This window comes from Desmodus rotundus, chromosome 3, assembly GCF_022682495.2.
Source record: "Desmodus rotundus isolate HL8 chromosome 3, HLdesRot8A.1, whole genome shotgun sequence".
Classification (NCBI taxonomy): Eukaryota; Metazoa; Chordata; class Mammalia; order Chiroptera; family Phyllostomidae; genus Desmodus; species Desmodus rotundus.
Genome location: NC_071389.1, coordinates 22,678,853 through 22,739,800, shown reverse-complemented (window position 1 = coordinate 22,739,800; position 60,948 = coordinate 22,678,853). Strand labels below are relative to the sequence as shown.

Sequence of the window (60,948 nt, the reverse complement as noted above, 5' to 3'; positions counted from 1 at the left end):
CCTGTGAACCAAAAGGTCGCTGGTTTGATTCCCAGTTGGGCACATGCCTGGGTTGTGGGCCAGGTCCCCAATGTAGGGGGGCATGTGAAAGGCAACCACACATTGATGTTTCTCTTTCTCTCTTTCTCCCTCCCTTCCCCTCTCTCTGAAAAATAAATAAATAAAATCTTTTAAAAAGAAGAGTTAAAAGCATACAGATAGTAGCTGAAGCCATGGGTGTCATGAGAACTCTCAAAGAGGGAGTATTGCATGAAGACAGACAGAGCAAAGACAAAACCCTGAAAAACACTTAACTCATGCCTTCATATCAAAATGGTAATAAAACCCTGTGGATTCTACCTCCTAATATATTTTAATAGGCTCTACTTTCCTATGTCCCTACTGCTATTACCCAAGTCCAGGCTACCTCTAGATCTAGCCTGGATAAGTGCAACAGTCTCCTAACTCCCTACCTCCTGTCTTGTACCCTCAGGTCCACTCTCTAATTGCATCCAGGGTGATCGTTCCAAAATACAAATAAATATATGTTTATTCAGTCAACAAACATTTACTAAATGCCTACCAGTGAGTGAACAAAGCAGACACATATATACCCTCACAAAGATTACAGTGCCAGACAATAAACAAGTAAAAAAAATATATATTTCAAGAGAAGTGCTTTGAAAAAAAAACAGGTTGCTGTAAGACAGAGAAAAGAATAATTGGAGGTGGTGACTATATTAGAGGAGAAAAAGATGAAGGTAACATCCGAGCAGGTGAGTGTGATAGTTGACAGTCTGCAGCACAAGGGTCATTTCGTCACTGGGAAGGGATGGCCCTCATCAGCGACGATGGTGGTTATCAAGACGAACAAAGATGTGTGAGTGAGAGAAGCAATGAGCCAAGAGTTAACAGCAACTGCAGAAAGAGAATGCCTCTAAGAGCTGCTGAGAGCTAAGTCAATTGAATGTGTCTGGAAGGATCAGTAGAAGGCACACTGTAAAGAGTAATTAAAGAGAAAGGGTTAGAACAGTTACTGTGGATAACTCGGTGGCTGAAATCACACCAAAAGGCAGAGTCCTGGAACCTGACGGTGTAAAGAAGGAGCTTCTACAAAGGATAAGAACATTCCTTGCTCAGCATGCCAGCCTTTAAGAGTGAATTAGATTGTGTTTTATGATTTTATTTTTGAAAATACAACTTGCCATAAATTAGAAATCAATTTCCCAATAGAATCCTTTTTTGTATGATGGTATATAGTTTTCAGTAATAACGTATACACTGTATTGTTTTCCTCCAAATGTTATTTTAATAAATGTCTCATGAGCTAAAAAAAAAGAAAGATGGAAGTGTTTCTTTAACAGGACAAGACTAAAATCCTGATCATCAGCAAATGAATTGGGAGGTGGGGCAATCAGACTGAGTTAAATTGTTCAAAAGGTCGTTGTATTGTTTAAGACAAGAATAAAGGCATTGATTCATTTAGACTTTGGTAAGCAAACGTGATAAAACTCCAAAAAAGCTATTAAAGAACAGAAATAGAATAAAAAACAGGAATAGAACTTTTAAACCTTTGGCTAAATACTTCCAGAATGATTTAGAAAATTGCGTCAGTAGTTCAAAATCTCCCCACAAAAGAAAAATATATTAGATGGCTTTACAGGTGAGTTCTGCCAAACATTCAAAGAATAACAGATCATTTCAATCTTATACAATCTTTTTCAGAGAAGAGAAAATGGAATACTCCCCAAGTCAGAATAATCTTGATATCAAAGCTAAAAAGACTGTACAAAAAAAGAATATTACAGACTAGTCTCACTCATACACAAGGATGTAAAAATCCTAAACAAAATAATAGGAAACCAGATCTAGCAATGTATTAAAGATATAAATGTATATCTCATGGCCAAATCGTACTTGCCCCAATAATGCAAAGTGGTTTAACATTAGAAAATCTAAAAACGTCAGATTAAAGAGAAAAACAATATGAAACTGATTCATTATTATTTTTTTTATTTTAAATTTTTAATATTTTTATTCCAGAGAGAAAAGAAGGGAGGGGGAGAGAGAGAGACATCAACATGAGAAACACCAAGTGGTTGCTTCCCATGTGGGTCCTGACTGGGGACTGAATTCGCAAGCCAGGCATGTGTCCAGACAGGCAATCGAACCCAGGTCAACGCTCCAACCACCCAAGCCACCCTGGCCAGGGCCTATTAGTGATTTAAAAAAAAAAAAACCTCTTAGCAAACTAAGAAAAAGAGAGTTTCTTAAGCTGTTAAAGGGTATCTACCAAAATCCTGTGGCAAACACTGTTTAAATTAAATTTATATTGTGAAAATGTTCAAGCATATATAAAATTATAGTGACTGGCATAATTAACTCCCATGCACCCATCATATACCCATCATCCAGCTATAACAATTACGATATACAAACTTTATCCTTAATTGCAAACCATATCAGAAGTATTCTCTTTAAAACTGAGAACAAGAAAACAGGGCCTTACTTCTTTCAGCATTGTACGAGCACAGTGGAGCCAAAAGAAAAGAAAGTTCGAAGACTAGATAGGAAAAAATTAAACTGTTATTATTCACACATGATATAACTGTCTACAAAGAAAACCCAAAATGACCTATAGACAAATTATTATATATGAATAAGAGAGTTTGGCAAGACTGATAATTATGAGATAAATACTCTTAAAAATCCATTGCATCAAAAAGATAATTTACAATAGCAACAGAAATAGAAAGGTACTGAGGAATAAATCTGATAAAAGTTGTGCAAGGCCTGTACAGAAAAAAATTACTAAAATGTTATTAAAAAACATTTTAAAAGACCTAAATAAATGGAAAGAAATCTCCACTCTTAGATTGGATGTCTCATGACTGTCTTCTCAAATTAATCCACAGATTCAGTGCAATCATAATAAAAAGTTCTATCAGGCTTGGGTATACAACTTGGTGAGCTTATTTTAAAATTTATATAGACAACAGAGGCCCCCCCAAATCGTAAAGACACATGTGAAGGAAAATAAGAAGGTGGAGGAATTTGTCATATCAGATAGTATCATATTTTTCAGACTATATGATGCACGGGACCATAAGACACACCTAGGTTTTAGAGGAGGAAAATAGGGAAAAAAATTTTGAAGCAAAAAATGTGGTCCTGCTCCTGCCTCCTGTGACCCCGCTCCACTGCCTCCCCCCTGAACCCCCAGGGAGCCAGGTAAGCTACATTTGGACTGTAAGATGCACCTCCATTTTCCTTCCAAATTTTTTTTTGGGGAAAGGTGCATTTTATAGTCAGAAAAACACGGTAAGTCTTATTACACAACTGTGGTAATTATGACAGTGAGGTAAGTGGCCTAGTGTTAGATAAACTTGCTAGAAAAACAGAATAGTCTGAAAACAATACTAGTATGACAAAGGTGGCCATGCACACCACTAGTTTGCAAAAGACAAACTAATCAATAATGAAACCAGGAAAACTGATTATCTATATAGAAATATACAAAATCTGAGTCCTACCTCACCTCATACAGAAAAATTAACTCTGGTGAAAACCAAGTCTTGGAAAATGTTAAGGAAAAAATATAAGCAACTTGAGATGGGAAAGGACTTCTTAAGCATGACATACTAATCAAAACCATACCAAGCATTAAAAAAAAATAAAGAGCATGAATTCAACTAGATTAAAATTAAGAATTTAAATTCATCAAAAGACATTACAAAGAAAGTGAAGACAAGGCAAAACCCAGTGTTTACAATACATGTACATCAAATTATAAGTATCCAATATTTATTAAGAACATAAATAAGTTAAGAAAAATAGATTATTATAAACTTTTAAAAGGCAAAAGTCATGAATAGCAGTCTTACAGAAGAGGAAACATGAAGGCTGAAAAACCATATAAAAAAGTTCAGTCTCAGCCCTAGCCAGGGAGCTCGTTTGGTTAGAGCGTCGAGCCGATGCACCAAGGCTGTGGCTTCGGTCTCTGGTCAGGGCGCGTACAAGAATCAAGCAATAAATCCATAAATAAGTGGAACAACAAATCGATGTTTCTGTCTCTCTCTCTCTCTCTCTTTTCCTCTAAAAACATCAATAAATTTGTAAAAGTTCAATCTTATTGTTTATTAGGAAAATGCAAAGTAATATCACAATGAGACATCAAATTCATTCACTGAACTGGGTAAAAATTAAGAATGTGGAAAAAAGAGAACTCTTAAGAGGCTCTATCGACAGAGGTAGCTGGGCACCTAGAGTAAAGAGAACTCTTAGATGCTGAAAGTGTAAATTGGTACAACCAAAACACTATTTTGTAAACTTGAAAATGTGTATAGCCTTCAACCCAGCAATTTTGGTCTAGAGAAACCTCTGCGTTTGCCAAGAAGGGATAGGCATAAGACTTAGTAAGACTATTTGAAGAATACCCAGCTCTATACAGCTGTTGGGAGAATTAAATTACATATCAAGTGCATAACAGTGCATTACATAACAATGCCTCAACTTAGTGTGTCAACATTCACTTACTGCCTATTTTCCATGAAGTACTCCTTACCTCAATGATATTTAACATCTCCCAGACCAAGACTGTGTTTTATCTTGTCCAGAGAATAAACTTTCAGTCTTCTACCAGGTTGGAACCCATGACACCTACGACTATTGGGAAGTTAAAGAGAATCTGGGAGCCTAACAGATTCTTATCACTCTTTCAACCTATTTTCCGGTTCTCAGCCCCACCTTTATCATATCCAGAGGTTCTTGGTGCCTCCGATTCCTAACCTGCGTGTACCTCTGTCTGTGTTTGTCTGTGAGAAAGAGCTTGAGAGAGCATGGTTTGTAGGGAAAATCGGCTTGCCTTTCCCTTTCTCCCAGGCCACTTTAGTTTTCTGGGATATGCAAAGTCAGTTACCACTGTTCCAAACATTTTTCAACTTCCCAAAACTTATTCCTGTTTCTCCTCTCCTTTGCTCTATGTCCTTATGAGTTTGCACTTAAAAAAATTCATTTATTATTGTTTTTGTGGGGTTAGTGTTGGTAAAAGGGGGTGAGCAATTCACCAGGTCTCCCTCTTAACTGTGAGGCAGTAGAATAGTGTCAAGAACGCATCCCTAGGCTGCCTTGGCTCTACCACTTTCAAGTTGTATGACCTTTGTTAGATTACTCAAGCTCTCATCTTCTTCATTTCAGCATTTATAAATCAAAGGTAGGAGCATCTACTTCATTAATTTATGAGGATTAAATAAATCAATATTTGAAAGCTTAGAACTTTATTGGCTAATATTATTTGAGGAAATTCTTCAACACGAAAGTCAGAGAACAAAATAAATAGTGAACACCACTCAGAGGAAATAGAGACCATGCAAAGGGAACACAAGAAAACTTCCTCCACAAACCTGTATTTTATAGTCTTAGAAAAATAAAAGAAAATACTGCATCCATTAAAGAAGAGATTATAACAACAGGAAAACTTTAAACTAAAGGAAAACATTAAAACAGCAAAAAATGTTAAATTCATACATGAAAGATACAGTTGAGAAAACTATCCTAGAAAGCAGAACAAAAAAACACAGTTGAAAAAATAGAAGGGAAAATAAAAGAAAATGAAAGAAGCCGTTCATTAGGTCCCACATCTGAACAACAGAAGATCCATCTCAAGAGGGAGGAGGAAAAAAATGCAGGAGAAATAATAAAAAATCTAATACAAACAAAAAAAAACTTTCTCAGAACTAAAGGGGTTTAGTTCCCAGAAAGGGACCAACTGCTCAGTACACTGAGAGAGAAAAGCAAAAAGGAAAAAACTCACGGAAGAGCACTTCATGGTAAAATTTCAAATTTTCAGGAAAAAAGAGGTCTTAGAAGCTTCCAACAGAACACTTTGCAAACTTTCTTTGTTACTGATTCGTTTGCCTGTTTTATGTGAGGGCAGGGGCAATGTCCACCCTCCACACAGCTACATCCAGTGCCAAACGCAGTACCTGGAAAAGGGCAGGTGCATAGTATTTGCTGAACCAATATTGTGTAATTTTTGAACATACACTAATCTCTCCACATATTATACATCCTCGGAAATCCCTCGTTATTTGTCGTGGGCATTTTAAGGCTGACAAAGTCACTGCATGGATTAGATCGATGAATCTGAAAATGAATACTTTTTTTTTTTTTAGATTTTCATTATGCTTTCAGATAAGGTCCTCAAGGTTTGGAGTTGAAAAGCCCCAGATTTGAATCCTGGTCTGACTCACAAGCCCTGTGACCTGAGATCACTCGATCCTTTCAACAGAGATTGACCGACCACCATCCAGCCTTGAGGCAGGGGTGCTTGCAGGGAAGGGGCACTTTGGTGATAAATACAAAATAGTCCTTTCCCTCCTGACTTCATGACTAAATGGGCAGATGGGCAAGAAACAAATTTACCACAACCTCCTGATGGGTCATTCCCCATCCTCGCGAGCCCGTTTTCCCCACAGCTTCAAAATACTGTTTCAAAGTGATCATCGGTTCAACTGTCTTCATTATGGAGTCCTTCAGGGCTTCCCCTGTGCCCTCGGGATAAGTGGCCATTGAGTTCTGTGAGCGACTCTTGTGGGACCAAGGAATGAGCTTTGCAGGCCATCCTCTCGTTGCAGCCACACCAGGAGGAAGACTGAGCAAGCGCGACCTGGCTCCTCCCTACACCCCTAATTTCACATCCTCAGGCCCACAGCAAGCTTGCATTCCTGCTTTCCCCAACCGTCCCCCTCCTCCAATTCAATCGAGGTTTAATTGACATGTAGTAAATTTCACATATTTGAAGAGTGCCATCTGATGAGTTTTGACATGAGTATACGCACATGAACCCGTGACCAGAATCAAGATAATGAACATATCCATCAACCTCAGAAGTTTCCTCCTGTCCCTTTGTAGTCCTGCTTATTGTCCCTTTGCCTTCCCCGCTACTATCACTGACCTGCTTTCTGTCACCATAGATTAGATTTCATTTTCTAGTGTTTTATATAACCAGAGTAAATTCTTTTTTCTTTTCCTTTTTTTGCACAGGGCTATCCAATTGTTGAAAAGATCGCCCCCATTAAATTGCCTTGGCACTCGTGTTGAAAATCAGTTAGCTATATTTGTATGGGTCTATTTCCGGACATTCTGTTCTGTTCCATATATCTATCTGTCTCTATCTTTATGCCCCTACTGCACGTTTTTTGCGTTTTTTTTTAAGATTGTATTTATGTATTTTTAGAGATGGGGGAAAGGAGAGAAAATGAGGGAGAGGATGAATCAATGTATAGTTGTCTCTCCTGTGCCCTCCACTGGGGACCTGGCCCACAACCCAGGCATGTGCCCCGACTGGGAATCGAACCGGTGACCCCTTTGGTTCACAGGCTGGCACTCAGTCCACTGAGCTATACCTGTTTTTTTTTACCCCCTCACCCAAGGACATGCTTATTGATTTGAGGGAGCAGGGAAGGAAGGGAGAGAAACATTGATCATTGCCCCCAAGCGGAGACCTCTCCTACACACGCAAGCAGCTGAGCCACACCGGTCAGGGCTCCGGTTTGTGTGTTTGGTAGCAACATTCAGTTCACTGCAGCTGTATAACCAAGACTTTCTCTTTTTTGTTGGCTTCTGTTTTTTGTCTGCTGCTCTCAGCTCCTATATTTTAGACCCCTTACAATTCCTTGCCACCTAGGCATCCCCAACATGACCATAAAGAAGAGTGAGAAAGGGAGAGGGACAGATCGATAAGACTTTAGAGTGCGTCTGCTAGCAAGACAGCCTTATGTAACTTAATGTAATCACAAAATCGCATCCCATTACTTTTGGCATATTTTATTGGTCAGAAAAAGAAAGTCCCTGGTCCTGTCCACACAAGGGAGTGGACACCCAGAGGCCTGAACACCAGGAGGTGGGGACAATGGTGTCACCTTAGAATCTGTCCTCTACAGGTAGCATAAGTTCACCAACTATGTTTTTTTTTTCAAAGTTGTTTTTGATTATTCTAGGTGATCTTCTGCATTTCCATATAAATTTTAGAACCAGCTGTAAATTTCTACCAAAAAAGCCTGCTGGGGTTTTGATTGGGATGGCATCAGATCTACAGATCAGTTCGGGTAGGAATAACGCCTTAACACTGTTGAGTCTTCTGATCCGTGGTCCTGGTGCATTGCTCCATTTATATCGGTTTTCTTTAATTTCTATCAGCAATGCTTTCTAGTTTTCAATATACAGATCTTCAGGTCATTTTTCCAATTTATCCCTAAGCATTTTATATTCCTGATGCTATTTAAATGGGATTATTAAAATTTTTAATTTCACTTAAAAGGGCTTCATCGGTAAACTGGGAAAAGTACGAAACCAAGGTTGTCCTGTGCTTACTGTAACTAAGAAGGCAAGCATGTTAAATAAAGAAGACTGTTAGCGCTCCCATTTGTCTTCCAAGCAAGTCCTGCTCCCTAAGTCTTATCAGCAACAAAGCTGACATCTTGTTCTTCATCCAACTATCTACTATCTATATCTCTTTTTCAGTTGGTTCTGAACTGGTGTAGGGAAGAGGGTATGATTTATTAACCCCCTAAGACCTCAACAACTGGTGAAACCTACTCATGTTTCAAAACTCAGCTCAAGGCTTCCTGCCTACATGACAATTTCCTGACATTCCCTCCCATGGGTCCCTGCTTGCACTTCCTGCGGTGCATGTGGCAATGCTTAGCTGTTCTCCTTTGTCAGTGTAGCTTTTCCCCTTCCTCCTTCTCCTCTCTCTAAACATGTAAAGGTCTCAAAAGCATAAAGAAAAAAACATAACTTTTTGCCTTACCAAATATCAGAACACACTGCCCTGGCCGGGTAGTATGTTCTAAGTTCAGTTGCTTAGAGCATTGTCCCGCATCTGCCAAGGCTGAAGGATCGATCCCCAGACAGGTCACATACAAGAATCAACCAATTTGTGGGCCAGGTGCCCAGTGGGGGTCATGCTAGAGGTAATTGATGTTTTTCTCACACATTGATGTCTCTCTCCCTTTCTTTCTCCCTCCCTTCCCCTCTCTCTAAAAATAATTAAAATCTTCCCTGGCTGGTGTGGCTCAGTGGGTTGAGTGCCAGCCTGAGAACCAAAGGGTCTCTGGTTGGATTCCCAGTCAGGGCACATTCCTGGGTTGTGGGCCAGACCCCCAGTAGGGAGTGCTCGAGAAGCAACCACACATTGATGTTTCTCTCCCTCTCTTTCTCCCTCCCTTCCTCTCTCTCTAAAAATAAATAAATAAATAAAATTAAAAAAAATAAATAAAATCTTAAAAAAATAATCAACCAATGAATGCATACATAAATGCAACAACAGATTGATATTTCTCTGTCTCTCTCTCTGTCATCTGTCTCTGTCTTTGTCTCTCTTTCTCTTTCTTCTCCCTTTCCTCGCTCTAAAATTAATTTTTTTAAAAGAAATATCAGAACATACTCTAAGCCATTTAACTCAATAGGTAAAGGGAAGAATATTGACCATTGGAATAAAACAGGAATCCAAACACAAAACAAACAAAAAAAGAAAACCATCATTTATCTTTGTAGCCCTGATGCCTACAATGTCAGGCACACAGTAGGTATTCAGTAAGCGCTTGCCAAATGAATTATTATGATGACAAAATGGCATGATTTCAGTCTTAAAAAAGATATTAGTTCATTAGGTAATAGTTAATGAAATAACAGAAAATATTAAGATTATAACTGTATAAAATGTGTATACATTGAAAAGTAATATGTAATATAAATTGCCATTGTGTTTGGTATCTTTTTAAAAATTTAATCTCTATTGTATTTTTTCCATTACCATTTAGTCCCCTTATTTGGTCTTTGTTAACAAGAATTTTAAAACTCTTCTTCATTATTTCTGATGTCTGAATTGGCCCTCCCACTCACAAACACTGGGTTGAGGGTAGGGGATTAATGTTGTATGAGACGCTGAGACTCTGAGGGAAGCCAAGTAAAGGCAGTTGGAGAAAGCAGGAGTAAACATGAGAAAAACCATCTCCAAATGCCAACCAAGTTCAGGGAACAGTAACAAGGTCAAGGAAAGAGATCACAGAGACTGGAATTTAGAACAGGATCTCTGGAAGAACAAAGTGCAGGGTGGAGGGGAATTCAAGCATTGCTTCCTTGAATATCTGTGGGAGACTACAGATTTCATTTGTTTAACACACATTAAAGAACACCTACTTCCTGTCAGACAAGGAGTGCAGCAGTCCGACGGAGATGAATATGACAAAGTCCTGATTATAGTTGATAGGCTTACGTGATTAAAGCATGTGAAAAGTTGTTGTTCCAGGAACTGGAACACGTGACCTATGTGAATCCAAGAGGGTGACGAGCAGTTCAACCTTTGGGCTCCAGCGGTCTGCAAGCGATGGTATCTGAGCCATGTGTTCCAGGGAGGGAACGTCTGTGATGCAGATAAAGAATAGTTGAGCAGTAGATAAAGAAACACTAGGAAAATCGAAGTTGGACTACAACTCTTATCTAATTAACCTTTTCCCAAACCCTTACCTACCCTTTTCTTCTCCTTATAAAAAGGTTGGCTCGAGATAAGATGTTAAGATGGTTTTTGGGGTACATAACCCCATCTTCTCAGATCGCCCACATCTGAATAAAGCACCTATAAAGATCCAATCTGTCCTGGCTGGTGTGGCTCAGTGGATTGAGTGGCAGCCTGCAAACTAAAAGGTCACCTGTTTGATTCCCAGTCAGGGAACATGCCTGGGTTGGGAACCATGTTCACAGTTGGCGGCATGCGAGAGGCAACCAATTGATGTATCTCCCACATTGGTGTTTCCCTCTCTTTCTCCCTCCCTTCCCATCTCTCTAAAAATAAATAAATAAAATCTTAAAAAAAAAATCCAAAGACAGCACAAACACTGACTTTTCCTGTTTCAGCCATAAGCAGGATAAATACAAAGATACCTAGGCCTATTACAGTAAAAGTGTTGAAAACAAAGAGAAGATACTAAAATCAGCCAGAAGAAAAAGGATTAGTAAAGGGTTCTATGTCAGTAAAGGGGTCTCAGAGAAACAGAACCAATGGGATACACAGAGAGGGAGAGCTAAAAGGAGATAGGATTGGCCTCATGCAGTTAGAAAAAGTCGTACAGTATGCCATCTGTAAGCAAGAGAACCAGTTTGAATCCAAAGTCCTAAGAACCAGGAGGCTGCTAATGTTAAGTCCTGGAGTCCAAAGCCCTGAGAATCAGGAGCTCTGATGTATAAAGGATGTTGCAGTTCAAGAAGAGAGAAAATTTGCCCTTCCTTTGCCTTTTCGTACTATCTGGACCTTTCATGGATTGGATGATGCCTGCCCACATTGGTGGAGGTAGATCTCTTAACTCAGCCTACTGATTCAAATGCTAATCTATTCCAGAAACACCTTCAAGACACACCTAAAATAATGGTTTTTCATTGATCTATCCAGTCAAGTTAACACAAAATTAACCATCACTTCTTCAAGGGAATTGATAGCTGAATTCCCAACAGAACAATGGAAGCTAAAAGGCAATAGAATAACATCTTCACAGTTGAAATAAAAACATACATCAGATTACATTAACTATTAAAATTGTCCTTCAAAAATGGAAGGACCCAATCCTTGCTGGTGCAGCTCCATGGATTGAGTGCCAGCCTGCAGGCCGAAGAGTTGCCAGTTTGGTTTCCGGTAAGGGCACATGCCTGGGTTGTGGAACAGGTCTCTGGTTGGGAGCACGTAAGAGGCAGCTGATTGGTGTTTCTCTCACACATCAATGTTTCTTTCCCTCTCTTTCTCCCTCCTCTCCCCTCTCTCTAAACATAAGTAAATAAAATCTTAAAAAGGGACACGATTCAAAAATGGGCAAAGGACTAGAATAGCTATTTCTCCAAAGAAGATGTATAATGGCCAATAAGCACATGAATAGATGGTCAATACCACTAATCATTAGGAAAATGCAAGCCCAAATCACAGTGAGATACCACTTCATACCCCTTAGGGTGGCTGGTATAAAAAACCAGAAATCAACAAGTGTCCCCAGTGAGGATATGGAGAAATTGGAACACTGGTGCACTGTTGGTGGGAACGAAAAATGGTGCAGCCACCGTGGAAAACAGTATAGTGGTTCCTCAAAAAAGTAAACACAGAATTACCATTATGACCCAGCAATTCCACTTCTGGGTTTTCAGCCAAAATAACTGAAAGCAGAGTCTCAAAGAGATATACATACATTCACATTCATAGTAACATTATTCACAATAGCTGACTGCTTATTAGAACGGTTTTAATCACTAGCTATGTACTGATGGCTTCCAATCGCTCTACAGTCCACATGCATTACTCTCAAATAGTTTGTCACCTTCCTCCTTTCAATAAATCATGAATCTGCTTCTTCTGTATTCATTGGCTCAGTGGCACTACTATCTACTCAGCTTCCCAAGTCAGAAAGCTGAGAGCCTTCCTAAAGAGTCTGCCTCATGCCTCTCACTCTCCATATCCACTTTCCCCAAGTTCTGCTTTTTCGACTATCTGAATATCTCTTGTGCTTGTTTCTTCTCTCCAACTGCACTATCACTACCCAAGTTCAAGCCTCCTCATCTTTTACTTGGACTATTGCAATAAAACTCTTAACTTCCCTTCAGCAGAACTTCAGCTTCAACCTCTCCATCACACTAGCGCCAGCATAACTGACACAGATCAGACGGTGCGATCCCCTTGTACCCGCGGGATAAACTCTAAACTCCGTAGAATGCCATTCAAGTCTTGTCCTGTCAGGGACTGGTGCTTGCCTCTATAGTCCAACCTTACCACATTTACTGCCTCTCTCATCCTTTAAAATCTAAGATTACTGAAATTTCTTGTAATTCATCCAAACCAGTCATGTTTGGGTTTGTTTTTTTTTTCCTTCTGTGCCTTTGAACATGATGAGAAAACCTGGAATACCTTCTTTCACCTTGTTCATTTATAAAACTCTTGTTCGTTCTTTATGAGACAACTACTTCCTCTAAGTAGCTTCTGTTGATTAATTAAAATTAATTAATTAATTAATTAATTAAAAGTAATTAACTAATTACTTTTTAGAAAGAGGGGAAGGAGGGAGAAAGAGGAGAGAAACATTGATGTGAGAGAGAAACACCAATAGGTTGCCTCGCGTTCGCACCCCAACTATGAATTGAACCTGCCATCTTTAGGTTTGTGGGACGATGCCCAACCCACTGGTGAACCACACCAGTCAGAGACAGTGTATACATTCTCATGTATACACATGAATGTACACACTCAAAAGCTACCTTGTCATATGTGTGGCCCTGAGTTTACAAGTAAATGTTTCAATGGCCAGAACTCGTGTGTTTCATCTTAACATTTCCTAGCACAAAACAGGGCTCCAGAAATGTTTGTTAAACTTGTACAAACAGTTTGTAACACAATTGTTAGTTTTTCTGTCTGACTCTGTCCCTCTTCTCCTTAAAGATTTGCCACTAGCTTCTGGAGAATGAAGTCAACATAGAGGAAAATAGAGCCAAGAGATGGAGGAAAAAAGAGGAGGCATGTGTCCTATAATGGTGCTGATCAGTCTGATGTCCCTACTTGCTGGTCACCCCCTCACACACGCCAGGAGTAGGCACACGAACCATTTTGGCTGGTGTAACACACCCCCAGTGACTGATTCAAGGATGACAGGAACGTGACACAAATGGTGGGGAAATGAAGTAGGAGGAAGGCCATAGGCACTTGCCCGAAATACACAAAACAGTGGAGTTCCCATCAGAAAGGAGTCCTATCACCCAAAGAAGGAATAAGGGAAAGCATTTGGGTAGACAAAGATGATAGCTACCATAATCTATGGCAAGGGAACAATGTGTCTACTATCCCTTTGTCCTTCCCTAAGCTCCTGCTCACGCTTCACGGTCTATCCTAAAATTCATCACTGATGTAAAGTCTTTCTGACTCTCCATGGCAAAAGTTGTTTCCCTTTTTAAGCTCCTGTGATTTTACACCTGCTCGCAGGTGTAATGAAGTTAGACAGGTCTGGATTCAAATTCTAGCTTTTCCACTCTGGAACTATGTGTTACTTAACCTCTTTGAAGCGGACTCATCTTTCCAATGGGTATATCACTATCAACCTCAAAAGACTGTTGCTGGGGGTGAAAGATGTCCATATAAAGTGACTGGTGTATACTAGGTGCTCAGACAATGTTGGTGTTGCTGATTCCTCCCCAACTCGTGCCATATTACAATGAATTCTTTGAAGAGTTGTTTTTATTCGTCTGTGTTCCTAGCACCCAGGCAGAACTTGGCATGGGTTCATGATACATTTTTGATACCAGATAAATATGGAGAGGGGGATTCTGTGCTGATGGAAAAAACAATTTCTTGTAGTCAAGCTAGCGGACACAGGATTTGCCCCTCTGGTAAACTATAAATTCCCAGATGATAAAGGCCATGGTGTGCAAATCTCTGAGTTATCCCTGCCATTACTTAACAAAAGGGCTTTGCTGGTGATATATTTTTTTAAGACATAAGATTGGATAGCCCCAGGGTGGGTGAACTTGGGCACCTCCTCGTCCAAAGTCAGTCTTATAAAGTGTGTGGCCATACTGCTCTCTGGAAACTGCAGATTTTTCTCAAAACATCACTTTAATAGATCTTCTCATTAAGAGCTGTACCCAGAACCCTGATGAACCTTGTAAAAGTTTTCATAGGTGACATGTGGGAAGCTCTTCCAAAATTCCCAAATACAATTTCTAAAAATAAGGAGACCCAGGAGTTTAAACCACTAAGTTTTCCCATGTTATTCTTTCTCGAATTTCTTAAATTGAGGAAATTGTTTTTAAAAAGCAACCGTGTGTATTGCCATAACAGTATACGCCATATTTATTAGACAATTGACAAGAAAAACAACTTTTGGCACGTGAATGCCAATTTATTCTTTTTTGGACACATGAACACAAAATATCCCTGCAGGCCAAAAAAAAAAAATCGCAAAATTTAAACAACCATCATCTTACCTCAACATGGGGATATCACCCTCCCTTAGTTTAGAAAGTACCTCGTATTGCTAGAGATATACATCCAGTCCAAATTTAATAAAATACATTTTAAAACATTACAGGTCTAACAATATAGAAACAAAAATTACACCATTAGTCAAATGAACAAATGCAAACATTTTCAGTCACTAGACATAGAAAGAGCATGAATATGTCAATAGCAAGGGATAAGAAAATGATTAATCAATAACAAGATCTTCCCTTTAATTTTACAAGGAAAAATCCTTGGAGTTGAAGCCGTATTGATACAATGCCCTCAGCCTCCACTTTCTTAAAATGAAAGCAGAGTTACCACCTTGCTATTGAGCAAGAAAACCTTACAGCACATCCAACAAAGGGTCGCTAGGGCAGGGTGGAGAGGGTGAGCCTCGTTCAACAGTGGATTACTGATTCCCACCAGAAGGGTAGGTAGTTGAGCCAGGTAGCTAAGCTCTGATATAGGCTGGGCACCAGGTTCTAAAATACAGACCATATAGAATATGTCCGCTTGTAAATCATCACCTTTGGAAGCAGCACATAGAATTTACAGTAAGAATGAATATATTCCACCTGCCTCAACTAGCTGTGTTAAGCCAGCTAGTTCTCTTTATAAATTGCTCAGGGTTCAACAGCTAACTAACAACAAAACATAACCGGTTCAACATTTGGATCTTCACCACTCTCTTAATGTCCCCGCACCTTGTCCCTAAATAGTTACTCTTTAGCATTGCTACATTGAAATCTTTCACACTACATGACAGTGCCTAAACAGGCTGCATTTTTAAAAACCAAGCATCCTAAACCTACTTCTAGTGAATGCACACCTCCCATTGATTGACACATGCATAACAATTCAGTCAGTCCAGAGGGTTACAAATTCAAATTGTCAGGCCCAATTAAAACTACGCATTCAGACTTGCTAGCAATAGTATTGCTGCAACTCTGATTCTGCAGTGATTACTTTTTAAAGATTCACCCTTCAGCAAGTTTTATCCCCCCAATAATCCTAGTTCTTCCATATTTCTTTCCTTTCCTCCAAAACGACAGTGTTGCACCCTTAAAGGTACTGTTTTCCTATAAAAATAGGCCTCCCGGCTTTTCCTCCACCACCACAGTCATTTGCCCCAGTGTACTAGGAGTGACCGAGGTCATACAAACTGTAGAGTTCAAGGTCGAGCGTACAGCCCAACTGCAGGCAAGTGAATCAGGGCTTCCAGGCACTCCGCCTTGCTCCCTGCTCAATTCATGCCAGGAGATGGTGAGAAGTGACGCTTCTTCTGTGCGTTTTGAACAAGCAAGCCCGAGGCACTCAAGGGCAGGTGTGGTGCCCACTGGCCAGCCAGCCAGCCAGCCAGCCAGCCACCAAGAGTTCTTCACATCCTGGACTCCAGTGAGTCCTCCTCCTAAAAAAAGCTTGTTTTTCCTCCTCTTGGGTCCAGGGTGGCCATGCGGAAGGGTATTTTCTGTGCTCTCCCTGAACAGGTGTGAATAAAAGCAGTAGCCAACCCCTCACCAACATGTCCTGATTTGTAGTATCCAAGTGAGGTATTTGAAAAAAAGGAAAATCTTAAGAAATTAACATCTGCCATCTCTTCACTACGTTGTGCCTCGATTACAGAGCTTGCTTTCTTTCATCTCACTATATGCAGAGAATAAGGATGTCTGCACCCATCTTACTGAACTACAGAACTCAGTACACATCATACTAAAACTCTCAGAGACCAGTCCCAGCAAACACTGGTGGTGCCGCTGATCAACAGCATATAGAAATGTAAACTTCAATGTATTTACAAGCTAGTTTAAAAGACTGAAGAACAACAGGGCTTTATATTGCTGGGATTTTGAGAAGGCTAGTTTAAAAGATTTGGACCGGCTGATGAGTTCACGCAAACACCCTTCGTCATCAGATCCAGCATTTCCAGACAGAGGCGGCAAATTCGGTTTACCACGTTGTATGTATCTCTTCTCCCAGCACTTTCCTCATCCATGCGGAGTGTGGCTCTGGGTCTCTTACCCACCTTTTCCAGCTCTCACTCCTGAGGTTCCAGGATGGACAACTACAGGTCAGTGAAATCTGGGCTCGGCAACACTGGCTGGAACCAGCAAGACTCTATGTAACTGTTGTCCACTCACAAAGTATTATCTAAACTAAATACAAAATAGTTTTTCCCTACATTGTAACTGATGCTTGCTTTATATCAACTCCCTTCGTCTGGACAAGAAATGAATCCTGGCTCCCTGTGAACGGAATCCAGAATCTACTAAGAAAAAAAAATTAACCTTTCTATGGAGTTTGACTTTACTGAAAAGGAAGGAAACCTCACCAAGTACATTTCAGGTTCAAAGAGAAGCACGACATTTGCACTGCGAGTAAGTAATTGTGTAAGCAACCTTGCTTCCCAGGAAAATGTAAATGCTGGTATATTTTTGCAAGTTGCAGCATCACTCAATGTACCTTAAAGACTGGCAATGCCTATCCAGTAAGGAAGCATCCTGGTTCTAGCTTATTTTAAAACAAAGTGACAGGACACCAACAATGACTATAAAACAGGTAAAAAAAAACCCAATTCTTTAAAAAGGCATGGAAATATATGTCTTTTCTGACTGATTTCAGGAATTGCCAGATTATGATTTATAAGAAATAGCTGATAAAATCATACCAAAATTTCATCTAGAAAACTCATTGTCGGGGGTGGGGGAAATGGAGTGAAGGGACCTTAAAAAATGTTTATTGCCAAAGTTAACTTTCTATGAGAAAAGTTTAAAAATCACTTAGATCTGATAAACCACACAGCAGCATAAAATGGGCACTTTTGAAAACTCTGAAAAATACTAAAAGCTAACTGTTTTCAAAGAGGGGGAGAACATGAGTACTTTTTACCACGGCAGTGTTATCTGTCATTGCGACATGCATTGCATCTGTGTTACACATTCACAAGACTCGACCAAATAAGAGAACTGCCTGTTTAAATCTGGAGCCGAATATAGTGCAATTGCCGGGCAGCCTGTACTTGCACCAGCACAAGACTGTAGAGATCAATAAGATAAAGTAGTAAAACTAATAAAACTCTGTAAAACTTTCAAAAAATTAATGCTCGTTAAAGGCATATACAGTGGCAAAGTCATAAATCCCCATTAAGAAGTCTATGGACCCACATAATTAAAGTTACACTAAACTGAAGTAGATTGTTTGGTTTTTCTCTTCCACGGACGCCTACATCCCACTCGATGAATACAGAAAAAAGGAACAATCTTCTCGTATAAGACTAGAGGGATGCAGTGAACACCACAGCTAGCAAAATATTCCATAGAAACCTTTCTTGTAAAGTCCTTTAGAAAGTTCAGGCTGATCAGCCTTTGCATGTTGAGGTAAAAATTCAGTCCAGTGCATCAGAAAAGACAATCTATGGACATCTACTACTTTTAAAAAATGGCTCAATTTTGTTGATGCATCAGACAGTGCTGCAAAGTATTAATTCAGTGCAACTATTCCGAGCTGCTGGTAGAGGATGAACTGAAGTCCACTTGGCTCTCTCTAGAGGCAGGAGGCATTTGAAACATTTTGAGGCTGCATGGGGTGCCACATGGGTGGAGTTCTTCTGAGACTCTCAGGCAAAATACATTGTGTGCTGGGTATCATGGTGGATCTGCACTGCTTTAGCCAAGGCCTGAGGATCTCGGCCATTGCTCTGTCCTGACACATGACTGCCTTCTGCACTGTAAAGAGAATAAAGCAAAAAAATAAAAAAAAACCAGATGTAACAAAAGACCACGTCAAACTTCACATGTTTCAAATAGCATGAATAGTACTGGATTCAAGACCTTAGGCTCCAGGTGTGGTTTCTTAAACATTCGTAATGTCTCTCTACACATCCGTTCGTTGAACTGAAAAATGCAATACAACTTGTTTGTTGTAGTAATCAAATAATATCTGCAAAGACCCAAATCCTCAACGGTGCCTCCATCAGGATTTCTAGTCCTTTCATAAGGATTTCTGGTTAATACCTACTGGCCTTTAGGCTTCAGTCAAATGTCATTTCCCCCAAAGAACTCTTCCCTGACTCCAAAGTTCAGGCCAGAGCCACCTGGAACATACTTCCACAGAAGACTCCACTTTTCTTTCACTTGAAAGAAATGCAATCAAAATTAAACTCTGAATTGGGTAATTATTTATTTCCCCTTTAGGACATAAACTCCAAGAAAGCAGCAACTTTGTCTGTCTTACTCACCACAACACCGCTCCTGTCCGGCACACGGTGCAGTCTCAGGAACCATTCGTGGAATGAATGAATGGAGTTATGTGCCTAGCATGGGGCTGGAGCATAGTAGTCACTCAGTAAATGTTATCAGGCCACCCGTTCCTTTTTTTTTTTTTTTAAAGATTTTATTTATTTATTTTTAGAGAGAGGGGAAGAGAGGGAGAGAAATATCGATGTGTGGTTGCCTCTTGTGAGCCAGCCCCACCGGGGACCTAGCCCACAACCCAGGCACGTGCCCCGACCGGGAATCAAACCGGCAACCCTTTGGTTCACAGGCCGGCACTCAATCCACTGAGCTACACCAGCCAGGGCGGGCCACCCGTTTCTTCTTGTCTTCCCCTCACTAGCTATGTGACCTCGGACAAGTAACCACTCCTGTGAACTCTGGTCTTTGAGGGTAGCAATAATGATTTCTGAACAAACTTCTTAAGGGCACCAAGTGCTATAAAGGGCTTGGTAAATTGTAAGTCACCATCCCTCTTCTGACTTCTCTCACCCACTCACACCCAATTAACTCTTAAGTACTATCTATTTTATGCCAGGAATAGCTTTTTACATTTAACAAAGACAATCTTGCCCTAACATACTTTGCTAACTTCATGCCTGCTAGTCCCCTTTCATATGTTCCAGCCAAAGAAAACTAGCTATTGTCCAAACATGTCACTTGCTTTCTCTTCTTTGTGTCCATTGTTCCCTCTGCCTGGAAAATCCTTTTCTCTTCCTTGCAGAGCCAAATCCTTCCCAGCCAGCTACAAAATCTTCTCAAACAGCCTTTCCCCGGATGTCCCTCTGCACAGTCACCTATCCTGCTTTGAGTTGATTGCCAGTTCTGTTTTACCTGTGCTGTTTTACCTGCCCATACTGAAACAACGTCCCAGGAAACATGTCTTCCTCATCTTAGTATTTTTAGTACTTAGGACCGTGCTGGGCACAACGTTAATATCTAACAAATGTGTTGAACGTATGAATGTATACTACAGAAAGGAAGGTACGAAGTCACAGCTGGGCATTTTCCGTAATAATGTATTTCCATCCCTTACAGAAATAGATTTTGCAGTGGAATGTCTACTATTTAATGGTATTTAGCAGCTGAATTGAGACTTGGGGAAGAGCCCAGAAACTGCTGCACTTCACAGATGGTCATTTGGAAAAGAAAATGACTGCAGAGAGCTTGTTTAGTTATTTAATAGTAGCTCAGTCTGATTCTCTTGAGATCCCTATCTGGGGGTGAGAGTGGTAGGGCACACCTCCTCTCCCACACACTCACACCCAGGTTCACGCTAGTGTATTCTTCCAGGTTGCGCTGAAAGCCAAGTGAACAGGTCAAGACTTTCGCTTGTACGCACTGGAATCCACAGGCCTGTGACTCTGCTGATTGGAGTCAGGGTACTGTGCTGGCCTCCTTCTGAGGCTGCTCAGGACCAGAGCGAAACTCAAATGCACTTGGCTCTATGGGGGAAACCACAGGCAACCCCAAATCAGACCACTTTCCTTGGGCAGGCTTTAGACACACCATACAAGTAAGTATAAACAGGCCCGAGCACTTCTTGGACCAAAAGTCACCTAATAAGTTCTCAAAGGCACATGTAATTTTAGTCACTGCTTGCAATTGAAACCGTAAAAGGAAGAGTAACTCCTCCAAAAAGTTTTCTGTAGCAGCTCTTTTTTTTTTTTTAACATCCCGCTTAACACAGAGATTTTCTCGTGCCTGAGAAACTTGCCTGTCATGATCTTTATCCACCAGGTGATACCTTGCTCTGAATGCTACAAGGCGGGCATAATATGCAGGCGCTGGAATAGAGACTGAGCGCGTACACCGCACATAGGTGTGACATAGCTGGTACGTCAGTAGCTGGAGCTCATCTGCGGTGAAGCAGTTGTCGTCCCACAAGACCTGGTAATGTGAAGGACGGCTGGTTCCCTGGAGAGAGAGTTTTATGATTAATGTAGTTCTGACATGGGGTGACTACCACAGAGAAGGATTGAAATCTACTCTTTAAACTCAGAAGTATCCTTGCCTGGCACACTTACCAACAGATACCTAGACCAAAAGATAACAGTCCTAGGATACAAGCATTAACTAAGTTATGCACATCCCAGTGTATAACAAGTCCATTCAAGCTAGTTGCTGAATTTGCAAGCATCTCCCTATCAAGTCAAAGATCTGGACCAGCTTCCAAATTACCTGAATTCCTGCATGACTGCAGAGGTAAAAGTCAAACTCAGAGGGATGTGTGATGGTGCTGTCCACGGTGGTGCCTGCTGGTACATTGCCACTTTTCCCCACCTTCCAAAACAAAAAAAGTATAATTAGTCGCCAGTGTGTCAAAGTGAGCTCAGGCCATTTCTCTTTTTTGTTAATTGGTAACAAGTTAGTAAGCTGCTCCAGTAAACAGTTCAATTCAAGATGTTGAACTTTCTATAACTTTCCCTCAGCCTAACCATTTCATCCTTAACTATTTTCTCAAACAAGTATACTACATGGTTTCCCTAGGGAAATCCAGACAAAGAATTATTCTACCAGTGCTTTTGGGCTACATTTTAGTCCTCTATGTACAGATGAAACATTGGTCTGTTCACAGAAAGAAAAATAAAAAAGACATTTAAGATGGGGAAGCTTCTTGAGGAAAATCACTTTTAATCCTTACTTGGAATTTTAAAAAATCTGCAGCTTGCAGTAAAAGTTAAGATGAAGAAATCTTTGAACTGGTCCAACAGAGCTAATATTTTCAGGGAGTCAACAAAAAAAGACACTGGCACGTGCGTTCGCAGGAAGAGCGCCCCGAAATGAGAATCAGGAAGCCAGAGTTTCAGCTCTAGGTCTCGCCTTGCAAATACGGACATCGGACACAGCATGCTATCTTTGGGCCGCAGTCCCATCAGCTACAAAATCAGGCGATGATCTCTTCCACTTAAAAAGTTCTGAAGTTCTTCTGTGGCTGAAACTCTAAAAGCAAGCTTTTAGAAAAGCAGAAGGAGACCTTCGGAAACGCACTTACAAGGAAAGAAATTAAATCTTGCTATCTGGTCAATTTTCATCCTTTTCTGCTGTACAGCAGAGTTCCACACGAGCATCTAGGCACAAATTTGACGGGAGTTTATCTGGCTCCACTCTACCTGTTGTTACCTTCAGCTGAGGACCACACACCAATGCATACAAGAACATCTACGAGTACAGAAAAGTCTCACTCCATCAAATTCAGGTGTGAACTTGGGTTCCTAGCAGAACAGGAGGAGATGTAACTGAGTTAAAAATAGTTCCAGCACTGTTTCCCAAAATGTATGTGTTCTTTAGGAATATTAGTCCTGCAGGATGTATCTGGGTGTTTTATGGTCAAACAAATTTGTGAAATACTGAGGTAAGCCAAATTTTAAAAAGGCTTTTCCATCATACAGCTTCTCAGAACCTTTACTTAATAAGGTATAATTTTTAAGAGGGAGATGGAGTATATAGCATTTCCCAAACCTATTGGACCATAGAATCTCTTTTTAAAAAAATCTCTTGGAATCTATAATTGAGAACCTGAAGAAGCGATGCCCTGGGACAAAGGGGATCCAGGCATGTTCCATTCTGCAATTATTGCTTGAGCACCCATGTGCAGGGCTGTGCAGATGCTGGGGAAGAGAGTCAGAGGCACAGAGAGAGCTGATGAACGTGCCTTCCTGCCTGTCATGGAAACTATATACAATGAACTGCAAAGAAGTGCGATCAGGGCCCTTTGGAAGGCACTGGGAAAAGCTGGTGGGAGGAAACAGTGGGGTCATACCTTAAATGCAGCGGTTGAAAGGGGGAGGATGGGATAAAAACAGGAAACTCTCCAAATATCCCCTCCAGGCAGGACTGGGCAAATAAAGTGTGGTTCCTCCATACCATGAAACACTACTCAGCAGTAGAAAGGAACAAACTACTGATACACACAAAAATTCGCGTGAATGTCAAGTGCGTTACGCTAAGTAAAAGAAGCCAGGCTCAAAAGCTATGGGAATCCATCTCTATGACACTCTGGAAAAAACAAACCTCCAGGGAGAGAATCCATACCCGTGGTTGCCGGGGGCTGTAGTACGGGAAAGGACTGAGTATGAAAGGGCATGAGAGAATCTGAGTGTGTGACTGCTCTATGTCTTTCCTGAGGCCACAGCTCTACAACTACATGCGTTTGTCAAAACTTGCACAACAGTACACTCAAGAGGGCAAATTTTACTGTATCTATATTATGCTTTAATTTTTTTACAAATGGGAAACAAAATGGGGGTGGGATGGATATGATCATTCTAGGGATAAAAACACACAAAGTACACGGGAAAGGGAAGCTCTATGAGGGCATGCTGAAAGATGAAACCAAAGTGTTACATTCTGACTACTTGGGACAACACTGACCAGCACAGGGAAGCATTCGGTAGGCAGTGGGGACACGTGCAGATTTTTGACCAGTGGAGTGGCAGGATCCGATCTGTAACATAGAAACCTAGCCTTGAGAGCAGGCAGAGGGCGCATTTGTGGAGGAATGGAGACAGGGAGACCCCTAGGAGTCTCCTGCAAAACAGAATACTTCTGCCTAGGGTAGAGGGAATACACAGGAGGAAGCTTGAGACCAGAGATTTCAGGGGGGAACAGAAGACTCTTTGACTAACTGGATTTGGGGGGACAGGAAAGGAGGAGAAGAATTTAAAGACAACTCTTAAATTTCTAGTTTGGCTCACTTAATACACACTAATGCCAAGTAATAGAAGAAAAAGAAGATGGGGGAGGAACAGGTTTTGGATGAGGATAACACAGCAAGGAAAAGGTTTAGACGTGTTTTGCTTGAAATGCCTGTGGCAAATTGTATCATGTGTGCCAAGTATCCCCGTGCCCCTCCCTAGAGGAGGATTACACTTCCCCACCCAATTAACTCAGGAGTGGCCATGTAACGTGCGCTGGCAGATAAAACATGGCCTGAAATGTGTTACTTCTGGGCAGAAGCTTTAAGAGCCAGCACTTGGCTTGTCCTGTATCTTTTTGCCCCTCTGCAACAATAACTGGCGATGTTCCAGATAGATGTTTCTTTGTCAGCCTAGGTTCGAAAGGGAGGACAGCAGGGTCACAGCTGCTGCAGACAGTCACAATGAATGTGTAATGTGAGCAAGAAATAAATCTTTGTAAGCCACTCTGACTTTTGTGCATGGCCTAGCCTCTCTTGACGGATACAATGCCTACAGAGCATCTAAGGAAAGTTGTCTGGTAGATATTCGGAAGTACAAGTTGGGAGCTGCACAGGAAAGTTTGGGGCTGGCAATACAGATTTAGGAAACTATGAGCAAACGAGTGAATCCAGAGAAGTGGGTGAGATGAAAGGCAGTTGAAGTTGAGAAGAAGGAGAAGCGGGAAATGGCAAGAAACATCCGTGTTTGATGGAGAGAGGAGGAAGAAGAGTCGAAGAAAGCCTGATTACGAGGTGGGTGGTGAACCTGAGTAGTCACATTGCTGAGGCCAAAGAAGGCGAACGTTGTCAGTGCTGCAAAGCGGGCAGCGAGAACCTAAAGGCATCGCTGGATTCCAAAGAGGGCAGTCATTAAGACAGCCACCTTAGTGGGGTCATTGCAATCGAAGTCAGGCTGCAGAGAACTGCACACAGTAGGACGTGAGAAGGTACAGAGAGAAAGTCAAGTGATTTTCTTCCTAAAGTTTGGTCAGGAAAGGAAGGAAAGATAAGGTGGCAGGCAGACAGACAGAGAAGCAGAGTGAAGAGAAGCTTATTTGGGTGACTAAGGAAGAGTTGAGACACTTTAGAGGGCGAGGAGACAGAGGCCAACTAATGGGAAAGATGGAAATTTTGGAAAATAAAGGGTGATTAATGAAGTGAGGCGCTAGAGAAGGCAGAAAGCAGTGGGAACAAAGGCACAAGTAAGGGAAAAAAGCTTAGGTGGAGAGATTAGCCTCTGAGATGTGAGGAAGGAGATAAGAAACATAAAATTTAACTAAATTTGAAAGCGGAGGAAGGGATGCCAAGAAAATTCATGCCTGCCTAGATTGTTTTCTGAGGGAAATAGAGGGTTGTTCTACTGTTGGCGATGTAAATTGTTGGCAATGAAGGCATCATGGGTAGGGCTGGAGGGCTGAGGAGAGTACAAAGATTTGGAACAGAGGCTCTGGGGAATAAAACAAGTGAAAAAACTGCAGTCTCAAAGACCTGGCTGAGATTTGTTATTATGACTTTGTAATACAGGTCATTATTAAACAAGTGACTTTTTTCTTTAAAGATTTTATTTATTTATTTTTAGACAGAGCGGGTGGGAGGGAGAAAAAGAGGGAGAGAAACATCAACGTATGGTTGCCTCTCATGTGCCCCCAACTGGGGACCTGGCCCACAACCCAGGCATGTGCCCTGAGTGGGAATCAAACTGGTGACCCTTTGGTTTGCAGGCCAGCACTCAATCCACTGAGCCACACCAGTCAGGGGAAAAGTAACTTTTTCCTATCAGCCTCAGAGTAAAACCAAAGGACATGGGCAAGTGGACTGGCTCAGAGCCGGAGATCAGCGGGAGGCATGTTCAGAGAACTGAAGAAGTTGATGTGTGAGGGGTGCCAAGTCGACCAAGGACTGGGACTGTCAGTCTTGAAAGGTTAGGAGTCACACGGCATAGGAAAGAGCAAAACCGTGAGGTAGCTTGGGGTTTCAGAAAGATAATCCAGGCCCCAAAGCTGCATGAAGAGCAAGCTGACAGAGGGCTGGAAAAGTGATAGTGCAGTTAAGTAGTGGGTGGCGGGTATTTTGTGCCTAGAGCTTGTGCAAGAGTTCAGAGAATTTGTTTGTAGCAGAGTCTAAAAAGTACCACTGAGTCAGGGTTCGGGCCATTTAGAAGGCAGCACTTTGAATTGAGCTGACTTGTGGACCTGCAGCCCCAAGGAGAAGACCTTAGTTCTCTATTCTGAAATGATTTAGAAAACAGAAACAGCTCAGACTTGGAGTAGAGGCAAAAACTAAGGGCGTACTAGAAAATAGTGGGAGTGTCCCACAAGATTACATGGTTAGACAAGAGAGAGAACTGGTCTCCCTGGGGGTGGATCGGGGAGGACCTGGAAAACATGAAGTAATGCCATAAAAATATCATAAAAGCAAAGTCATCCACTATCACGTGCTTACCTGGTTTGCACATAAATATAAGATTATAAATAGATACATTACACAAAATGCCTCTTATGAAGTGCTGGGAACTGTACTGCAGATTAACATTCATGTGTTAATTTACCATTCAGGATTGCAACATTTAACATTCATGTTGTAATCCTTACAACAACCCTGAAACGTAGGTATTGTTCTTAATACATTTTACAGTTGAGAACATTATGGCTTAGAGACGTTAAGTAACCTGCCCATGGTTAGTAAGTGTGACATCATAAGTGTTCAAAGTTTGTACCCTGAGAATCCCCTGCCTTACACTGATATAAAATCATTTGGGAGATAAATTCTTCTTTGTACCCTAGACCTGTGCCTAAGGCACTGGCATCAAAAAGTAGCAAATGGCTATAAAGTCCAAACAGACAACCGTGCCCTATGAAGGCTGCTGTATCACCCTAGTGGACCTGGCCTGTTTTCCTGGTCTCCCTCCTAAAAGCGTTAGAAACCAGACAACTATTCAGTCTTGAAACCTGTATCCTTCAGAATTAGCCATCTAAGATTAACTCTAGTTGGTTTATTTACTGAATTATTATTAGGCACTTCTGCTTTTAGAAAAAAAAATTATATATATGCTCACTAAAAAACACACTTACTTGTATCCAATAATGAAGCTTATCCTATGTTTCCTTACCCTTTCTGTTTTATCTGCACAGAAGAGTCGTGTGTGATGTCTTTTCTGTACCACAATGTAGGTTATTCCTGGCCGGTAATCTTCCTCCAAGCTAATACATGCCTTTCGAATTGCTATTAGTTCTGGCCAAGCTACCTAGGAGTTACAAATGGAATGTCATTTAATTGAGAACACACCTTGTATCTCTCAGATCTAATTTACCTGGAGTGGCCAATGAAAGGGGGCTCAGTCAGACAGCCAGAAGCCCCGAAAGGCAACTATGGGACAATGAGAATACCTGTTTCATTTGTCCCTCGGACACCCCTCCACGGTAGTAGATGATCCGTGTGGGTTTGAAGCGTGTGGATTTGTAGAACTGGATCAGCAGTTCTCGAACCATGTTAGTAAGGTCCTGGATTACTTCCTGACTATAGAGGAGTTCCTGGGAGATCTCCTGGCGGGAAGTCTGCACCCGAACGGTTGCACAGTACCGGCTGGGGTGGCCGTCCATGCTGCCAACGACAGCAGCAATGGAAGGCTTCTTCCCATCCCCTGCAGGAGGGTGCGTGACATCTGCTCCCAGGAAGATGACAGGCTGCTGGAACACTGATGGCCTGCTCAGATTTAAAAAGACATTGCCACTCAGATACACAGATGAAAATGTTTGGGTTTGGCAAGCTTACCAGATACAATCACAGATATAATCTTGTAAGAGAGAATAAAGACTTGTGCCCTTTGGGAGAGGACTCTAAGGCCCACTATGTTTCTGTGCCCCCCAGTACGGTGAATCTGGATTGACTGCAGAAATCAACATGGTTCTTCTGCAACAGTAGGAAGGGAAGAATTAAAAATGAGGATCCAACTCAAATTTAATGAAATCTCTATGTGTAAAGGGAAAATTTTCTCTGAACAGGCTTTCTTGGGATCCTGGGATTTCTTTCTTTTCTTCTTTCTTTAATCCTCACTCAAAGATATACTTACTGATCTTAGAGAGAGGGGAAGGGAAGGAGAGAAACATTGATGTAAGAGAGAAACAGACTGGTTGCCTCATGTATGTGCCCCAACCAGGGAATGAACCCACAATCTTGGCACAGGCCCTGACCAGGAATTGAACCTGTGACCATTCAGTTTACAGGACGACACTCAAACCAACTGAACCATAGCAACCAGGGCGAGATCCTGGGATTTCTTACAATGGACACAGTGCCACAGAATGTATATGGAACTGGGACAAAACCCCCAGTTATTTTTAGGATGTGAGACTTAGGAAAGAGAACTAAGTCTATCTCCTCCCTATTTTATTGTTACTTACAGTACTTATCACTTACCCTACATGTTTTACTTATTTATGTTACTTATTGTACACACATACACACACCCACACAAATGTAAGCCCCACAGGGCAGTGCTGTATTCCTTGCGCCTAGAACACCACCTAGCTCACAGTTGATATTTAATAAATATTTGTGGAAAGAATGAATTTATTTATTTGGCCCTGATTTTTCTATCTAGGGAATCAGGGAAAAAATACCATGGTGCTTCTCGGGTAAATTCTTAAAAGTAGGATTCTTAAAGAATAACCTAGGAGGCATCCCGAATTAGAAAATCTCTTGTAACGGTACTAAAGATGTAATAGGCACTAAGGAATAGGTAATTCCACGAGGGCAGAGGCTATGTTGTATTTCTTTTTTTTTAATTGATTTAAAGTGATAATGGGGTCACCTATTGGGAGGGGCCATAAGAAAGCTTGATAAAGTGCTGGAAATGTTCTATGTCTTAACCTGGGTAGTGCTTACAGGAATGTACATGTAAATAAGAAACAGCAATCAAGACTTCTTCTGGTCAAGATGGCGGGGTAGGTAAACGTGGTACTCAGACCCTTCCACAAGCACATCAACATTACAACTAAGAGAACAACCATCATTCAGAACCACCTATAATCCAGTTGAATGACAGTTTTACAACTAAGGATATAAGAAAAAAACACATTGAGACTGGTGGGAGGGGCAGAGACGCGGAAAGGGCTGGTCCCACATCCACATGCGGTGGATAACAACCAGGTGGGATATCTTGGCTGCGGAGGTCCACCCCTGGGGTATACCAGACCCCGAAGCTCAGGGTTCCAGTGCCAGGAAGAGAAGTTCTCATAATTTCTGGCTCTAAAGATCAGCAGGGATTGTGGCTGAGTAAGGCTGAGGGTTTCTGGAGTCCCAGGCAGTTTCTCTTAAAAGGCCCAAACACCAATTTACTCAGACTTATTCCCTCCAAGTTCCACCACTGGGGCAGCAGCTCAAAAGGAACCAGGGACATATGGGGAGGAACTGAATTGTCTGGCATCAGAGTGAGACCTGGAGGGGCATCTTTCTCCCAGATAGAAGTACTGGCAGAGACCACTGTTCCTTTCCTGAGCCCTTCACCCACAGAGCTGGCAGCCTGGTGCCATATCTGAATCTCCATCAACCTGGTCACCCTGTTTGCCCCACCTTGGTGATTCCCTTAGATCTTACCCCACCCAACTTTGATCACTTTGTAGTTCATGCCAGGTGGTCCTGGAGAGGACACAGGTGCTCCTGCACTTGGACTTCACTTCCTTGGAGGTCTCAGAGCCAATATGCCCAATGGACAGCTTCAGACCACATTAAAGCACCAAAAAACCTCCTCCACAAGGGGCACACTTAGGAGGTGGACTCAGTGGGCACCAGAACCCCGCTGAAGTGAGTCCTGCTCCATAGGGTGGGCCCCTCCACAGCTAATTTTCTGTGGTGGCCAAAACCAGTCCTTGTAGGTGATGTGCCTGGGGCTAAATCCCTCCCATTGATGCTCTAACAGCAATCAAAGTTCAACTACAACAGGAGAGTGTACACAGCCCACATGGTGTTGGGTACACCTGGAGGGCTCAGCCTGGGTGAATAGGGAGACAGTATCAATGATCCTATAGGATACCTACAACATTAGGCCACTCTACCAAGCCCAGGAGATATAGCAGCTCTACCTTGAGACAAATACAGGGAGGCTGCCAAAATAAGGAGACAAAACAATATAAAAAAACAGAACAAAATTACAGAAAAAGAACTAGACAAAATGGAGACCAGCAATCTACCAGGCGCAGAGTTTAGAGCACTGGTTATAAGGATGCTAAGGGAACTTAGTGAGAACTTCAAGAGCATCAAAAAAGACATGGGAACCATAAAAAAATAACCAGTCAGAAATGAGGGTACACTAACAGAAATGAAGATTAATTTACAGGGAATTAACAGTAGAGTATACGAAGACAAAAATCAAATCAGCTATTCGGAAGATACAAAAGCAAAAAATACCCAATCAGAACAGCAAAAAGAAAAAAATAATCCCCAAAAATGAGGATAGTGTAAGAAGCCACTGGGACTACTTCAAGCGTACCAACATTTGCATCATGGGGGTGCTGGAAGGAGAAGAGAGGGAGTAAGAAATTGAAAACCTATTTAAAAAAATAATGACAGAAAACTTCCCTAACCTGGGGAAGGAGATAGACATAGAAGTCCAGGAAAGGCAGAGTCCCAAACAAGATGGCCCCAAAGAGGACCACACCAAGACACATCATGATTAAAATGCCAAAAATTAAAGATAAGTAGAGAATCACAAAAGCAGCAAGAGAAAAGCAATTAGTTGCCTACAAGGGAGCTCCCATAAGACAGTCAGCTGATTCCTCAACAGAAACTTTGTAGGCCAGAAAGGATTAGCAAGTAATATTCAAAGTGATGAAAAGCAAGGACCTACAACCAAGATTACTCTATCCAGCAAAGCTTCATTTAGAATCCAAGGACACATAAAGAGCTTCCCCAACAAGGAAAAGCTAAAAGAAGTTCATCACCACCAAACTAGTATTACATGAAATGTTAGAGGTCTTCTTTAAGGAGAAGAAAAAGATAAAAAATATTAACAATAAAATGGCATACATATCTGTCAATAATTGAATCTAAAAAACAAAATAAATGAACAAGCAGAAACAGAAAAAATCCTCTGTATCTATATCCGCCGAATATTTTGACAGGTGCCAGATGGGAGAGGGTCGGAGGCATAGGTGAAAAAGGTGAAGGAATTAAGTACGAATTGGTAGTTACAGAAAAGTCATGGGGATGTAAAGTACAGCACAGGCAATATAGTCAATAATATTCTAAGCCCTGGCTGGTGTGGCTCAGTGGATTGAGTGATGGCCTGTGAACCAAAGTGTCACTGGTTTGATTCCCAGTCAGGGCACATGGCTGGGTTGTGGGCCAGGTTCCCTGCTGGGGGTTTGCGAGAGACAATTGATCAATGCTTCTTTCACACATCGATGTTTTTCTCCCTCTCTTTCTCCCTCCCTTCCCCTCTCTCTCAAAAATAAATAAAACTCTTTTTAAAAAAGAAAGAAAATTGAAAAATAAAGAAAAAGTAATCAAGATGCATACTTGAGGTTTGTGTGCTTTACTGTAAATTATATACGTTAGAGCGTAATAAAAAGTGGGAAAAACAGAGTTCAGAATCTTACCTTTGATGAGGTACAAGCACGTTGTTAATTCCTCCAAGCTTTGCATTTATCTTCAGGCAAAGGTTGGAAAGAGTCTGGGGTGAGGTCTTCACTACATTTTTTACCTGGACACATTGCGTGGCCATACCCAGGAGGGTATCCCCAACACGTTTCACCTCCGCTATAAAAATAATTAATTGATTTTTTAAAATGTTTAAATATTTTCTTAATTACTAAGAACAGAGGGGAAAATCCATACTGACATTTACAGAGTGCCTACTATATACTGTACATGGTGCTAGATGCTTTTCTTGTGCGGGGTTTTTCATTTGCTAAATCCCAGGGCATTTTTTTTTTTTCAGTTTGGATAGGCCATCCCCCACCCTCTTCCTTCTCTCCCAAAGGCCTTTATTTGTTTTTAAATTTTATAAGTACCTTGCGCTAACCGATTATGCCACTGGAGCTCCAACGTTTTTAAATTTCAATTTATTGATGTTTAGAGAGAGAGGAAAGGGGAGAGAGAGTGAGAGACACCAACTTGTTGTTCCACTTATTTATGCATTCATTGGTTGCTTCTTGTATGTGCCTTGACCGGGGATTGAACCCGCAACTTTGGCATATCAAGATGATGCTCTAACCGACTGAGCAACCCAGCCAGGGCCAGGCCTTCAAACTAGCCTACTTCTTTATTCTACAACACTGCCTGCCACCACTTACTCAGTCCCTGGAGGCTCCTTTTCCCGCAGGACTGGCCTGACAAAGGATTCACTCTCCCTAGCTGCTCCCTCTCACTACAGGCACACCAACCCATAGAATTTTTCCCTCCTCTCCACCTCTGCCTTTTTTTCCCCCTCTAAACATTAGAGACAAAACTGAAGGTAACAAAAGAAGCAAATTCAGAGAGGGTTGAAGTTATTTTACAAAGTTCCAGCAGCTTGGTCTACAGTTTCCAAATCTTTTACTAAAATAGCCAGAAGAACTTTGCATCATTCTTCTTCTAATAGATACAAACTAAACAGCTCCTTTTCTGGAAGTGGTAGGTTCCTCTCCTCTTCCCCACTCTGATATTCCTAAGTATTTTTAACCAACATTCTAGTTCTCCCTGCTTTGGGGGCTATGGCAGAATTTCACTACATGCCCAGTCCTCACTTCCACTGCATTTCTTGGCCCCATGCCCATCTTCCCCCCACATAGGTTGGATGGGCCAATACAGCTGGTTGTGGCCAAGAAGTTGCAGATGTTAAGTACCCTCCAGAGCTCTCTTTTCTCTCTGCCATGAAGCCTGCAACATTCCAAACAGTGACTGCTCTGCCAACCCAGGTTTTAGAGTGAAAAATGATTGGATGACATGGAGCAGAGGCTGCAGTCTACCTGCAATGGACGCACTGCAGAAGCAAAAAGCAAATACATGGCTGCTTGGAGCCCCTGAGAGTTTGGGGGTGTTTGCGACTGCAGCATACTCTAGCTTATCCTGTTTGTCACACCTACTAGTGAAGACCTCACCCCTTCAATGTGATAACGTTGAAATCACCCTTCATTCAACGTTAAAGGGGTCCATACCATATACTGGCGTCTTTCCGGGCAAGATCACCACTATTAGCTGAAGGCCCACGTATGTCATTTTCAGGTGTTTAAACATGGGCTCCACGCTGTCTGCACCTTGTGCGTACTTGCAGAAACATGGCTGACCCTGGATGGGCATTCCTGCATCCTTAGAGATTTTACGGAGCTGGTCAGTGAAACTCCTGTTAAAACAGAACCAGTGGCACGCTGCTTTCATTTCAGAGTACGTACTTAGTATTTATTTCCCTCTATGATACTTCCTTCAGTTCTGCAAATTCTTAGCCAAAATTAGACACAAACAAATAAACAACGAAATTTTTTAGTTGGTTGAAAAAAAATAGACTGGCTGTTGTATCATTCCCATGCAGAAGAATCTATATTATTAACCTATTGGATTATTTTGAAGTTTTAAATAGTTATGCCTAAGGCCCCAGGGATTAGAATAACATTCCTGGCCAAAGATTTTTTTTTTTTTTTTAAACATGCAAGTCAGTAATTCTGGACTGAAGAAATGCAAAGTCAAAATTTCAGGTAATGTGTATTTGGGTAAGCCTGCTATGAGAACAGCTGGGTGAGCTCTTGTAAGTGCGTGTTCAGGTGAGAACCCAGACCACACTCTGTTACACAGTCGCTGCATTTAGGATGACAGTCAAACTAGCAACACATTTGAATCAGTACAATGGCAAAAGAAACCATCACTTGAAAAAAGAGAACCTCATTATGAAATTTTGAACTTTGGGTTTCAGAAGTCCCTGCAAGCTATGTAGAAAGCTTGCAGAATAGTTTCTTTTGTGCGTCTGCCAATATTTTGTAGGGTTCCCTTCTCTCATCCCAGTCCCCTTTCTCCGCCTTGATTTTGCTACTCTTCTAACTTCCTTTGTACAGATGGCTGCATCTGGGAGACATGGACCAGCGATCTTAGTCAGTGACCTTGTAGTAAAACATTGCTAGTAAACTAGAATGGTTAAAAATGAACTCATTTTTATTTTAGCCGAACACATACAAGTAATACCAAAGGAAGTTTCACTGAGAACCCACGGATTTGCCAACAGGCAATGCTTCAACCTTGTGAGTCCCAAGTGTCTGCTCTAAATGTAAGGAAGCTGAGTCAGACTCTTAATGTATGTCCCGAATTGGCAATTTGTTACAATACAAGGTGTTTTTTCCTAGAGCCAGACGGTGTCACTACAGCAGTCAGGGATTTGGTGCCAGTGCACACAGCACATTCACATAAAGATGGCATTTTTCATATCTGGAAGTGATATTACTAAGCTGAAAATATGAAGATACTCACTTTAGTAAATCTTCCCTACATTGTTTCTGAGGCGCAAAACAAGCAACTGCCCAAACTTTAATTTCAATGCCAGCATAAAACTGCTTTCCTCGCATGTCCCAGACACCCTGGTTGGGTGTGGCTACTGTTTTATTCTTTAAAAACAAAACAAAACAAAAAAAAGAAACAAAAGAAAAGAGAAAAGACATTACAATCTAAGGCCATTTGAATATGGATGAGGGGATAAACAGAACTCTATTTGGTATTAGCCAAAAGACAAAGAGCAATAATAAGCATAACTATGGGTAAATTCACTGTGGTGGTGTAGAAAAGCCCTCCGTTACTCTCTTTTCGACTGGTTATTGGAAGAAGCTTGCTGAGCAAAATGAAAAGCTTACCCGGCCTCCATACTGTAGCATTGGTGCTGGAAGTACCCTGCCTGTGAGCTCTGTCATTTCATTGTGGACAACAATACCAAATTCTTTAAGGTATGGGTCAGGTCCACCCACCATGCTGTTACTCTTCACCTAAAGAACAGGAAAGCCTGCATATATAAGAACCGAAGAGTACCTGTGTCCCATCAGGAGTTTTCTACTGTTTTGATTTTGCATCTCAAACGCTAGCTTGTCTTAAAGACCATGCCTTACTGACCAGTCTGCTGATTTCTTCCTGTCTGTCGGGAGCAGATCTTGCCGTGGCTTTGATCATCGTGGACGTCTGATTGTCTGTGAGTTTCTTTATACATCGCTGTCCTGCCACTATATTACAGACCTGCCAAGAGGCAAAGAGAAATTCATTTGTGTCATGGGCTTCTGTATCTTAAGCCTTTGACGAACTCTATCTTACATCTTCCATTCCTTGCCCCTCAAAAATGAAAATTCTGTTATATAATCAGCCCCAAATATGTTAGAGATTAATACTAAATTCTACCACTTGCTTAGATACGATGTTGTTTTTTAAGTCATTCAAGAAACTGGCAGATTGGCAAAAGAAAATGTAGCTTACCTCGAGTGGCAAGTACGTATGCTTTTGTTCTTGTCCTACTTGGAGACATGGCAGGTGGGGGTATTTCAGCTGCAGACTATACTTTTGCTTAAAATATTGAGCTACAGTACATTCCATAGCTTGACCATTTTCTAGCTGTAAAGGAAAACTATAGGAGACAATGTCTTTTTAGAAATTTCAAGTTCTCTTTTCTTAAATAAGCAAACAAACAAAAGTCTACTAACATTTTCTACCTTGATCAGTCACTTAAAAACAAAGGTCAATCTTTACTTGTACATTTTCACTTAAGTCATTTTGGTATTTAATCCAAAGAGTGATCACGTTGGAATTTTCCATGTTTTTTAAAGCTAGAATGAGAAAAAATTATAATTAAAGTTTAAAAAGAACTTAAAACAAGAAGCTACAGAATCAGAAATTACAGAGATTCACTAGATTAGATCAGCTAACACCTACAGAAACAATCTCTTGTTGGCTTCTTATAGATAGAAATTTTGTTTGCTTAAGAGAATTTTCTGTTTTTGGCAAAATGAGTGTAGCATAGTGATCGGGCCCACATTTTCAGATAATTAAAATGTCCCATTAAACCAGGACAAATATATGTGGATTTGGAGGCAACAAGACCAAGTACATGAAATTGAGACTATGCTAGGATACTTTGTATAAACTGAGGAGGGAGATTTAAGAGATTGTTTATTTGACTCTTCCAGTGGGCAAAGTATCTCTAATACTTGGCACAATACTAACTTTAATCTTACTCTCTTAATTGTTACAACCCCGCAAAGTAACAACGCTGTGAGTATGACCTATGTAAGACTCATGTAACTCTCCTAGTCTGAATTCAGGACTTCAGGTCATAAGCAAGCTGGCCACTGACCACTTCAGTGCAATTTAGCATCTATGTCTGAGGAGAAAATAATTTTGTTCAGCCCCATATCGATCCAAGAATGTTTACATTTCTGGATTAAAATCTGTTGCACTTATAGAAAATAAAGGCATGTTTAAAATTGTTTAGAGGTAAATTTTATTTGACACTGCAAATGAAGAAGGAAAATATTACTTGCTACAATGACTACATTTTAATTACTGTTAAAGGTTCACAGTCTATACTGTAAGATTATGTTGTACTAAAACCTAGTGGCTTTCTGCAGATTCTGAAGTCCAAGTGATAATATAAACTTGAAATGAAAAGTTTATTTCCTTGAAAAATTAAAGAAAATAAATTTGTGTGCTTTTAATTTTCATGCATAAATTATATAGGTATGTAAGTATAATTATTCTTATAGGTTGTAAAGTAATTAAATAATGAAAAAGAGACAGTTCCTCTTGAAACAAATGCTAAAATTCTCAACAGTGATTTCCTAAGATTCTGGTAACATTTTTCCCCCTAGAGAATGAGGTCAATGACATAATATGAAGATACCATGGAGTATCACTTTATAACTCTTAAGGAATTTATGTAATGTGTACATGAGTTCATACTGAGGAATTTATTCAAATCAGATTGAATTAATATACCACATTTATCCAGAGGTCACCCACCCCCCAAATTTAGCTATCTAGACCAAAGGCCTTCAAAGGTGGTTTTGACGTACACTAAAGTTCAAATATCGAGAACCACGGATCTAAAACAAAGTCAGATTAGAATATAAGCAAAAAAATTAAAAAATTTTACAGGGCTTCTGAGTAATCAAAAATGTAAAGGTTATATATGTAGGTTAGTTACTTGGAAGAGACAATATTTATGTTATCTCAGTCATGAGTTTAGTGATACAGATTACAAGAACAAAATTTACGTAGATGGTAATTTAAAAAGTACTCTAGCATGTAGTTTCTCATTAGGCGTAGTTCACAGTGAATCCGAAGTTGGGTGATTAGGCAAATGAGATGGGGAAGTGAAAGTGAGTGTGCTGCTGGAGGTGTGCCCTGCGCGCACGGACAGCTGGAAGAAGCAACAGCCAGCTCCAAAAGGAGGGAGAGCAACCCACACAACTCTGTAACCTGAAACCAAGTTTCAACATGACTTGTGCAGGAAACTGTCAAGGGCTCCATGATACACATCTTCCCATGACAGCCCCATATCACTTCGAGGCCTTAATAAACCCTTTGGGCCACGCATTGAGATTCATAACAGTATAATAAATGATGATAATAGTGATGAGTCTGCATCACTAGATAAAAGGTGATCTCTGCTGAGCACACTCTGTTTAAGAGGTGAAATGAATTAAAGGCAGGAAATAAGTTTTACAAATGTCTATCAAAAAACGTTAAAACATTTTTAAAGCTTTGGTGCTTAAACGCGAAGAGCTCAGTGATTTTGAAAAATCGCAGTAGGAGATACCAATTCCTCAAATGATTACAGTAGCTTCCTCTGTTTGCGAAAACGTAATGCTGTCATTCTAGATGCGGTTAACATACGTTTGATGACTGGCTGGCCGTCTAGTCACGTTGCAAACTCGGTATTTTCGCTTCATCTGTCCACAGTGAGTCACCTCAACTTTAAGACCTGAAGTTGAAAAAAAAAAGTTAAAACATCAGTATTAATTAAAAGCATAAGGATAAAAACAGATTCAAATGTCTTCAGAAAGACATGCCATTGTACAGGACATAAGTTGCAAGGATATGGGAATAATTTCGTTACGTGTAGACAAAAAGCCTCAGCTAAGCAGAAAATACTAGAACCCAGATGATTTAAGATTGCAACCACTTTAATTTATTACTTTGTTCAATACATAATTACTATGTATCCATTATGGTCAGGTGCTAATGAAACTTATATTCTAGTGAGAGAAGACAGCTAATTACAAGCAAAGAAAAAAAAAATTCCAAAAGGGAAATAAGCAAACTTGTGTTAGTTTATTAAAATAGAAGTTTTTAAAACAGTAAGTGCCTATTATGTGCCAGGTATTGTGCTAGAAACTTTATAACTCTAACTGCATTGAAGCTTATAAATCTGATTGGATTTAATTCTCACAACAGTTTTACTAGATACGTCTTTACATTAGAGATGAATAATCTAAGACTCATAGTGGTTAAGTAACTTGCCCGAGGTCCCCCTGATAGATCTAGCTGGGATGGGCCGGAAGCCCAGGTGAGTCTGACTCCAAGACCACGCTCCTTGCACCATGCTGAACTGACTCTCCGAGACTACAGTAATGCCAATACCTACCTCTGATTTCTTTGGTAAACTTGACACGCTGGGAATCTGTTAGAGGTTTGGTCTGTTCATTGATGTTCTGAATGTCTAAAACCTCACACATGAACTCAATGATAGGCTGAGCCCGGTAGAAGGCAGTTGCAGATACTAACAAAGAGAGAGGAAGGGGAGGATACTTAGCTTTGGGGAAAGAGACAGGACCAAGAAAATGGGCCAAAAGACTTAAGGGGGAAGAGAATCCCATCCTACCGTCAATATTGAGCATCATATTCCACATGGCAGGTCTCACAGACTGATGAAAGCCAAACCAAACCTCCCTGCCCCCTCCCAGAGGGTGGTAGTAACCTTCCGGAGGTGAGAAAAAGGACCGGCCCACTGGAGTGTATCTGAAGAAATGAAAGTTTGCATGTTTTACAATAAAAACTTGAAAAGTCTTTCACTTCACTCTCAACTTCGTAAATTGAAACCAAGTTTAAACTATGACCTATGTAGAAACCTTTCAATGACTCCAATGCAAACCATCAAAAATAAAAAAGGTCCGATATCTGCGGCAAAGAATTCAAACTAAGGTACTAACCTCATGGAGGGAAGGTGTCTTGTGATAACATCAAGTGCTTGTACTGAGTCATCTGGGACTTCATTCAAGTGTCCGGCTAACGCTTCTAAAAGCAACTGAAGGCTCACAACTGACACCCACTGAACAGACACTTTAAAGGTCTGGTCTTTCCCCTCACCTGGAAGGGTCACTTCCATATCAACCTAAGGAAAAATACACATATATGTATATTTACAAAGGCTGAGAGAAAGTTCCCAGAAATATTCAGTATAGTATATGCATAAAGGTATTTACACATCTGGAATTGCAAACCACTGGAAACTACTTACAGGTCCATCAATAGGGAAATGATTTAATATCAAATAGTAACATGATGCAATAGTTTAAAAATAAGGTAGATGCTACAAAATCTATGAACCTTAAAAACACTATTTAAGTGTTTATCTCCACTTAACTGTGCTAAGTGAAATAAGCCAGACACAAAATGACAAATATGGTGTGATTCCACTTAGAGGAAGCACCTAGACTAGTCAAAGTCATAGAAACAGAAAGTAGACGAGCAGTGACCGGAGACTGGGGGAGGAAGGAGTGGGGAGTTATGGCTGAATGGGTAGAGTTTCAGTCTGGGATGATGAAAACTTCTGAGGTGGATAGTGGTCACAATTGCACAACAGTGTGACTATACTTAATGCCATAGAACTCTACACTTAAAAATGGTTAAAATAGTACATTCTATGTTATGTATACTTTACCACAGTAAACATTTTTAAAAAATATTTTACTATTTTTAGAGAAAAGGATGGAGAAAGAGAGGGAGAGCAACATCAATGTGTGGTTGTCTCCCATGCACCCCCGACTGGGGACCCGGCCGGCAACCCAGACATGTGCTCTAGACTGGGATTCGAACCAGCAACCCTTTGGTTCGCAGGTCGGTGCTCAATCCACTAAGCCACACCAGCCAGGGCAAATTTTTTTGAATTAAAAAATAATAAGGGCAGGGTAGCTCAGTTGGTCAGAGCATTGGTCTAAAACACCAAAGTTGCAGGTTCAGTCTCCAGTCAGGGCACATACAAGAAGCAACCAATGAATGCATAAATAAGTTGAACAACAAATCGATGTTTCTCTCTCAAATCAATTTAAAAAATAATAAGGTAGATTTAAATGTACAGAAATGGAAAGAACTCCCAGACATATTGTTAAATGAAAAAATATATCAAAACAATATGGAAACAAATAAAAATGTACATAAATAAATGCACAAATAGCTAGTGCACATAAAAACATCTGAAAGGACACATACCAAACTATTAGGACAGTTTCCTCTGAAAAGGAAAATGGGATCGAGGACAGGTGGGGAGGCAGGTTGCCACAGCATTTCTAGATTGTCTAAATGAGTTTATAATGAGCATATATTGTCATATGACTTTTTTAATTTTAAAAATAAATTTTTTAAAAAGTTACTGTGGCATTATGTATATTTTCATAAATGGGTATTATACAAAATTCTATAATTTATAAAAACTCCATGGTCAGATTCAAGTAACATCTTAACAATGTGAGAAATCTGGAATATGTATAAAATGACATAATCAACCCAAATTCTAATGTTCATTTAATGTTTAATTATCAATTAACTATGGGAGAAGAAAACATGGACAGAAAAACCTATTATCACTATGAGAAACAACTAAGAATTGAATTGTTATTAGAAGAGGAAACATTTTTGTCCTATGTAATTACTACTAAATTGGACCCAAGTCTAATAAACAGTTCTACTGTCAACACTTACCCTATCCCGTCCAATTGGCAATGGATGGGCGGTGTACATGTTTCTTTTGCCATCATAGCCAGGCTGCCGATCACCAAATATTTGCATCTTGAAGTGCCGCACCATTGTATCTACTACCTCCCTTAACAGTAATGGAGATAGTGCAGGTTAGTTAGCTTGGAAAGATGGTGAACAGTAAGGAAACTATCGTCATACCTTAATCATCTAAATTCAGTTCAAAAGTCCTTGGGAAAAGTAAGAGTTAAAGTGACCATTGATTTAAGTAATGAAAACAACAGTTAACTAAAGAAAGGTAATAACAAGTGAACAAACACAACTATGAGATGATAACAAAGGAGGGGAGTAAAAGGAAAGAGTGATAAAATTTATGGCATCCTCTCATGGTCCTGCTTTCCAAATCCCTCTCCTATGATAAACACAGCCTTATAAGAAAGAATAACCTCTGTCAGATATCTAAGTGTGGTATGTTCCTATTGAAAATGATAAATTTGTTATCAAAATATACATTCTTCAAGTTTACTGGTTTTGGAAAAGAAAGTGGGCAGAAGTTCAGCAATCTGAGGATCAATAAATCTAAGATGCACCATACTCAAAAGAGTAATTCAACCTCTTTGACTAATGCTGGCTACTTATAATTCTGCATACTCTCTTGTTTTATTCAGAGTGTTCCCAAGCAGTGGAGAGAAGGGAATGTTGTGAAATGTCCTCATTCCATAAAGACTACCAATGTAGTTTCTTTCTTTTCAGAATGAAAGCCTTTCTCTCAAGCATGCGTAGCTTTACTGAAGCGTTCTTGCATATATGCCAGATCACACCATATGCCCTGAAATAAATGCCGTTGCAGCAAAACAAGAGTATATAGTTTAAGTTGGAGTCTGTGAGATTTTGGAATGATACAGTCATTGAAAAGTCAGGTGCTGTGTCTTACCAATGTTAGCGATAACAAGAGCATTCTTAGAAAAGCAAGAATCCTAACACTAAAGACTGCTTGAATAGCAAAGTATGGAAAGAAAGAAAAGGAAAATGGCTGTTCTCAGTACCCTGTAAGAGTATCTGCTACAGGGCGATGTCTTCACACTTGGTAAATTCCTATCACAGAGACCATAATGCTTAAATCACCTCATCCACGCCCCTCTTGGATAATGCAGAATTGAACAGAACTTCTTTCTCAGCTTACTTTCTTCAACTCTCCAAGATGATCCATCTGTCTTTCCACTTATATTTTTCTCATGTCCGTCACCGACACTTAATAATAAAATTTGAATTTCCAGATAGTTCTATGCCCCATAGACACTAATGTCTTCACCTACTTTTATAAATTTCTGCTACCCTTGGACAAGAAAGAGTGATTTTTCTTCTTCCTTCAATAAATGTTTACTGATTGAACTGTGATGTAGCCAGCACTCTGCTAGAATCTGTGGAGGATAACCAAGCATGAGACAGCAAAGGAACTTATCATCTCAGAGAAAAACAGAGCCTACATGTTGAAAGAATTAGAGAACAACAACAACAAAAAATTAGAGAACAGTAGGACATATAATAAATAAGTTATATGCATTTATATAGAAGTCTACTCTTTTTCATCCTTACCTGTTGACTCTACGAGGCCGTTTTTCTGGTTTAATGTCCACATCATAGTGGTACACGTCTATTTTGGGAATCTGAACCTGAAAATGATTGGCTAACAGTCGAATAGGTTTCCCAACAGTTCCAAGGCCAGGACGGCGGGGTGGCTGGAACAGGCTGGTCGGAGGTCCTGAAGAGATTGAAAGACATTTGATGTGCTGTTTGGTCATGAAGAATGATATTTCCTTCATGATGATGATGATGATGATTAATATATCTACAACTACTGAGATCTTATTATTCACAAAACATACTAAGAAATGAAGAGTTTGGGGTGTCTTTTTTACCTAAGGTTCTCCAGATTTCCAACATTTTACCATGTTGCAATTATTTTGAATGTGAGGAACATCAAAATTAGTTAGACAGTATGATGAACTCCTCTCAGATGCCAGCTACTGTAGAAAGCCTTCTACGAGCACCAGTGCATCTACAGACAGGCTTACGGAGTTATGTGCCTTTTAAATAAAAATCTTGACCCTGGGTGCCATCATCATGTTCAGGATGGAGAGGACCCATTAATCTTTCACAAATCGGCCAGCATTATTATAGTGTGTAGAGACAGGAGGAGGTTAAACAGCAGCTATGTTTATCAATTTACTTGTTAGTTTAGATAGTGGGACAATATCAATAATGTTAAACTTTCTTGTTTATAACCTGATGCTTTTAGAATCTGGATAATCTGATATTTCCTAATCATAAGGTCTATTTATTTAACCTTAAAGAAGGTTTATTTATTTATTTATTTATTTATTTACAAGGTTTATTTATTTAACAAACATTTATTCACTTATTACATGTCTAACCTGCACTATGGACTCAGAAAAAACACAGCTTCTGCCTTCAAGAACTCGCAGTCCTTCGTGACCCAGGGGAGATTTTGTGCCCCGGGAAACAGGCAAATAAAATGTCTGGAGATATTTTTAGTTGCCACACTTGGAGATGCTACTGACTTGTAATGGGTTTGGGAAAACACAGTCTGGGAAATATTTGTGTACAAAAAACCTTACTCCTTTCTGGAGATAATGTCAAATAGACACTGGCCTAAAAAATATACATATTTTCTGCTATGAATAGGTGTTCAGTAAAGTGGGTTATGGTTACCATGGAGAGTTACAACACTCTTTATTGCAATGGCATTTTACCAAGAACAAAGACAATTCACTGAGGAAAGAAAACTTTGATGCAAGATGCTGTCTTGTCCAACATCACTGAGGAACATCAAAGCAAGCACTTTACTGAAGCTTGTGCTGACAGATCACCGTATACAAATTCTTCAAGTACTGAATCTTTGCACATATTAAACTCATTGTTCATTCATCCCCTAAATTCTGCTTATCCTTCGAAACTCAGGTCAGGTGTGACCAACTTTCCAGAATCTCCCAGCCTGGAGGATGTATCCTCTGTGTTCCCAGGACCCTCTGCATAATGGAGCACTCAGTACAAGTACATAGAAACAGCCTGCTAAGTTAGTTTCCTCCCCTAGACTGTAAACTTAGAAGAAACGAACCTCCAGGTCATTGTTACCTCTTCAAGACCTAATTCAATGACCAGTACATTGTAGAAATTCCATAAATGTTCAACTGACCACTACTAATAATCCTTGTAGCAGTTCCAAATAGAAACTAAACAGAAACCCAATCGTTCCTCAAAGCCAAGAACTGACCGTTATTTTTCATTAAAGCAAAGCACATAATTTATACTAAAAATACTGTTGCTTGGAGGTGAGTTCCACTTCTGGTGTAAAAGGGGATCTGCTCTGGGTGTGATAAGATATTTGTAAACAAGGTAAGAGGTCAATAATAAATCATATCAGAGGTGATTGGCACATTGAATCAAATCATACAGAGAAGTCAGCCCCGCATATCCCAACAAACACTTAAGCAATCATTATATCATAAAGTTGGGTGACATCCAGCTTGATGAGAGAAATTGTGAATCAGAAATTTGGGTCAAATAACTTATTCAAGGATATATGACTTTAATTTAATTTAATTTAATTTTATTTTATTTTATTTTATTTGTTCTTATTTCCTGCTTAGCTTGAAGACTTTGATTTTAAATTATGACTAGAATCCAGGTCTCCTAACTGCCAGTCCAACTCTCTCCCTCCCCAATATAGTCCACGATCCTTTGGAATCTCTACCTCTCTGAACTACTTGGTACCAAAGGGACAGAGACAGAGGAAATGAGGGGAAAGGGATTAAGAAGTAGAGAAAAGCAAATAATGTTTGTTTTCATTGGCAAGAAAGAAAAGTCAGACAGTGAGCGGTCATTTCTTTTAATAAGTTTAGAAGATTTATTTAGGAAACTATATTCTAAAATTTTCCATTCCAAAAGCTGGCTTCTTTGAGTTTTGCAAACCACTTACGAAGAAAAAGCACAGTGGCTAAGGCTCTGGCACCAAACTGCCTGGGTTTCAATCCTGGTTCACCACTCCCTAACTCCATGACCTCAGTCTAGTTTCTTAGCCTCCCTGCGCCTCAGTTTTCTTATCTATAAAAGGGGAATATGTGGCAATAATAGCATCTGTCTCTTAAGGCTATTGTGAGGATCCCATGAGATAATGTCTATAAATGGCTTAACACAGTGCCCTGTAATAATAGTAAGTGCTCCGTAAATGTTAGCTAGTAGATTATACTTGCATAAATATTACGGTGCTTGAAGGTCCCTGGGCTTTATATTGGGGGCATCACAAAAATTTGGTGACAAAGTCAGAAAATTACTTCTTCCAAAAAGGAAACAAATATGATAACATAAATTGGATGAAGTTAGTCTTGAAAGAAAAGGAGGGCATTACACCAGGACAGAAGACCCAGACTCACCCTCATTTCACCACTCAGCCATGAGACCTGATCGAGTTAATTAAGCTCTCTACATCTCTGTTCTCATCTGTAATATGGGGATAATGTCTGTTTTACTTACTTCACAGAGAATCAAATGAGCTAATAACTATGAAGGCACTTTCCAAACTGTGAGGCACTGTAAAAATAAAAGTTATCACTGCTAGAACCAAAAGAAATGGTATTAAATATATTTCCAAGTTATTGTTGTCCGAAATGGAAATGGGGTGAGGGAGAGCAGAGGAAGACGAAGAATACGTCATTAACTGTTCAGGTGAGGAGGGCACAAAGCTCCAGATTAGTGCGCTTTAATAAAGAGGCAGGAAAGCTCCTCTAGGTTTTACAACAACCTGGACAAAGCATCCCACAAGACTTTCAACTCCCTTTGCTCTGGTTCTATGCTTGGCATGCAGCTTCTTGTTATTAACTGGGTTTCCAAGGTACTGTGACAGCAAAAGAGGAGTTTGCCAGAGAGCAGACAAGAAAATATTCCAGTCAACAGAAAAGATCTATGTGACATGTTGGCTTATTCGTTAGCATCTTATAAATGTGGTTAGTGAGAATTAATTTTCCACAATCCTAGGTGAACTGGTAAGTCCTCAAATCTGCAAAAGCTAAAATCAAACAACAACAAAAAATCCCTGGGACATTCCTAATACCACTAGGTTGATCTTTGCCATGAAAATCAGTTTGTACACACAGTTACATAGTCTCTTTCAATACCACTTTGTAAAATGCAACAGTTGCTTCAATTATGAGTTACTCACAGGGGAGAGAGGGAAGGAACATTTGTTAGTATCTATAACGCATTGGTCTCTACAAGACTTCTCACATACATTATCTCGTTTCATTCTCACAACAATCTCCCAGCAGTAATTATTATTGCTTCATTTTATAGATGAGGAAATGAAAGTTCAAAGAAATTAAGTAATTTGCCCAAGGTTATACAACTATTAAATTACTAGATTGGATTTGAAGAGAAGTCTGTTACATTCCTAAAGACTTGATCATGCCTTTCGCCGGGGGCTGCAGCCGAAGTAACCCAGCATAATACTCACACTGACGTTTATCAAATAATATTACTGTGACAAAAGCAATTTATTTTTAAAAGGCACATGAAATTTTATTATGAGGTCCTTTTGAAAAAAAATAGTTTAAACAGGAAATTAAGGTGGGATTAAGTCACTCAGTGCTGTAAACAAATTCTAAGTAAACAAACCTGGAAAGTTTCCAAACTCAAACGGTAAAGTGAATTTTCTATGCACTAAAAAAAATGAAATGATCTACAACTAAGTCCACTGCGTAGATAAGGTCTGATAGTAAAGTTAATTCTAGTTCAGACCCTAAACCCCTCCCTACTTAGCCAAAGCATTAGAAACCTGTTGGGGTTGGAGGTGGAAGCACCAGGCTCCTCTGCGGGGCACTGGTTCCAACCTGGAATGGTGCCTCTGATTAGGGCAGAGTGGGGGACACAACCAGAGGCCACTCATAACGATAGCAAATTACATTTTCCAAAGCACTTTCTTCACTTGATCCTCGCAACCACTCATAACCCAGTTAGAAGAGAACTCTGGGCATTAAAGCCTGTGCTGGAGCGGGCTGGCCGCCAACTCGCCTGTCACTGGGGTGTTGGTCCAGACAATTTTGGGACTGTCACACGGACAGATAGACAGAGCCATAGGACCATATTCCCCGAGCCACCAGGGCCTTCAAGAAAGGGTGAGTACTTTGCCCCTTGGCCTTGGGGGCAAGGGGCATTCCTTATCTGAGGGCTCTGGACCTCTGCCAGTGCAAAGAAAAATAGGGCTGCAGCCCCAAACCAAGAATACCCCTGGTAGTAGGTGGGGGACCTTCCCAGTCCATTCAGGCCAGGCCTCCGCAGCGCACCAGCCACAGATCATCCCTTCGGAGGCCCAAATTGGCCTCGTCTCAACCACCTCCCTGAGGTTGGGTCAGGTCTCCCCTCTACTACCTGGAGGCGCGAGTCACCTTCCTGAGCTTCCTTGCTCAGACCTTCAGAGCCCGCACATCTCTCCAAGCTGGGGCGCGGTCCCCGCCCCCCGAGGCCCGGGTCAGCTCCCCCAGCCTTGTGCAATGGGGCACAGGTCCCATTCCCCGGGGCCTGACGGCCCGAACCCGGGTATGCACGAGCCATTGGGGGCGACCGAGAGCGACAGTCCCGCCCGCCCACCAACCCCTCCCGGGGCCCCGTTCCGGCCGGAGCGCTCTCCTCACCTGGTCCCAGCGCCTCCATGGCGGCGGCGGGGGCCGCCTCGCCCCGGTCCCCGGCGCCTCCCGCTCCGGGCCCCGCCGCCGCCGCCGCCGCCGCTGCGTAACGCTTGATCTCCGGAATATTGGCGCTGGAGGGCAGCGCCGCGGAGACGCGGGCGCTGGGCAGGGGGCGGCGGCGGCGCCTGGCCCGGGGACAGGGACCCGACTCCTGCGGCTCTTCCGGCCTCAGCGACAACAAAAACAATCCCCGCCGCCGCCGCCGCCGCTGCCAGCTGGAACGGGAGCGGGAGCCAGCGCGCGCGCCCGGCGGGCGGGGACGGGGCGCGGGGAGCGCGCGGCCCGGGGTCCCGGCTTGCGGAGGGGGCGTGCGCTGTCCTGGAGACCGAGGGCACCGAGCCCTGCAAGGGGCAGGGAACGGAGATGGGGCCGGGCGGGCGCGCGCCGGAGGGGGCAGTGCCCCGAGGACGTGCCGTGTACGCGCGCGCCCGCCCGCACTGCCCTGTCTGCCCAGGGCAGCCATCCCGGGCACACGACTTTGGGGGGGCTACGTGCGGTCCTCCCAGAGTGTCCTGCTACACAGTGCCCCGCGAAAGATCGGGATCCCAGACCCCGCCGATCCACAAACACAGCCTCCACTTCTGTCAGTGGAAAGTGCCCTGAGATTCACACCAGGCACCTTTCCTCCTTCCTCCCTCTTCAAACTACTTCTTTCTCCTCTGTCAGTCTCCCCTTCCTCCACTGTCCTGGGACAGAGAACACGAATCATCACGAGTGCAGCGCTTTCCCTCCAACATCACATACCCAGTTGCCCTTCCCTCCCAATGCAGCCAGAAAGCACCACGAAATGGACCATGATGAATGATGCATTCTCTCACTGGTCCCATGACAAGGTCCTCTGGTCAGAAAGTCATCAGTCACCTCAAAAGACAACAGTCTTGCTTTCTCTGATGACTTCACCTTAGCAGCCAAGAGCTAAGGAAGCAGTGTCCTTGGAGTTGTGGTCAGCCCAGCAGGCCTAGCGTCACTGGGGCTTTAGTTGGGACTTCGAGTTGGAGAACATAGGCCAAGAAGCTATTTCTAATCAGCAGAATGGGGAACTCTCTGTCCACCAGTTAAAAAGGGGGACTTAAAACAAGAATGGGAGAAATTCATTTTCTGTGTCCATATTTCCTCTTCTTATGACTCGAATAAGAACACAGGCAATAATGGATTAGGGCCCACCGAATGGACTTTTGTTTTAATTTAATTATTTCTTTAAATACTTTATCTCCAAATACAGTCACCTGAGGGTTAGAATTTCAACATGTGAATTTTTAAAAAAGATTTTATTTATTCACTTTTAGAGAAGAGAAAGGAGGGAGAGAAACATCAACCTGAGGTTGCCTCTTGCACACCCCCTACTGGGGACCTGGCTGGCAAACCAGGCATGTGCCCTGACTGGGAATTGAACCAGTGCCCTTTGGTTTGCAGGCTGGCACTCAATCCACTGAGCTACCCCAGCCAGGACTCAACAGATGATTTTTGAGGGGGACACAATTCAGCCCCTAATAAGTATAGTGAGATATTTATTTGAGCAGCTATAGAGCCAAATTATTTTTGTATGTAATGATTAATAACGTGAAGTGCACACCATGGCCAGCCACTGTATTACAGGCTTCACATGTCATTGAGTCTTTATAGCCACCTGTAAGGTAGATATTATTAAGGGAGGTATTTGTACAGATGAGGAAACTGAAGCTCAGGAAAGTTAAGGAAGTCAGGCTCTACGTTTTATGATATACCAGTGAAGTATGGAAACATTCGAATTCTATGTCTGCATTCTAGTCCTGCTAATTCCATCCCCTCCTGCTTATGGTATGGGACTTTTAATCAAGTGATCAGATTCTAGTCTACTGATACCATACTCCAAGTTTCTTCCATAACATCATGCCACTTCACTGTTAAACCGGATATTAATTAAAAACTATAGTAGCAGACAGAAAGTTTGAAGGGGAGGAAGTATTCACTAAATGAGTAAACTGGTTCAGAGCTAAGAGGGTAAAAAAACCAACTAGAGGTCAAGTGCTGTGTTACAACTAGTAGCCACCTCCCTTCTTCTCTACCCTAGGCTGAATTCTTCCAAATGGCTGTTTCAGCACAGTTGAAACAGTGCTGGTGGCTTCCAGCCTGGTTTGAGACTGGCTTTCCCACTCTCACTTCCTAACAAAGTTTCTCCATATTATAGCTGGTACCATAAACAGAGACCATAGCTTGTTTCCTGTATTGAAAATAGCCTCGGAAACTTGGGTATGAAATATATTTACTCCACAGTCTCAGTCGGATGGCAATGCCTCAGTCCCTCGGTCTCTCGCCCTGCCATTCTTCATCGCTCTGACATTGTCATTCCAAAACTCACTCCCACTCAGGTTCCCCCTGTCGCTTTCCTGAAGACTCTTCTGACTGAGCCCTCCCTCCCAAACCAAAGAGCTATAGTCAATAAACTCCCCTAAACCTCAGCCTGCTCAGCAAGCCCTTCCTCCATTTCCTGCTGTGGCTGAGCAGAAGCCTGCCCCAGAATACCACTTCCCCCTCAGCTCTCTCTCCCATGGTGGCTGCTCACTGTCCCATACCCCACACACCTACGGGACAGGGTGAGGGCTGGGTAGAGAATTGGCAACATATGGCCCTCACTGCACCAAACCTTGAGTTCTTAGTGTTAGAGTAGAAGCACTTGTCATCTGGCCGAACCACCACAGGACCTCCCTTGGTGGTGTAGTTAACTCAGCTCCTGGTCTCATGTCTCAGTCCAGGCCTGGCTCTCATCACATTATAAATCCTTGAGGGCAGGGCTTATGCCTTGTTCAGGGATTCAGGCTTGTGTCTCTGTTGCCTACCATATTACCTGGCAACAAATGCTGAATCAGGGAAACTAATGGAATGAATGAATGAATGAACAAGTTGTATAAACATTGGGAACTAGAAATGGTCCAGTGCAGGTAAAATGATCCAGCCTAGGTGAACTTCCAGCTTCTCCAGAGCACAGATTTTTCGAATCAGATGGTCCTGAGTTCAAATCACCGTTCTAAAACATACTATCTCTAAGTACCTGGGACAAGTCCCTCCACCTGCTGCTCAAGGATGTCTTGAGGGGGAAGTTAAATTGTATATGTTTATATTCCTTTGTCTCTGGCACAGAGTAAGTGCCCAATAGTTACTAATTCTCTTCCCTCCCCTCCTTTCCCACAGCTAAAAGCAGCTTGCTCTGCTCTTGCTGTCCTTTGAGAGACGGTGAGCTCAAATACAAGAGAAGGGAACAGAGCTGTCAGGGACTGAGCATGTTTACACAAACCCTGTGCCTGCGCCACCTGGGGACAGGGACTTGGCTCACCCATCTGGGGGTGAGAGCCAGAACGTTCTCCGTGAAGGTTTATGAATGGAGCTGAACTTTTCAAATATGTCAGTGTTCCCTTGATGGAGCCAGAAGGAACCTTGCTAGTAGACACTGTGCCAGAAAGCAGGGCTCCAGCCAGCCACCCCACACTGCCTGCGACGCTCCAATGCTTCTCTGGGCCACTGGTCTCTGTTGGTGTTTTCACTTCCCTGCCACTCCTTATACTCACTTTCCACAAGTCTGGAGCTTAGAAGTCAAGGAAGAACTTCTTGCAGTTGATCAGCTTTGCAGTTGGGCTTTCAGTCCTCTTTAGCTGGGGGACCCTCATTGAAACAAAAAGCTTCAGTGGGAGCTGAAGTGGAGCCACTCTGGCTGAGGAGGACAGGGACTCGCATTGAACACTCCTGAACTGGGCCAGCTTGCCAAGACATGCCATCTAGCATCCAAATAGAATTTCTGTCCACCTGTTCCTACTCCACCGCCAGACTTGCTCTTTAGAATTTTTTATTGAGATATAATTCACATACCACAAACCATACTATTTTAAAGTGTAAAATTCAGTGGCTTTGAGTGTAGTCACAAAGTTGTGCAATCATCACTCATATCTGATTCCAGAACATTTTTCTGAATCCATAAAGGAATGCTGTTCCCGTTAGCAGCCATTCCCATTCCTTCCCACCCCCCGCCCCAGGCTCTGGCAACCACCAATTTAGTTCTTCTGTCTCTGGATTTACCTGTTCTGGACATTCCATGTAACTGGAATCATACAATATATGGTCTTTTGTACCTCATTTATTCCAGTTAGCATAATGTTTTCAGGGTTCATCCATGTGTAGCATGTTTCAATATTTTATTGCTTTTTATAACTGAATCATATTTCATTGCATGTATATACCACATTTTATCTACCCACTCATGAGTTGATGGACATGTAGTTATTACCACTTTTTGGCTGTAGTACTGCAGTTATGGACATTCATTTTCAAGTTTTTGTGTGGGTATACATTTTCAATTTATTTGGGTTTATACCTAGAAATAGATTTGCTGGGTTATATAGTAACGCTATGTTTAACTTTCTGAGGAACTGTTTTCTCAGTAGTTGCATGATTTTACATTCCCATCAGTGATGTATGAGGGTTATAATTTCTCACCACTCTTGCCAATACTTGTTGTTTTCGGATTTATTATAGCTATCCTCGTGGGTGTGAAGAGGTATCTGACTGTGAATTTGGTTTGCATTTCCCTGTGGACTGATGATGTTGCCCATCTATTTATGTGCCTATTCGCCATTTGTATATCTTTGGAGAAATTTCCATTCAAATCCTCTGCCCTTTTTTAAATTGGGTAATTTATATTTTTTATTACTGAGTTATAGGAGTCCTTTATACCTTGTAGATATTAAGTCCCTTATCAAATATATGATTTGCAAAACTTTTCTCCCCTATTGTGGAATGTCATTTCACTTTATTTATGGTGTTCTTTGAAGCACAAAAACTTGTAATTTAGAAGTCCAGTTTTCTTTGATTACCTGTGCTTTTTTTTTTGGTTATTATAGCTAAGAAACCTAATTCAAAGTCATGAAGAATTACTTCTATGTTGTCTTCTAAGAGTTTTATAGTTTTAGCTCTTACATGTAGGTTTTGGATCTACTTAGAGTTAACTTTTATACATGATGTGAAGAAGAAGTTCAAATTCATTCTTTCGAATATGGATGCCCAGTTTTCCAAGCACCATTGTCGAAGACTACTCTGTCCCCCAAACAAATGGTCTAGAGCCTTTGTCAGATCAATCAGCTGTAAATGTAAGGGTTTAACTCTGGACTCTCAATTCTATTCTGTCAGCCTTGTGTCTGTTACGCTATTTATCACACTGTCTTGATTACTGTAGCTTTGTAGTAAGTTTGAAGTTTGAAATCAGGAAGTGTAAGTCCTCCCACTTCGCTCTTCTTTTTCAAGATTGTTTTGGTTTTTCTGGGTCTCTTAACTCAGTTCATTTGCATATGAACTTTAGGATCAGCTTATCTATTTCTGCAAAAAAAAAAGGCATTTGGAATTTTGATAAGAATTACATTGAATTAATAGGTCACTTTGGGGAGTGTTGCCATATTAACAATATTAAGTATTCCAACCCATAAACGAGGGTATATTCCACTTAGTTAGGTCTTCTTTAATTTCTTTCAACAATGTTTTGTAGTTTTCAGAAAACAAATCTTATACCTCTTTGGTTAAACTTATTCCTAAGTATTTTATTCTTCTTGGTGCTATTGTAAATGAAATTTATTTTTAAATTTCATTTTGGGATTGTTCAATACAAATGATTTTTTATATTAATTTTGTTTCTACAATATTACTGAACTTGTTTATAACCTCTAGCAGTGTAGTTGTGTGTGTGTGTGTGTGTTTTAGTGTTTTCTATGTGTAAGGTCCTATATTTGTAAACAGCGATAGTTTTACTTCTTCTTTTCCAGTATAGATGCCTTTTCTTTTTATGCCCACCCCTAACTGCCCTTGCTAGAACCTCCGGTACAATGTTGAATACAAGCGACCTCTTCTGTAGTTTGCCGGGAGCTTTCTACATATTCATGGTCTAGGAGCCAGGGATAGAGACTTGGCAGCTGTATTTGATTTTGACATTTCTGTCAATGAGATGGCATAGCCAGCAAGGAGGGCAATGTACGAGGCTTTGACAAACAAATCAACTGGTATGTCTGCTTTTACTTTCAGCCTTTATGTATAACACAGTTTTAAGACAGAACAATGGATTTTTTTTCTTCCTTCTTCAAGACAAAAAAAAGGGAATGAATTAGGAAATAAGATAAACTTGGAATTGAATTCTAATTCTATATTCAAATTCCGATTCTATAGGCCATGTGACATTAAGTCACCTCACCTCTCAGACCCTCAGCTTCCTCATCTGTAAAAATGGAGATGACATGAACTGCTTCATAGGACTGCTGAGAAGATAATGAATGAAAAGCATCTAACAGTGCCTGGAACTTAGAAAGGGCTCAAAAACAAAATGCCCAAACCTCTTGACTTTCTCCCTAGTCCTGAACAAGTCTCCTTTATCTGTAGGGTGAGGAGAATAACTAATTTTAAAAAGATTTTTTTTTTTACCTGGAGTACTTCAAAGAAGGAAGGGTTCTCAGGAAATAGTGAGCTCCAGGCTCTGGAGACTGTTCAAGAATGTTCGAGATGATGAAAAGGTAAGGTCAGATGACTTTTGTAGTTCCTTGGAATCTATTAAGTTATGTGAAAATATTTATTGACTTATGTGCTATTTGATTTAGTCAGCAACTGTTTACTGAGCACTGACCGTGTGCCCGACCCTGTGCTAGACAATGGAAATACAAGTGCCAGCCAGAGAAGCAGGGTTCTGTCCTGATGGAGTTCACAATCTTGAAGTGAGACTAACAAAAAAAGAGAAACTAAACCAGAACAAAAGAATAAGACACAAATTTTGATGAGAGATGTAAGACAAATAAGCAAAATGATAGAGAGTACTTAAGGAAGGTAATTTTAGAGAAAGTGGAAAGGGATAGCCCCTCAGATATAATGACATTTGTGCTGAGAATTTTGGGGTGGTTTCAAAACATGGCCACCAATTCTTTGACATTTCACCCATGAAGAAGTGAGGTCTATAACCCCTGCCTTTGAATATGAGTAGGCTTGTGATCAATTTGACCAATAGCAAACTGCAGAATTGATGCCGTGTGACTTCCACAACTAGGTCATAAAAGGTCACGCAGTTTTTACCTTGCTGGCTGGAGTCCTCTCTTTGGGAGCCTGGAGGTGCCACATAAACAGTCTGACTACACTGAGGCCACCATGTGAAGAAACTGGAGGCCACGTGTAGGTGCTCCGGTTGACTACCCTAGCTAAGACCAGCTTTCCAGCTATTCCCGCTAAAGTGCCAGACATGAGGAAAATAGCCTCCGGGTGATACCCGCCAACAGCCCTTTGAGTCACCCCCATCTATTTGAGTCTTGCAGAGCAGAGACAAACCATTTCCTCTATTCTTTTTCAGAACTCCTGATCCACAGAATCCATGGGCATCATAAAACAGTTGCTTCTTTTTAAAATTAAGATATACTTGACATATAACATTAGTTATAACATATGTGTACATGATCTGATATTTTTATTTATTGTGAAATGTTCACTACAGTATGTCTAGTCAACATCCATCCCCAGAGTTACACATTTTTTTCCTGTGATGAAAACTTTTAAGATCTACTCTCTTAGCAGCTTTTAAATATATAACACACTTTTATTAGCTATGGTCACCATGCTGTACATTACATCCCTAAGACTTATTTATTTTAGAACTAGAAATTTATAACTTTTGATCCCCTTCATCCATTTCACCCACCCCTCCCACCCTGCAATTCTCAAAACACCAATCTATTCTCTGTATCTATGAGCTTGTTTAAATTCCACATATAAGTGAGATCATATGATATTTGTCTTTCTCTGTCTGCCTTATTTCACTTAGCATAATGCCCTCAATATCCACACATGTTCCCACAAATGGCAAGATTTCCTTCTTTTTAATGGGCTAAATAACGTGTGTGTGTATATGATCTCACATTTTATTTATTCATGTACCCACTGACGGACACAGGTTACTTTCACGTCCCGAGTAACCTGAGTAACGCTGCAATGAATATAAGTGTGCGCATGCATATAGCACTGTGAATTAGGGTTTTCATTTTCTCCGGCTAAACACTAACCCAGAGGTGGAATTGCTGGATCATATGATAGTTCTATTTTTAACTTTTTTAGGAGCCTTCATACTGTTTTCCATAGTGGCTGCACCAATTTACATTCCCACCAATAGTGCACAGTGTTGCCTTTTTTCCTACATTCTTGCCAATGCTCATTATAAAATGGTTGTTTCTTTATGCCACCAATTTTGGGGGTGATTTGATACCCAGCAATAGATAACGACAACAGATCATTTTTTCCTTTTCTTCCCCAATTCTTAGTCTCCCTCCTGCAATTATAAATGATGGAAGACTTGAAGATATTAAATGTTGTAAAGAAAAGTAAAAGGAAGGCAGTAAAGAGAAACTGGAGCAGGTGGAGCTGGGAAAGGTGGTGGGAGAGGTTGAGGAGGAGAAGCATGAGAAGGAAAAGGAAGAATAAAAAGAGAAGTGGGTTCTCCTGATACCAAAGCAGTGTGTGTTGTGGGGAGAAGACAATTAGATTCTTGTCCTGAAGTTGTACATAGCAGAAAGTCTTGAAGGCAGGGACCTGCCCCATTTATTTCTGTATCCCTAATATTTAGTCCATAGCATAGGACCTTTGTACTTGTAGTCCGAGACAGTTAACTAAAGCGTCTACATGTGGCCTCTTCAGCATGGCAGCCTCAGAGTAATCGGACTTCATACACAGCTGATCAGAGTTCCCAGAAAGTATTCCAGTGAACAAAGTGGAAACTGCATGGGTTTTTATGACCTAGCCTCCAAAGTCATATTGTACCACTTCCACCACTTTATACTGGTAAAAGCAGTCATAACCCACCCATAGTCAAGGGTAGGGGATGCAGACCCTTCCATTTAATGAAAGGGATGTTAAAAAAAATTATTGCCATACTTTAAAGCCACTACAGTTGCTATGGTTAAGAAGCTTGGAAGGAGAGAAAGATGACTTAAAATGGAAAACTAGGAGATTTGGAGACTTTTCAGTGCCTGGTCTCTTTTCTAGACAGCCTGTCTGGTAGAGGAAGATATTTTACTGAAGTGAGAAGGGAAGATCAAAAGTTCTATTGGGGATCTGTTTAGTTTGAAATGCCTATTAACTACCTGAACAGCCATCAAAGTGGCAATAATATACCTAAGTCTGGAATTAGGAGGCCCTGTCCAGGCTAGATATATAAAGCTGGAAGCCAGGTTAAAGAGTATTATTTACTGAACGTTTGTTAAAGATACAAGGACAGATTTTATTCAAGAGTATTGCAACAGGGGAGAGAGCCTGAGCTCAACTCTGAATATGCCAAAGACAGCTGGGAATTTACAGCCAATAAGCAAAGTGAGGGTGTCAATGAAAGGAAAGTTACTAAGAAGAGACATCAAGGATGGGGGATTCTTGCTAAACTCGCATAACAGGATTCTTGCTGAAGACAAGCCAAGGACGATGTAGACAGCAAAGGTGGAGGATTCTCGCTAAACTGACTTAGTGAGATTCTTGTTGAAACTGACTAAGCAGGTAGAGAATAGGGCCCAAGGATGAAGTCTAGGTAAAAGAGGGCTCAGAGGAGTCTGTCTAAAGTTAGGTCAAGGAGACAGTCTTTGTCAGCCATCAGGTATTTAAAACCACTAGACGTAGATAAGATCACCAAAGGAGTGAGGAAACAAGAGGTAAAGAATGGAGTCCGGCGTCACTCCAACATTTGGAGGTTGGCTTGCCAAGAAGCCAGCAGAAGAGACTGAGAAGCATCAGCCAACGAGATGGAAGAAAACCAGGAAAGTGGTGTATTACTGAAGCCAGCAAAAGAAAATATTTCAAGAAGGAAGTGGTTAACCATGTTGAAAGCTTCCTAGAGGTCAAATAAGATGACAAAAGAGAAGTGAATTTGGCAAAGCTAGAGGTCAGTGGTAGCTTTGACAAGAGCAGATGTACCCTGTTACATTAAACGTGTTACTGTAATATGTAAGAGCAGTTCAGTGGAGCGAAAATGTTGAAAGGTTGATTGGCATGCTGAGATGATAGAAAGTTAAGTAGCAGAGAAAGCAAATATAAATGACCTTTCCACAAGGTTTGCTATGGATATGAGTAAGTGAAATGGTAGCTGAAGAGAGATGTGTCAAGAGAGGGTTTGTGTGTATGTGTGTTTTAAGATGAGAGATAATAAGGGATGTGTGTTTGGTGATGGAAACGATCCAGTAGAGAAGGAGAAATTGATGATGCAGCAGTGAGAAGAAATTTGATCCTTGGGAAGGCAGATGGATGTGAAATATAGTGCAGACCTAGGAGAAAAAGCAGAGAATATGGATCCGGGCAGTTCAGAGAAGTTGATAGATTAGGTGGGAGGAAAATGAGTCTGAATGCCTCTATTTTCTCAAAGAATTATACATTGAAGTCATACGAAAACGAAGTGGAGGGAGTGTGTTGGAGGTTTGAAAGGAGAAGAAAGGGTTGTATTGGACAGTGGGAAACCAAAACTACTGGAGGAGTATAGCAGGATTGCTGGGCAGTATTGAGTGCTCATTTAGGCTGTGTAGTCGGAAATTTCAGTTGAGTGTGATTCCCTCCAGACTTGTCCAGCTGCTTAGGTGCAGACATAGACTACTCAGTTAATTGGCTGTGGGAGGATTTGGAATTTTGTCAGTGAGTGTAATGAAGGGAAAGTGACAAGGGAATTAAGAATGTTTACAATATACTGATTATGATGATGTATAACGGAATCTAGACTGGGAAAGAAAAAATGAGAACATGTGAAGGGTGAGATAATTAGTGAAAAGTGATGATGCTGATGGATTAGAGGACTCCATGAGGTTCTGATTCAACAGTACGAGATCTATTCATATCATTCCCTGCAGTAGCAGAATAAAGGGGAAAAGGCATACAATTATCCCAATAGATGCTAAAAAAGCATTCAGGAAAATCCCACACTCACTTTTGTTAACACAGGCGCACACACACAAATATGACAAGTAGCAAGCTGCAAATAGAAGGAAATTTCCTGCCCTGACTGGTGTGGCTCAGTGCCAGCCCATGAACCAAAAGGTCCCAGGTTTAATTCCCAGTCAGCGCACTGCCTGGGTTGCGGGCCAGGTCCCAAGGTGGGGGCACGCGAGAGGCAAGCAGTCAATATATCTCTTGCACATCAATGTTTCACTCCCTCTCTTTCTCCCTCCCTTCCCCTCTCTCTAAAAATAAATAAATAAAATTAAAAATAATAAAAGAGAAGGAAATTTTCTAAATGAGTTAATAAATATAACTAAAAGAGTTATATATAAAATAGTATTTTTAATAGCAGCTAGCACAGTCCTGGCTGGCATGGCTCAGTGGCTTGAGCGCTAGTCTGTGAACAGAAAGGTCACTGGTTCAATACCCAGTCGGGGCACATGCCTGGGTTTCAGGCCAGATCCCCAGATGGGAGCATGCAGGACCCGACTGAAGTACCTCTTGCACATTGCTGTTTCTCTCCCTCTCTTTCTCCCTCTTTTCCCCTCTCTCTAAAAGTAAGTAAATAAATTGTTTTTTAAAAGTACTTAAAAAATTTTAAAAACAGTAACTAGCACAAAGTAAACATATAATAACTTCTGCTATTATCACGATCATTATCATCATCATTTTTTCATAATGTGATAAAAAGCATCTACCAAAAACGAAAGGCAAACATCGTACTGATAGCGGAGGTTCCCCGTCAAGGATGCTCACACTATGACTCCCATAAAGGCAGTCACCTGGAGCTAAATAGGTACGTAAAAGTTAAATGCAGATATGTTCTATTAAATTAAGTACTTTATATTAAATGCAGATGTGCCCTGTTACATTAAACTTGTTACTGTAATGTGTGTGAGCTGTGCTACCCGTGCAAGGAAAGGGTGTGAAGAGTCACCAACAAAGTATTTGGGTGGCTACTTAGTCTCCATGAAACTCACCTTATAGAAACTGCTAGCATCTTGGTCCCCTGGTCAGGACATTTCTATGGGACCAGGGGAGGTCAGCTGCAGAAAATCTTTCCCATGATGTCTTGCTGTCTGCTGAATGAAGCAACTCTAACTAAACAATTTGTTTAGATAATACATTCATGCTTCTGGTAATTGAAAGGCTATCCATCAAATTACATGTTATAATAAAAATGGCAAACTACAAAACCCACTAACATGAAAAAACAAGGAAAGCATGCGAATGATCATTTCCACTAGTCAGTATCATACTGGAGTACTTAACTATTAATGAGAGACAAAAAAAGAGATGGTATAAATATTGGGGGGAAAGACTCAATAACTGAAGATAAAAGATACTCCCTACGTGAACCAACTGAAAAATTATTAGAATAAATAAGGCAGTTAATAAATTACCTATAAAATTACCATATAGAAATCAATAGCCTTTCTACAGACCAGTGATAACTTATTAGAACATGTCATGGAAAAAAATCAGTTCACGATTGCTGCAAAATCTATAAGGAAGCAAGAAATAAACTTGACAAGAAACATGAAAATCCTATATGAATAAAATTATGGAGTTTTACTCTAAGACGTAAAAGAAGAGCCAAATAAATAAAGACATGTGGGAGACCATTTATTTTAAAGATGTCATTTCTACTTACATTAACCTACTTTTAAATGAAATTTGACAGGTTGACCAAAAAATGTAAGGATAGCCAAGAATATTGACCAAGTAGGAGGAAGCACTTACCTTATCAGATATCAAAATGTGCTTTGGAGTATTGTTAACCCCAAAATATATGACCATTAAAAAGAAACAGAGAGTTCAGCCCTGGCTGGTGTGGCTCAGTGGACTGAACGCCGGCCTGCAAACCAAAGGGTCGCTGGTTCAATTCCCAGTCACGGGCACATGCCTGGGCTGCAGGCCAGGTCCCCAGTGGAAGGTGCGCGAGAGGCAACCACACATTGATGTTTCTCTCCCTCTCTTTCTCTCCCCCTTCCCCTTTCTCTAAAAATAAATAAATAAATAAAAGTTTAAAAACAATAGAGAGTCCAAGGCCACATTCCTTCTCTCTCTCCCTCTCATATCTCATCTCTCTTTATGTGTATATTTTATTTATCTATCAGAATTTAATACATGAAAAAAGATGACATTTTAAATTAAAGAGGGAAATAATGGCTAGAACAAATGTTGTTGGGACAACTGGCTATCCATTTGGGAAAAATAATATATTCCAACCCCACAGCATTTGTCTTTCTCTCTCTGAATTATTTCACTTAGGATGATACCCTCGAAGTATTACGAAGTATCAACATAATACCTTCAACATCCATGTTGTTGCAAATGGCGGGTTTCATTCTTTTTATAGCTGAGTATTCCATTCTGTATGTA

At 40.9% G+C, this 60,948-nt stretch overlaps 1 protein-coding gene and 1 pseudogene across 2 annotated transcripts; one reads left to right on the top strand and one right to left on the bottom strand.

Moving 5' to 3' along the window:
• The first annotated feature begins 830 nt into the window (after window positions 1-830).
• LOC112299416 (transcription and mRNA export factor ENY2 pseudogene) lies at window positions 831-1,134 on the top strand (annotated as a pseudogene).
• A 13,740-nt stretch (window positions 1,135-14,874) lies between these two features.
• On the bottom strand, window positions 14,875-47,976 carry AGO4 (argonaute RISC component 4). 2 transcript variants are annotated; one of them, XM_053920240.2, is made up of 18 exons: window positions 47,566-47,976; window positions 42,455-42,620; window positions 40,865-40,985; window positions 39,097-39,278; window positions 38,769-38,905; window positions 38,532-38,666; window positions 37,781-37,868; window positions 35,366-35,513; window positions 35,012-35,131; window positions 34,759-34,887; window positions 34,382-34,515; window positions 33,085-33,269; window positions 31,546-31,705; window positions 27,337-27,652; window positions 27,060-27,194; window positions 21,454-21,555; window positions 20,990-21,189; window positions 14,875-18,726 (listed from the first exon to the last, which is right to left on the bottom strand). In XM_053920240.2, the coding sequence occupies exons 1-18, from the start codon at window positions 47,582-47,584 to the stop codon at window positions 18,618-18,620; spliced, it is 2,586 nt and encodes an 861-aa protein (XP_053776215.1). In that variant the 5' UTR covers window positions 47,585-47,976; the 3' UTR covers window positions 14,875-18,617. The 2 variants fall into 2 exon arrangements, with proteins under 2 accessions (XP_053776215.1, XP_053776216.1); XM_053920241.2 differs by having other exon boundaries at window positions 14,875-18,721.
• Window positions 47,977-60,948: the final 12,972 nt, after the last annotated feature.

What these genes read in the sequence shown, in the direction of transcription:
- AGO4 (XM_053920240.2), bottom strand. An exon ending in GTTTACCAAAGAAATCAGAG is followed by an intron (nt 37,869 to 38,531) that starts GTAGGTATTGGC and finishes TTTCAACTTCAG; the next exon opens with GTCTTAAAGTTGAGGTGACT. An exon ending in CGGAAAGACGCCAGTATATG is followed by an intron (nt 31,706 to 33,084) that starts GTATGGACCCCT and finishes TTATTTTTATAG; the next exon opens with CGGAGGTGAAACGTGTTGGG.